This window comes from Pteropus vampyrus, unplaced genomic scaffold (assembly GCF_000151845.1).
Source record: "Pteropus vampyrus isolate Shadow unplaced genomic scaffold, Pvam_2.0 Scaffold347, whole genome shotgun sequence".
NCBI lineage: Eukaryota > Metazoa > Chordata > Mammalia > Chiroptera > Pteropodidae > Pteropus > Pteropus vampyrus.
In genome coordinates, this window is record NW_011889128.1 from 1,795,564 (window position 1) to 1,861,550 (window position 65,987).

The window sequence follows — 65,987 nt, forward strand, 5'->3', positions numbered from 1 at the left end:
TGTTTTAATTTAAGCTTTTTTTTTTTTTTTAAATTTCTGCAGAAGGAAGATAGAAAAGTGTGCTGGCTATCTCAAAAACTGAACAAATGAGAAAGGAACAAAAGAGAAATTTTGAATGAGAAATCTCATAAATTTCATTGTAAATCCAGTTAATCTGAAATGACTAACAAGTAAAATTAATGAAGTATCATGAAACTCCTTCACTAGCCATGACTAATAATTTCTCATAATTATTAAAATATATTTCACAATTCTTCTAAAAAGTTTATATTTTAAAAAGGTAATAAAATAAGTTGACAGCAATAGAGACTTTATCTTGTATTATTGAATAATAGAAAAATAAAGCATTTGATTTTCTAAAATTAGGAACAGAGCAAGGCCACATATAATCTTATAAAAAAAAAGCTTTATTGAAATATTGTACATGTAGCAAAAAGTTTATCTTATTTTAAAAGTATATAGTTTAGTGGTTTTGGTCCTCGGCATATTCACAAAGTTGTACATCAGTCACCATGATCTAATTTGAGAACATTTTCATCGCCCTAAGAAAAAAACACATACTCATTAGCAGTCATTCCCCATTCCTTCCTCATATCCCAAGTTCCTGGAAACCACTAATATTATTTTCGTGTCTATGGATTTGCCTGTCCCGGACAGACCACAAGTAAAGTTTTTGTTTAATCTGATTAATTTTGGGGTTCTATCTTACAGATAGCTTTTCTTTTTCTTTCTTTTTTTAACGCCTACAACACCTGGTATTCCTAGGTGATCTCCCATCCAAGTACTAACCAGGCCAGACCTTGCTTAGCTTCTGAGATCAGACAAGATTGGGCACATTCAGGGTGGTGGCACAGCTGTAGACTACAGATAGCTTTTCTTGTCAGCAAAATGAAAAAAAAAAAAAATTAAAACATAGTACCTAACACCAAAGTTATTTTAGGTCTTTTAGGTTCAAGTGATTTATTTCAGCTTTCATTTAATTAAAGCCAGTTTCTTACTAGATACCTTGAAGACATTACTACCAACCTTATCAAAATAAAAAGGACTATGAAGGAATACTATGAACCATTATGTGCCAGTAAATTAATAGATAGAATGGAAAAAAATCCTAGGAAGACAAAACCTACCGAATTTCAAGAAGAGAGGGAAAATTTGAATAGAGAGATAAAAAGTTAAGAAATTGAATTCATAATAATAATAATAAAAGCTTTCCACAAAATAAAAAGCCCAGGCACAGATGGCATCATTGGTGAATTTGACCAAACATTTAAAGAATTAATACCAATTCTTCGTAAACTCTTCCAGGAAAGAGAAGAGGAAGGGACACTTGTCTAGTTAAGGAACACTTGTCTAGTTTTGGTATTTCCCTGATACCAAAACTAGACAAAGACTTGACAAGAAAAAAATGATAGATCTATATCTCTTATGTATTTAAAGGCAGAAATCTCTACAAATACTAGCAAACAGAATCTAGCAACTATAAAAAGGATTATGGACCATGACCAAGTGATATTTATCCCAGGAATGCAGGGTTGGTTTAGCAAATAAATTAATTTAATACACCATATTATTAGAATAAAGGAAAGAACACAATCATCAGCATACACAGAAAAAGCCTTTGATACAATGTAACAGCCTTTCATGATAAAAATATGCAACAAAGTAGAAATAGAAGGGAACCTCCTCTACCTCATAAACAGCATCTATGAAAAACTTGCAGCTGACATCGTACTTTATGGCGAAATTTCCTGAAAGATCAGTTACAAGACAAGGATGTCCACTCTTGCCACTTCTGTTTGACATCGTACTGAGATTCTGGCCAGGAAAATTAGGCAATAAAATGAAATTAAAAGGCATCCAGATTGGAAGTAAGAAGTAAAACTATCTCTATTCACAGATGACATTTTCTTTTATATAGAAAATCCTAATGTAGTTACTAAAAAATAAGAACTATGTCACTAATCACCAGGAAACTGCAAATCAAAACCACAGTGAAGAATCACCTCACATCTGTTAGAATGGGCATTATTTTAAAAAGCAGGAAATAACAAGTGCTGGTAAGGATGTGGAGAAATTAGAACCCTTGCGTGCTATTGGTGGGCATGTAAAATGGTGCAGTTACTATGAACATGAGTATGGAAGTTCCTTGAAAAATTAAAACTAGAACTAGCATACGATCTTGTAATCTGACTTCTGGGAATTTATCCAAAAGAATTGAAATCAGGATCTAGAAGAAATATTTGCACACTAATGTCCACTGCATCATTATTCACAATAGCCAAGATACAGAAACAACCCGAATGTCCATTGACAGATGAATGGATGAAGAAAATGTGGTATAGACATACAATAGAACATTATTCAGCCATAAAAAGAAGAAAATCCTGTCACATTCTACAACATGGGTGAAACTTGAGGACATTATGCTAAGTAACAGAAGAGAAAAACTGCATTCTTCCACTATTTGAGCTATCTAAAGTAGTCGGATTCATAGAAACATTAATTAGAGTGATAGTTGCCAAGGGCTGGGGAGAGGAGAAAACAGGAGAGTTGCAATTCAATGGGTATAGAACTTCAGTCATGCGAGATGAAAAAGTTTTACAGATCTGCTGAGCAACACTGTGCAGTTAGCAATAATGTACAACACACTAATTATTGAAAGTAGATCTTGTGCATTTTTTTACTATAATAAAAAAATTGGAACACATTAATGAGTTTAGCAAAGTTGCAGGATACTAGGTGAATATACAAAATCATTTATGATATCATTTGCAATGAACAATCCAAAAAGGAAATTGAGAAAGCAATTCAACTTATAATAGCATCAAAAATAATGAAATCAGAATAAATTTAACAAAAGAAGTACAAAATATATACTCAAACTTCAAATAATTGTTGAACTAAATTTAAGAAGGTCTAAATAGGAGGAGGAACGAGGAACTATCGCAGCTGTGGTTGCTGTTTGCAGTGGTCTAGGGAGGAAAAAGCTGACACACTTCATAATGGCTGCTGTCTGCTTCCCAGATCCTGGAACTCACATGGTGCTGTGGAGAAGCTGTTCACAATCTAAACGTGTAACCAGCAATGAGGACCTGCTTGTCCCAATGGAAAATCTTTATAAGGAGCCTCTTAAAAAATGTATCTTGTGTAGAAAACGTGTAGGTTATAAGAATGTACAGCTTTTGTCCCAGTTTATCTTTCCATTTACTGGATACATTCATGGAAGGCACATAACAGGTTTTTGTGGGAAGAAACAAAAAGAAATCACAAATAATGGGGTTTATACCAGTTACAAACAAGTACCCTGCATATCTCAAAGATGCGAGAGTAAATTATATAATGTTATGATCAATAAACTTGTTTTATAATAAAATAAGGTCTAAATAAAGGGAAAGAGACTCTGTATCCATGGATCAGAAGACATAATGTTGTTAAATTGATCGACAGATTAAACACAATCTCTATCAGAATCCCAGTGGGTTTTTTTGGTAAAATTTGACAAGTATATTCTAAAATTCGTATGGAAACTCAGGAGGTCCAGAATAGACAAAACAATCTTGTAAAAGAACAGAGTTGGAGGACTCACACTCCCCAATTTCAAAACTTACTACCAAGTTATGTCAAGACAGTGTGGATAGGATCTGGAGTCCAAAAATAAACCCATATATCCATGATCAATTAATTTTCAACAAGGGCGCTGAGACCAGTCATTGGGGAAAAGAATAGTCATTGAACAAACGGTGCTAGGATAAATTGTACATACACATGCAAAAGAATGAATTTGGACTTCCTATCTCACATCATATATAAAAATTAATTCAAAATAGATCAAAAGACTATATGTGAAAGCTAAAACTATAAAACTTGGAAGTAAACAGGGATTTTTTTCATGGCCTTGAAAAAATACCCTAATATTTATGTACTTTAAAACACAAGCAACAAAAGAAAAATAGATAAACTGACTTCATCAAAATTTAAAACCTTTGAGCTTCAAAGGACACCATCAAGGAAGTAAAAAAAAAAAATCCACAGAACAAGAGAAAATATTTATAAATTATACATCTTATATAGGACTTACATCCAAAATACATAAAGAACTCTTACAATTCAGTATTTAATAGACAACCCAATTGAAAGTGCGCAAAGAATCTGAATAGACATTCCTCCAAGAAAAATATACAAATGGCCAATAAGCACATGAAAAGATGCTTAACATCATTAGTCATTAAGGAAATGCAAATAAAAAGCACAGTGAGATTCCTTTTCACACTCACTAGGGTGGCTATAATAAAAGAATTAGGTAATAAGTTTTGGCAAGGAAATTTTTATATGGAGGCCACCTACCCTACTTCCCACGACAACTACTGGTCTCATTGGCCAATTTGAGGCAAGTAACCATTCCTGACTCAGTCACTGGCACAAGAAATAGGAGTTCCATAATTGAGTTAGACAAATCATTTGGAGTGAATAGAGGTTGAGTAGGCAACAATCATATCATCACTACAGACTTCCAAAGGAATTTCTAGTTCTTATCATATAGATGATAACAAGGCAAAAACAATAGATGTATACTGCACCATCAGAAACAGCTGGAACATGGTGAGAAAAATCATAACTAACTTAGTGGGTGGTTCTAGAGATCACTTCACTCTTTGGTTCTCAGTTTCTCCGGATGAAATGGTTCCTTTCAGCTTTGAAATATGTGATTATATATATTGCATTGTGGCAATGGAAAGATGGGTCATGTACATTTCTGTGACTCGAATAAGAACATTAAAAAAAAACTTTATAGCTACCATTCAATTCTTATTACCCTAATATTTACATACTTTAAGACATGAGAATCTTATCATGAGAAACAGAGGTGATTCAGTGACAATAGCTATCTAAATCATGCAGTTTGGTTTGTGTTTTTGTCCACCCTGAATTTACTTTGGGGAACTATAGTGGTCATATTTGCCTCTCAATATCCATTCTATTTTAAATGATTGGTCTAAGCCTCCATTCTCAGTCCAAGAGGTTAGTAGATGGTTGACTCCACTCTCCCAACTTGAGGAGTGGGTACTTGACTGAGGCGTGGCCACTTAGTCTGTTCCCTCTCCCTGGCCACAGGGATTGGTTCAAGGATGGGTAAGCGACCCCAGCAGGCCCAATGAGAGTTAGCCTGTGACTTTTGCTGGAAAAGAGAAGCTCTCTCTTTCTTGGGGTTGTCCGTCTGGAAGGTTATAAATCTGGAGCTTCTGGTGGTCATCTTTGCCACCACTGGAGAGAACCTGCTCAAAAATTTAACACATAGAGAAGAAAGAGAATCTCGATGATCTTGACAGCATCATTTGAGCATCTGGATCCAGTCTCTGGACTTATCGGTTGTGTAAACCACTAAATTCCTTTATCTATCTATCTATCTATCTATCTATCTATCTATCTATCTATCTATCTATCTATTTTTGCTTCCATTGGTTTAAACTGTTTCTGTAACGGCAACCCAAAAAGACCTGACTAATAAATATGAATTCCTTGCTTATAGTTTGAATTAAATGCTCTTATGCTGTATAAATGAGAGTAAAATCTGGATATAGATGAAAGGAAATGGGTTCAGAAATAGCCACATACAAAGTGAAAAAAAAAGTTATAGTTATTTTATTTTACTCAAGAGCTATTACATCCCTTTTTCTTTCCCTATTTGGTTTTATTTACCATAAGGAAGGAAACAGGACACCTTATGGATATTTGAAAACACCTAAAGACTTAGTGTCCACTTGTTCTGTGTGTAAATGGCAGTCAGGTGTGAAAAAGAGAAAAAGATCTTGTCTCAAACGGAGTAACATGGTGCCGTGGGAGTTCAGACCCAGGATTTTGTTCAGACTCTGTCTATCTGTGGTCTTTGGGTTTCATCACCTGTAAAAAGAGAAAGCTGGACTAAGATCCCTTCTAGTATTGATGTCCTTAGATTCTATTGCAGACATCTCCAGGAGGGCTGTAGGAAGGATTTGTATCACTTACCAATAGCCCACCTGGGGCTGACAAGGCTTTGGGATAGAATTATCCCTGGGGTCATGTGAGGTAAGCTTGGTTTGTTAATTCCAAAATGGAAGCTGATCAGTAGTGAGTCTGGCTTTTGAAATGCAGTGTGGTGGAAATAAATCAAGCTGGGGCCTTCTTTGCTGAATGGCCTTTGCTTTATGTGCTCGTCAATTCTGCTTTTAAAATCATTCGAACCCAGCCTGTTGGCTGTTCATCTCACCTTGACTCTGAGAGCCTAGAAAGCCTGGGACGCCCTTGGCTTCATGCACAGCTAGATCGAGGGCTCAACAAAGTCATCAGCTCAATCTCTGTCTCTCTCTTTCCCATTCCTCATGCCCACTTGGTTTTTGTTTGTTGGCTTCATTTTCAGAAAGGTTTTCTCACATACTGACAGAAATGGCTCCAAAAAAGACATTGATTGGCCCTGCTTCCACCCCTGGATCAGCTGAGCTGGACAGGCACCAATTCTACATCTATTATTCTGAGGAATAAAGGAGGAATCTTGAAATGAGATTGACATGGTCAGATCTGTGCATTAGGGAGATGGAGTCTGGTTGAGGAATAGGGATTGGGAGCAATGAAGGAGACTGGAATCGGGGAAATTATTTTGGCTCTCAGAATCATTCTGGGTAAAAATGAGGAGGGTCGCACAGGGTAATGGCAGTGGGAACAGGATGGATTGGCCAGGAAAGAAAATATTGGAGATTGAATGTATAAGAGTTGGTTGCTTATCAGTGTTGGGAAAGAAGAATTTATGTTAATTGAATGCCAACCACAGGTTGGGCCCTGTGCTGGGGAAATAAAACTCAGTCTGGAAGAGGAGCCGGACCTGTAAACAATTACTGTCTAGTGTACTAATTACCACAATAGAGGGATGCACCAGGGCCCACTAGCACAGGGGAGAAAAGAAATCATTTAAGGAGAGGCTATGTGGGGTAGGGAGGTGTAAGGGAAGACTTCACAGAGAAGGAAATTTTGACCTGAGCCTTAAAGGATAAGTAAGGTATGTAAGAGTTTGATAGCAAAAAGGAGTAAGGGATTTTAGGCCTGTGTCGAGGGCAAAGAACAGAGTCCCAAAACTTGTTGGCCAGAAAAACCACATCCAAATCAAAGACATTTAGTGTTGCTCATGTAACATTTTTAGAAAAATTTTAATTAGTTGCCAGCATTGGACAGATCTGGAACTTTTGTATAAAAAAATCTGTATTTCTAACTTGTCTTGAAAACCCAGGTTTAGCTACACAAGGCCCACATTCCCGCGTGGCAGCAAAAGGCTAGTTCAGCCCCAGCCGTTCTATTCCGTTATAATTCCCCAGATCCGCATCGACAATTCATGTTACCTGCCTAGTCCTCTGAGATGGTCACAAAGTTTTGGAGCTGTTCACTCCTCAGCAGGGAACCGGAACTCTACTCTTCCCCTATAGACATCTGAGGGTTCAGCCTCTGAACCAGAAGAATGAGGGAGTGCGTAGAGCTTGGGTAATGAAGAGCAGCGAGGCCAGAAAGGGGAAGGTCACGAAGGGCCTCATGTGCCATGCTGAGGTGCCGCGTCCAGCAAGTGGTAAATCCTGCCATGTCCAGCACGGCCCTAGAAAATAAACCTGAGTGGGAACGGTGGGAGATGAAGATAAGAAAGAAGACAGAAAGCGGGGATCAGGAGGTCCACTGCCCACCGATGGTGAACAGTGGTGCAGCTTTATTTTCGCAAGCTGCTTTTATACAGGATCATAATAATTGGCATAAGCAGTTTCCCTTAGGCATAACAACACTGTTTCTTCTACTTCCCAAGTCATATCTTCTCAGGACCTTCAGCTCGTTTGCCTGCCTGCGTCTATGTTTATACTTTCTTGTTCTCAGAAGGAGTCTGCAGAGGCGAGGTAAACCTTGGCTGCCCTCACAGATCGTAAGGACCTTGTCAGCTTACAACCCGCTCTCCACACTGAGGGAGCTTCAACTTTTTTCTAGAGGTGCTGAGGAGCTGGTAGTTTTGTAAGGTGGCCGTGTTATGACCAGGAGAGTGGCTCTGGCAATGCGGTAAAAGATGAATCAGAGGAAGGTGATTAGTTAGGGAGCCAGTGCAATGATCCAAGCAACACAACTCAGGCAGTGGTGGTGGGCATGGAGAGAAAGGGAGAGATTCCATGTCAAGACTTCCTCCTCTGCGAGGCCCGCCCCACGGTGCTAAAGGGACATGCAATTCAGGCCATACAGTTGGCAGTCAGAAGTAGGGAGTGATGACTGCAGGTTTGGACCACAGAGGCTGATTGAGGTTTGTCAAAGTGTGTGGTTGAAGCTGCGGACGTGGATGAGATAGTGCAGGGAGTTTGGGTGTGATGAGACGAGGCGGGGTCCTGGGGAGCACGCCACACATATCACGTTAAGCAAAGGAAGAGATGCTCTGCAAAGGATTGAGAGAGAGAGAGAGCTGCAGAGCAGAGAACCAGGGGAGAGTGGAGCCCAGAGGCCAGAGAAAGGAAAGATCCCAGAGGGAATGGCCACCAAAATGTGCTTGTATGACTAATGATCAGGTAACCAGTGGCCTTGGTGAGGGCCAGTCTGTGTGGAATGGTAGAAGCATAACGCAGACTCATGTAGGTGGAAGAGTAAGTAGGAAATGAGGAAGTGGAGACAGTGAGTGTAAACAGCTCTTTCAAGAAACTACTGCGAACAGTAAGAATGTGATACGGAAGTGGTTTAAGATTGCCAAATTGAGAGAGGTTCTCCCAAAGACACAGGGGACTTAAGCTTTTTTTTATTACTGAAGAGAGAGGGTCTGTGGAGAGGAGAACTTGGCAGGACGGGAGAAAGGGGTTAAGTGATGGAGTGAGCTCACTGAGGAAATGGGCAGGAATGTGTCCCGAGAAGGTGGAATCAACCTTGGGCCCGAGGAGAATACCTCCTCTATGATAAAAGTCTATGGCTGTTTATAGAAGATGGAGATGCTGTTGCTGGTGGGAGCAGAGGGGTCAAAAGAGTTCTCACCACTCTTCTCCATAAAATCAGAGTAATGAAGGGGAGGAAGGCAGCCTGAACAGATAGCTAGTGAGAAGGTTGACTTAGGCCTGAGCCTGTGGGCATGGCATCCTTACATGGCTCCTGCTTAAGGCTGGAATTAGTTCTTGAGTGTGGGACAGGGCTGAGGCTGCAGGTGGATGGAAGACCATAGCCGTGAGAAGGCCCGTAACCTCTTGCAATGAAATCCTGTCACCTCTTTACTTAGAAACTTATGCGGGCTTCTACTTGCCTACAAGAGCGCGCTCCTTAAGAAGACAGAGGCTGAGGTCCCTCACGATCTGCCTCCTGCTGATCTTCCCAGTTTTGTCACTTTCTCCTTTATCTCAAGCACTTGAAGTTTCAGCCATGGAGAAGAGTGCACCATTCCCTAAAATGTCATTGTTTTTGCCTCATCTTGATCTAAATTGCTTTTCTCCCTCTCCCCTTCCTTCTATGCTTGGCAAATGCCTATTCAAGACCCAGTTTAAATGTGATGTCATCCATCCAGTCCACTAACATCTATTGAGTGTCTACCATGTTTCAGTCCTGGTTCGCCCTCCTGACTCTATTGCTCTCCACCTTTGTGCACACCTCTGCTTCGAGAGGTCATCCGGACAGTTTGAATGGACTCATGGGTTTCAGAGTCAGGAAGATTTGTATTTGAATTCCAGTTTATATGACCTTCAGTAGGTTGCTTATCTCCTCTGAGCCTCAGCTTTGCCATCTGTACAGAGGGACAATAAAATACCTCAGAGGGCTCTTAAGACTCTTTAGTGATGAAATGTTAGCGTAACACTAAGGACCTAGTGCTGGTTGGAGCAGTCAGGACTCTTGGTTGTAAGTGATAGAACATAATTTTCTCTCTTTTTTCCCTTTTATAATTCTTTAATGTCACCACACATTTGTCCCCTTTACTCCGTCTACCTCCCTCCTCCCACCTCCCCACCACCCTCTGATAACCACTAGTTTATTGTCCCTGTCCATGAATCTCTGTTTGTTTGTCCTGCTCATTTATTGCTTTTAGGTTTATATCCCACATATAAGTGATATCATATGGTTTTCAACTTTTTCTGTCTGGCTTATATCACTTAGCATGATTATCTCAAGGTCCATCTATGTTGTCACGAATGGCAGTATTTCATCTCTTCTATTCCTTCGTATATATGTACCACAGTTTCTTTAGCCAATCATATTGTGGGACACTTTGTTTGCTTCCCTGTCCTGGCCACAGTGAATAATGCTGCTAGGAACATCGGTGTGCAAATATCTTTAGATATGAGTTTTCAAGTCTTCAGGGTAAATACCCAGCAGAAGGATTGCTAGATCATTAAGATAGATCAATTCTTAGTTTCTTTTGTCTTTATTCATATTATCCATCTTGTCCAATTCTTTGTTTTTAGAGGAACCTCCATACTGTTTTCCATAGTGGCTGTACCAATTTGCAGTCTCACCAGCAATATATGAGTTCTTTTTTCTCTGCATCCTCTCCAACATCTGTAATTACTTGTCCTGTTGATAATAGCTATTCTAACAGGTGTGAGATGGTATCATTGTGGTTTAGATTTGCATTTCCCTAATAGCTAGCGATGTTGAGCATCTTTTCATATATTTGTTGGCCATTTGTATGTCTTCTAGGGAGAAGTGTTTGTTCAGGTCCTCTGCCCATTTTTGATTGGATCGTTTGTTGTTGTTTTTTTTTCCTTGTTATTGAATTGTATGAGTTCTTTGTACATTTTGGATATTAGGCTGTTATTGGAGGCATTGCTTGCAAATATATTTTCCCATTTGAGTGGTTGTTCCTTTACCTTCTTGATGGTTTCTTTTGCTGTGCAGAAGCTTTTTAGTTTGATGTAGTCTCATTCATTTATTTTAGCTTTTATTCCCCTTGCCTTTGAGGTCAAATTTATAAAATCCTCTTTAAGTCTAAGGTTCATGAGTTTAGTTCCTGTTTTCTTCAATGCACTTTATTGTTTCACTTCTTATATTCAGGTCCTTAATCCATTTTGAGTTAATTTTGGAGTGTGGTGATAGACAACAGTCTAGTTTCATTCTTTTGCAGGTGGCTTTCCAGTTTTCTCAGCACCATTTACTGAAGAGGCTTTCCTTTCTCCCTGTATGTTTTTGGCTTTTTTGTTGAAAATCATTTGCCCATATAAACATGGGTTTATTTCTGGACACTCGATTCTGTTCCACTTTTCTGTGTGTCTGTTTTTCTGCCAACACCATACCGTTTTGGTTATTGTCACTTTGTAGTATAATTTGACATCGGGCAGAGTGATGCCTTCAGCCTTGTTCTTTTTCTCAGGATGGCTTTGGCAATTCGGGGTCTTTTGTGCTTCCATAAAAATCTAATGATTTTTTTGAACCTAATTTTTAAAATCTTCTTTTACAGTTGATTTGTTTGGATCTGATTCTAAAGAAAGTCTGTGTATTACAGTTGGTCGATATATTTTTTAAGACCTTTTTAATATGATTCCTTCCTCTTTTTTTTTAGGCGAGGCAACTCTTGGTTGACCTCACAAATTGCAAGGATCTTGTCAGCTTACAATCCCTTATTTATTTGTTTGTTTGTCTGTTTATTTATTTATTTTTATACCTACAGTACCTGGTCTTCCTCGGTGGCCTGACCCTGCTTAGCTTCCAAGATCAGACGGGATCGGGCTTGTTCAGGATGGCATGGTCGTAGATCCCTCCTTTTTTAAAATGCTATGTATTTGTTGAAGCCAGATCATTTGTCCTATAAAATTTTCCAAGTTCTAGATTTAGGTAATTGTTTCCTTGTGGTGTTATTTAACCTGTTCTTCTGTCCCTTATTTATTATAAACTAGTAGTTAGATCTGGAGACTTGATTAGATTCAAAATGATAAGGATGGTGATTTTGGCAAGAAAACTACAAATATGCTGCTACATATTATTGCATCATTTTATCAGAGGCACATGATGTCTGCTTGTCTTACTTTTTATGATGTTAAGATTGACTGCTGGGTTCATTTTTTTAGGTGATCACGGAAATTTGAACATAACTTGGGTATTAGATAATGTTAAGAAATTATTGTTAAATTTTTTAGGTGTAATTATGTATCACATAATGGTATTGTGCTTGGTAAAATAAAAATTCTTATCTGACATGCAATAACATAGATGAATCGCAAAACATTATGCTGAATGAAAAAAGCCAGATGCATTATGTATGATTTCATTTGTATGGAACATTCTAGAATAGGAAAAACTAATCTATACTGACATAAAGCAGATCTGTGGTTGCCTGGGGCTGAGGGTAAAGATCGATTGTAGAATAGCATGAGGAAAATTTTTAGAGATGATAGCAGTATTCCATATCATGATTATGAGGTTAATTATAAGGGTTTATATCTTTGTCAAAACTAATTGAACCATGCACTTAAAATGAGATGTGTTTTATTGCATGGAAATAAAGATGAACTTTATTGTATGTAAATAAATTTGATTTTAAAAGGGAACAAGGTTACAACTGGAGTAGAAAGAATCCATTCAAAATAGTCACAAAACCATAATACCTATGCGGAAAATAATCTAAAGTTATACAACACCTTTATAGAGAAAATTATAAAATTATATTAAAGAACATAAAAGAACATATAAATATATAGAAAAATACATTACATTTGTGGATGGAAGTCTTAATATTCTTCCCAATTTAATCAATAAAGTTATGCAATTTTATTAAAAATTCTAAGAGGTTTTTAAAAAGTCTTTATCTGCCAGAAATAAACACTGAAGTATTTAAGTCGAAATGCTATGCCGTCTAGGATTCGTTCAATAGATTCCAAGAAAATAACGTGGAACAAGAAAAGAATCAATATCGGCTGTGTGTTGATAACTGTTGAAGCCTAGTGATGGGCACATACTCTAGAAAGGGGGCAATACTCCCTTTGTAAGGTGAGGAAACAGCACTAGGCTGGGGTGGCAGGAGATGGTGAAGCTGTGGGTCCCCAGGTCTGTCTGCCTTCAACATGCTCTACAGCCTCTTTAGGGTGGGACAGACCAGAGAAGGCCTTGCAGGCTTTGCCAAGGAGTTTGGACTTTATCCTGTGTTCAGCATTCACTCTCTCTTTACTGTATGAATTTGGCAGCCTGGAAGGGCCTCTGGTCCTGTCTCCCTTTATGATGGGTGTACCAGTCAGAACTCTTTCAGTAGCAAGAGTGAGAAATCCAACTCAAACTTAATGTCCTATGGAGAAAAAGGAAGTTATGCCTTATGCAACAGAAAGGTTAAGGGGTTCAATGCAGCTTGATCCATGTACTCAAACGATGTCATGAATGTGTCTTCAAATCTTGTGTCCTCTGTGGAAGCTCATTCTGGCCAGCTTTTCCTACATAGTGACAAGATGCTCACTACTAGTGCTGGGCTTACAGCCTGTCAGCTTACTAAACCCCAGTGGAAAGAGGAGCTTCTTTTTCCTAGCAGTATCAGTAAGTCTGCTTCTCATTATGTAGACCTGAGAATGCCCAACCCCGAACCAACCAAAAACAGTTGCTTTGACTGGGGAAGCATGCGCCATGTGCCTACCCTGGACCTCCCCATGAACCTCAGGGATTGCCAGTGAGGAAAGTTTTGTTTCCCAAAGGAAAATCTGGATGTGGCCGCCAGTAAAGAGGGGATGGTAAGATGCTGGGCCAGCAGCACCCTGCAGGAACACCCTCCAACACCCCTCATTGAAGACGTGAACCCCTTCTTAAACACACAGAGAACCTCAGGGCAGGGCCTTCACTGCTCACCGTGGAACTAACTCTCACTCTTGTGATCACTGGGTATCACTTTCCCATCACTTCCACCACGGGCCTTGCATCTGTCCCCTGCAGCAGCCCCATACCTGTCTGCCCCATCTCGCGCTGCAGCCTAACCAGACGGTGAAAGCGGCATCTGTGCTCCCCCAACCTTTGTCTCTCCAGGCCTGTCAGGCTCATTGCCTTTGTGGATGTGGTTTTCGGGTCCCTCACCAACATGTTTGTTCTCTGCTTGGAAATTAAGTGCTCCAGGGCTGAAGGCAGTGTGTGCCTGAGTTTCCTCTCTGTGAAATGGTGGTGGTATCTGCCACTAGGGGCGTTGTGAGGGTTAAATGACAGTAGCGTATTTTTAGTGTTTAGAACACTGCCTGGCACATAGTAGTCACTCAATAAACACCAGCTGTTATTCTTATCACTGCAACTGGAGACTGCACAGCAAAGTCCCTGCCCAGCCTTGCCCAATAGCGGGCTCTCGGGTACAATACAACCCACTGGTTTTTACAACAGAATAATCTGTAGAACACTTTCACATACATTGTCTTATTTGAGCCTCATAGCTTTGTGAGGTGGGCAGGACAAATTGTATTTATCCCCCATTGACAGATGAAGAAACTGAGGTTCAGAGGAGTTGGACCTCTTGCCCAAGATCATTCAACCAATCAGTGGTGGAGGTAGGATTTGAACCTGTATCTTGGAAAAGCCACATTATGGGGCCTTTGCTCAGGCTGTCCCTCAGCCTACAAGACCTTCTCTAGTCGCACCTGGTGGCTCTTTCTCATCCTTTCAGGTCCAGCCCAAATGTTCTGTAAATAGTAATAATGATAAAAGCTAATCTTTATTAAGCACTTACTATATTCCAGATGAGGCGCATAAGGCTTTTCTTTCCCCATTATCTTACGAGGTAGGTATGACTCTGTTACAGAGGGGTAAACTGAGGCTGAGAGAGATTAAGTAACATGACCAAGGTCACTCAGTGGGTGTGACAGCCAGGAGCGAAACTCATAAAGCCCTCTGATTCTAGAATAGACCTTTCGTGCCCTCTGCATTGCTACCTCCAGAAGCCGGTCTCTGTATCCAAGGATGGGCACAGATCCCTCCTTCCTCCCAAGTCTGAAGTCCGGGCTTCCACCCCTGCCTAGCTCCCTCCGAGCTGTCATTTGCTCCCCTCATTCCAGCAGACTGAGAGCTTTTCGGAGGCAGGAACCTGACTCATTCACCTTTGTAGCCCCTGCACAGACAGGTGCTCTATATGCAGGGCAAAGGTGCCCCTAAATGAAGTCATGAGACCTAAGAGGTTAAGTGACTCTTCTGAGGCAACTCATTTGTAAATACAGGAGCCTGTGCAAGACCCGGGGTCTCCTGGGTGCAGGTCCGTGCGGGGCTCTCCCTCATTCTTGCCTGGTCCTGTGCTCTGCTCCGGGTCTGTGAGGAGAGAGAAGGCAGCATAGCCTTAGCCGGCGGTGGTCATGGGGGCCTGTACGAAAGCCTGATGGGCCTGATGTGCCTGATGCCAGGCAAAGAATGGCAAGTAGGCTGGGAGAGGACTGAAGGAGGGAAGCAGGAACAAGATATTTTTGCGTTTTGACATTTAAAAAGTGCGGATTAGATTGTCAGCAACTGGCCAGCTGAGTCTGTCTTGGTTTGGAACTGGCAGCGCAGGGCGCCGAGCTTCTGGGCAGACAGAGGGAGGAGAAGGAGGCTGCGGGCTGGTGGGGCGAGGCGGCGCCTCCGCGGAGGGAAGGGCTCTCCCTTTAAGAGCTCCGCCCAAAGGGGCGCTGCCACCCCTCAGGAGGCGGGCAGCCGCCGCTTCTCATTCATTGTCTTGACAAGAGCATCCTCAGCAGGCAGTCTCTGGCTCCTCCGGCGCCTTCCTCCTCCTTTCCCTCCTCCATTTGGGGGTCTCAGCAGCAGGTAAGCATGGAGTCCCCAGGGAAGGGACTAGGCATCACTGCCCTGGGCCACCTGTGGGGCAGGCATGAGCTTGGCAGAAGCTGACTGTGGGGGTGGATGGACTGTCAGAGCAGGGCTGGTGTTGGGATGAGGACAGAGCTCGTGCTCACCCTGTGTGGAGAGGATGAGCCTGAGGGTGTGGGTGCACGTGGGAGGGTCCATCTGTGTGTCCAAGAGCGCCACGGAAGAGGCAAGGGTGAGAGGCCACGGCAACCAAGATGGAGGTAGGGGAGCCAGGGATCAGGACACATGCGGCCAGACTCTCCCCAGAATGGGAGTCTTTGGGGTGGGGGTGGGAGGCAGGGTGGGGTGAGCCTAGCCGCTGCCCTGAGCTTGGAGACAGGAAGGGGTTCAGAGCAAAACAAGAAAAGACCAAGTTCCCCTTTTGGTGGTTTCCGGGCCTGGTACCTGCGGTGGGGGAGGAGGCTGGGTGGGGCGATGGCTTCCTGTCCCCCAACCTCCAGTTTGGGCCTCCCTGCTCCCCAGACCCAGCTTCTCACCTGGGAATGACCCCCTGCCCCCAGACTGTTTCTCCTCACAGTGACACATGCTGCTCACTGGGAGCCTCCTGGAGACTCACAGGATGGACCAGGGGGTTTGGAGCCCCCAGTGAGAAGGGCCAGGCCCTAAGGCCTGGCAAATGGGTAAAACTGGGGAGGTGGAGTAGAGGCCCTGGCGAGGGTGCCCTCCCAGCAGGCGGCATAGCCCTTATGCTCCCCAGGCCCCCATCTTGGTGCTTAGGGAGCCAGAGGCAGTCCCCTCGTCTCTGCTTACCCTCCACCTAGCTGGACCTCAAAGAAGTCAGCATCAGCCTCTCCCTTCCTGTGTACAGTTCCAGTGGGGGTGGAGATGGCTCTTAGGGCACCTGCTTAAGTGGAGGCGAGACGCAGAGGAGTGGGGAGGAGGAGAAGCGGAACTGGAGCCATCCGCCTGAGCCATCTGCCCCTTTCTGGTGCCTAGAGACCTACTGGGGAAGCCATTCTGCCACTGAAGATGTGCCTCCTGGGCAGGCCCACGCACCGCTTCCCTCTGCGTGTCCAGCCCTGTGCCAGGAGGCAAGGGAGGCCAGCCCTGCCCCTGCCTATAGGAAGCTCCCCATGTGGGTATGAGGGATGTGAGGTCCAACACTGAGACTGAGAGAAACCCCCTCCACACTGTCTGCACTGAAGCCCTGGAGTGTGAACCTTCAAAGAGAAAGGCTGTGTCTGTCAGCCAGCCAGTCATTTGACAAATCACACTAGGTGCTGCCTCACACCAGGCCCTGCTGTGGAGGCCCAGGGCACTGAAGGGAGGCCTGAGGGGGTGTGGAGAAGGTGGGCCTTGCAGGTTAGCTGGGAGTGAGGAGGGGTGGGGACAGCAAGAGGCGGGTGAGGGGAGCAGGATGTCAGTTACAGAAGAGAGTGAGGGGCAGGGAGCCCTGGACTATGATGCTGGAGACAACAGCTGAGACGTTAAGCAGCAAGCTGAGGGGTGGTCTGGGGGAGACTGGGAACACCATAAGGTCAGAGTCGACCTGAAGGGAGAAAAGCTCTCAACCCCAGTGCCACCCCCTCCAGGATGAGCCGGCAGGTGGTTCGCTCCAGCAAGTTCCGCCACGTGTTTGGACAGCCGGCCAAGGCCGACCAGTGCTATGAGGATGTGCGTGTCTCACAGACAACCTGGGACAGTGGCTTCTGCGCTGTCAACCCCAAGTTCGTGGCCCTGATCTGCGAGGCCAGTGGGGGAGGGGCCTTCCTGGTGCTGCCCCTGGGCAAGGTGAGCCTCTGGAGCCCTGGGAGCAGCATTCCTCCACCTAAGGTGGCCTCTGGCCATCCAATGTCCCCCTCAGGGTCATGATTAGGTTACTGTCAGCAAGCCTTCCTAGGCCACAGTGTTGGCATCTGTAAAACTGAGCTGGGCCAGATGAGCCTTAAGCTTTCTCTAGCTCTTATATGGAAGCTGAAGCTCAGAGGGGAGATGACATGAGAATGATCACACAGCGAGTGAGTCCTGAGACCCAGGGTCTCCCCAAGCCTCAGCTAGGGCTTTCTCCTTTCAGGAGCACAGAGAAGGCAGGGCTGGGGTCTGGGCAGGCCCAGCAGTACTCTTAGGGTTGGGAGGAACTCCGGGTCTCGGCCTGTCCAAGCCTTTGGGAACCCAGCAAGCTCTGGCCCCCAGCCCATAGATAGGGATGATGTAAGAGGCCCTTGCCCCTGCCCCAGCCCTGCCTTCCTTCTGATCCTGTCCCCCTGCTGTCTGTTGACCCCCACTCCTAGCACAGTCCTGTGCTCTTGGGGGGTGAGACAGGAAGGGGAGATCAGCCCTAAGTTGTTACCTTAAAAGGGCCGATGGAAGCAAAAAGAAGAGGAAGTGGTTGTCAGGGTGAGAGCTAGGCCCTCTCTTCACTCAGGAAGCTCTCTGCAGCAGCTGTCCCCGGAAGTGGCCATTTCCAAACCTCTGCTCCTACCTAGGGGCCAGTTATGCCAGACTTCCCCGATCTCTCTCCATTTGGAAGGACCCGTGCCCACAGCTCCACCATTCACACAAAATTCCCTGGGGAATCCTAATCTCAACACAACTGACCTCCCACCCCAACCTGTCCCAGGCCTAGGGCTTTGGCCTATTTGCCATGGAAGCCTCACTCAGGGAAGCCGCGGTGGGGGTGCAGGCCCTGAGGGCACGAATGAGAAACTGAGATAGAGATGGCAGGAACTTGGACGGGGTCTGACAGTAAGGCAGCACCAGGACCCAGCACGGCCCTCGTGCCCAATCCTGCACCCCCAATCTGTGCTTCCTGTGGCCAGCCCTCCTGAGTTTCCCTGAAAGCTCTGGCATGAGGCATACAGAGGACCAAATCTTCCCACCCTGGACCTGCTCTGCCTCCCAGGGATCCTGCATCCTTCCTCTCTGTGTCTCTCTGAAGGGGCATGGAGTGGGGGATGGGTTGAGTTTGGAAGGCAAAAGCACCTCCCTCAGAGGCCCTTCTGTGCCCTCTAGACTGGACGTGTGGACAAGAATGTGCCAATGGTCTGTGGCCACACAGCTCCCGTGCTGGACATTGCCTGGTGTCCGCACAATGACAATGTCATTGCCAGTGGCTCCGAGGATTGCACAGTCATGGTAAGTGAGTGGTGGTGGGGACACAGGGGCAAGGAGGGGACTCCAGGACAGGATCAGACATTTGGAGCTCCCATGATTCACTCACCCCTTCTCTGCAGGTGTGGGAGATCCCAGACGGGGGCCTGACACTGCCCCTGAGGGAGCCCGTTGTCACCCTGGAGGGCCACACCAAGCGCGTGGGCATCGTGGCCTGGCACCCCACAGCCCAGAATGTGCTGCTCAGTGCAGGTGCCTGGGGGGAGAAGAGGGGCGGGCTGGTCACCTGACAGCGAGCAGGGAGGCTGAGGGCCTCTGACACTGGGGGCATCACCCAGGTTGTGACAACGTGATCCTGGTATGGGACGTGGGCACTGGGGCTGCCGTGCTGACGCTGGGCGCAGACGTGCACCCAGACACAATCTACAGCGTGGACTGGAGCCGAGATGGTGCCCTCATCTGCACCTCCTGCCGTGACAAGCACGTGCGCATCATTGAGCCTCGCAAAGGCACTGTTGTAGCTGTGAGTTGCTATGCACTGTGACCTTTGACCCCGGGACCTTCACCCCTCCTACCCACCACCAACTTGGCCCCTAGATGCTGCCCTCTCTTGCCTCTGGCTGGGGTCTGGCCCTTACGATGTGTGGGTGTATGCCTAACCGACCACCTCCCTTTCCGTCCAGGAGAAGGACCGTCCCCACGAGGGGACCCGGCCCGTGCGTGCCGTGTTTGTGTCAGATGGAAAGATCCTGACCACGGGCTTCAGCCGCATGAGTGAGCGGCAGGTGGCGCTGTGGGACATGGTGAGTGAGGGCATGGAGCAGAAAATCAAAAAACGAGGCTTAGTCTCTGCCCTGTCACCTGCTTGGCTGCGTGCCCATGGGCGTGTTTATCCACGGTAAGATGGGGGTTTCCACTGGTTGGTCTGTGAGGGTCCCCTCAACCCTGGGTCACTTCCCAGTGAAGAGCACCACCCCAGGGCCTGACATGGCCCCAGTTCATTGTCACCTCCCACCTCTCTACAGAAGCACCTGGAGGAGCCGCTGTCCCTACAGGAGCTGGACACGAGCAGTGGCGTCCTGCTGCCTTTCTTTGACCCTGACACCAACATTGTCTACCTCTGTGGCAAGGTGGCTCAGTTGCGCAGGGGCTCAGGGGAGGGAGGTGGACACAGGGACTCGGCTAGAGGCCTCTGTTGGTGTTGATCCTCCCTTACATTCGCCATCTGCAGGGTGACAGCTCTATCCGGTACTTTGAGATCACTTCCGAGGCCCCATTCCTGCACTATCTCTCTATGTTCAGTTCCAAGGATTCCCAGCGTGGCATGGGCTACATGCCCAAACGTGGCCTGGAGGTGAACAAGTGTGAGATTGCCAGGTGACTGACCTCTGACCCTGATCTGAACATGCTCCTTGGCCAGCACTGACCTATGCTGACCCTTCAGTCCCAGCCCAACTATGCTGTGGGCGCTGCTCACCTTCCTGTTTCCACAGATTCTACAAGCTGCATGAGCGGAGGTGTGAGCCCATTGCCATGACAGTGCCTAGAAAGGTGATGCTCCCATGTCCCTCCCTGGGGTACAGGCCAGTCACTGAGTTTGCAGAGTTGCAGGGTGGTGGTGTGGCCTAAATACTCTCTTAACCAGCCCTGACTTCGCCCACAGTCGGACCTGTTCCAGGAGGACCTGTACCCGCCCACGGCAGGGCCTGATGCTGCCCTCACAGCAGAAGAGTGGCTGGGGGGTCACGATGCTGGGCCCCTCCTTATATCCCTCAAGGATGGCTATGTGCCCCCAAAGAGCCGGGAGCTGAGGGTCAACCGGGGCCTGGACACGGGGCGTAGGAGGACAACACCAGAGGCCAGTGGTTCTCCCAGCTCGGTGAGAGGTGGATGGGAGCCTGGGCATCGGGATGGGAAGATGGGGTAGGGCAGGGGCTGCTGCTGACGTGGTCGTTGGCCCAGTGGAAGAAGGCTGGTGTTTGAGGCAGCCCAAACTCACAGTGGGGCTGGGAGTGGGTGATCCTGAGGCCTCAGGAAACAGGTTTCAGGTTTATAGGCCTGCAGCAATTTGGGCAGCAGCTGGCTGAGACATAAAGGCCCAAGCCCTAGGGCTCTTGGGAGGGGTCTTAATGGATGCCAGGGTAAGAGGAGCCCAGGATGGAGGTAGGCCTAACGCAGCGCTGGATTCCCCAGGATGCCATATCCCGGCTGGAGGAGGAGATGAAGAAGCTCCAAGCCATGGTGCAAGAGCTACAGAAGCGCTTGGATAGGCTGGAGGAGACAGTCCAGGCCAAGTAAAGCACTCCAGGGCCTTTGGCTGGGGCCTGCCACATTGCCTCCCTCTGTTCCATTCACATTCCCACTCGTCAGGCCACAGTGGCAGATAAATAACAATAAAATGGCTTTATTTTCTGGTATCTCTCATACTCTGATGACTGGTCGCCTGAATGCTGGGTCTGCTGAACTGACCTGCCACGAGCTTCCTCCTCTGTAGCCTTGATGAGACTGACCCATAGCAGGAGCTGAGGATGCCTCTGAATGCCATAGACCATAGAACAGGTCTTGGTGGGTGAGAGCCACCCCATACTGAAATGGGTTGAGGGGCTGCCGTTTTCCAGCTGGCAGGTCTGAGCTACTCAAGGCCCTCGCCTGGGGCCTCAATAATTTCCACGTTTACTTCAAATCTGCCTTTTCTAGTGAACCACATCAGGTTGCATGCAATTGTACTGACACTGTTGTTTGTGGGAAAACAATGGGCATTTATGTGACATCTTTCAAACTGTAGGCCCCAGAGATCAAAATAAGGGGTCCCTAGGTAAGGAGAAAACTTAGAACCATAGTAATGGCCCAATCCTAGCTTACAGGTGAGGAAACTGAGGCACAGAATAGGCAAGGTGCTCGCTGAAGGGCAGATTCTAAGTCATGTTCTCAGTCTCCCCTTCTAGTTTAGAGCCTTCTCTGCACAGTGCTGCTGCTCTTGAGCCCTTACTGTGGGTTCCACCCCAAGCTGGCCTCTGAGAGAGAGGAACCTGAATAGGTCTGTTAGGCCCTATCAAGTGGGGACTTGGACGTGAGTTTCTGATGTCCAACTTAGCGAGTTACCCCCTGAGCTGGGACACAGGACTATTAGAGATGGGTGTCATGGCCACATGACTTGGTTCATACCGCACAGGGACCACAGAAAGGACTAAATGTCCCATTTGCTGCCCCTCCTCCTTCTTCAGCATACCAGAGAAAACCACCTGGGCAGAGAGCTGTGAGGCAGCTGTAAGAATATCCCTGTCTGCCCAATTGGGTCTCACCCTCTATGTAAGCCATGTGACCCTGGACAAGTCACTTCTTTCCAGGCCTCAGTTGCCCATCTATAACATGGGTAGGGATACCATCACAGCTCTGTGAATGCAGTGGGTGCATCTAATCAAGGGTGTGGTAAAGAGAATCAGAAAATCTAGAGCCTGGGCCTGTCAGAGGCGAGGTTCCTCCTCTGAACCTTTCCTGTACAATGGGGATGGCCCTCTGGGGTCCTTTTGAGTAGACTCAGTCACTAGCTCTCTTCCTGGCCCAGGAGAATTGAATATTCAGGAAAGGATCCCTGGAACCCAGAAAGGTTAACTTGTCATCACACCATGACTTCCAGCTTGACCAGTCCATTCTCCCTCTGACAGAAGCAAGAGAGGGAGACGGGGTGGATGGGTGGACGTAATTTAGGGGCTGAGACTGGCCCTGAAAACACGGGGGAACAGGATGGGTGGGACAGTTGAAAATTGCAATTTCGTACTCCCCAAAGACCCTGGTTCCAGCTGGGCCTCAGGAACCTCATCTGTGCAAGGCCTTACCAATCGGGGCACCTGTGTTTAAGCCGATACTAGAGGCATCGCCAGTCCCAATTTTGCAGCTCAGGTCAGCCTTGTTTTCCTGCTCTATCCCCATCCTCTGGCCACACCTCCACTCCTGAAAACTAGTCTCCCCAGTTGCATCTGTGGCGGCATCAAACCCAGGGCTAAAAGGGCACTGGACCTTCTCCAGTGGGCCAAAAAATATCAGCATTGCAGCTGTTGGGGAACCTCTGCTGGGGTACCATGTATCTGAAGCTATGAAGGGCTGGGGAACCTGCGGGGGAAGTATGGAATCCTCTATTACGCTTCTGACATCAGGGTGATGTTGGAGAGAGGGAAAGGCTTGTTGAATTGGCCTGAAACCCTGAGCACTTTCTCATCTGTGCATCTTGAAGGCCGGCAGAAGGCAGGAACCCCCAGCAATAGTCAATAAATACGTGGTTTGGTTGGGTAGTGGCAGTACCTCTAGGGAGTCCACCAAGAATGAGAGAAAAGGCCCATGAGGCCCACCCTGAAAGAGGCTTTAAGGATTGAACTTTCACTTTATAAGTGGGGACACAGGCTTATGTGTGGAAATGAACTTGCCCAAGGTAAAACAATGGAGAGTGGTGCAGCAGGGAGAAGCCAGGCCCTAGACAGGCTCGGCGCCCCTTCCGCCCTCCCACAAGCAACACACCAACCAAGAAGCTGGCCCTCATTCATAATTTAATGACTGTACAGGTCCCGGTTCCTTATTTCTGCCGCTCATGGGCCCACTGTTCTGGGGTCAGGGTTTTCTGCTCAAAGGCATGGATGTGCGGGAGCTCTTCTGCTAAGCATGTGTTCACCAGCCTAGGAGAGAGATGGGGTTTGGAAAGGGCAGGCCAAGGCCTGAGTCACAGTCCCCGAAGCTAGGGTAACCCAAGAGACCGGAGGTGTCTCGCAGGTTGTAGTCCCCAGGATCTGGGAACAAGAGAGGCAGGGGGCCCAAGTCTCAATACTGAAGCAGGGGCGGAAAAGTGGGGATCCTTGTGGTCGTGGTCGACGGTGCTGGGGCACATTGGCGGGGGTGAGAAAGTTAGGTTGAGGGGGGTGGCCGGGGTTGTAGTCCCGGGGCTGGGACCGCGCTGAGCAAGGTGCTCCCGGGCCTCACCGGTGTCTCTGAAGCAGCGGCTTCCCCTCGAACTTGGTCGACACCACTAGGACTCGGAAACTGGACGCACAACGGTTAGGAGTTGTATCCTCCACTTCCTATGGGGCAGAATGGTGTGGATGGTGCCAAACCTCCCCGCAAGAGCCCTCATCTCGCTGGGTGTATCCAGGCCCCTCAACTCACCACGTGCTCTGCCTCCAGGTCCCGCTGCAGCTTCTCCCGGAGGTACTCGGCGCTGAGTTCCATGGCTGCAGCCCAGCGGGGGCGGCAGTCCAGCGGGGACTGAACCCCAGGCTCGGACCCTGGTCACACAGCCTCCACTCTTACTGGAGCCACTTCCGCTGAGGTCCCTACTTCCGCCCTTACTAATGCGTCCGTAAACTCAGCACTTCCGCCCCCACGCAAATCCAGCTTTCCAACCGTCCTGGGTTTCCGCGCTTATCCAGTCAGCCAATCAGAGTCTGCATAAGGGACGGAATTGGCCCGAGCCGACGCTAATTGGTCCCCGCCGTCTGCACAGCAGCCTGGGTTTTGTGGGCCGGGTTGGACACCCTAGTTCCAGCAAGGAGAGGGTGTATGAACCCGCGTTGCTGTAGCCTCTAGATTATCGGAATTGCCCCCAAGCGCTTTTTCCTGGACAAGCATCTTGTGGTTCTGGCAACCCAGCCCTCCCCGAGGTCAGAGGCTACAGCAATTAAACCGCAAATCCCGATGGGCCCCGCGGTGGGTTGGGCGAGGCCCGGGCGCTTCTTCGGCGTCTACCTGCTCTATTGCCTGAACCCTCGGAACCGGGGCCGCGTCTACGTGGGGTTCACCGTCAACCCTACTCGTCGGGTGCAGCAGCACAATGGGGGCCGCAAAAAAGGTGGCGCTTGGCGGACCAGCGGGCGGGGTCCCTGGTAAGAGGGGGCAGGTCACAGTAGAGAGGAGGGCTTCAAGGAGGAGGCGGGGCCCGGCGGGGGATCAGCCAGTGTCTGGTTGGGTAACAGTGGGCGGGGCCAGTATGGGGGCCGAAGAACAGGCCTCGAGTAGCTAGTGACGTGGGCGGGCCTATCCCAAGGGAGGAGCCTGACGGGGAGGCGGAGCCCTGACGTTTTAGTCTTGGTCCAGCGACCGGGGGTTGGTGAACAAGGCTGAGATGGAAGATAGCTTGGAAGCGAGAGGAACTGAGGAGTGCAGTTAGGTCCCTGTGACTGGAGGCGGAGCGCGAGATTGGCAGGTGCAAGGGAGTGGATCTCTATGAAGGGGGCAGGGTCTCGTGGACCAGGCTAGAGGCCGGCTGTGAGGACTCCACTCTTGGGCAAGACTGGAGGCGAACAGTGATGAGGGGATTCGTCTTGACACGGGGTGGGAAGAGATGGGAATCACAGGCCACACCCTCGCTCTCTTCCCTAGGGAGATGGTGCTCATCGTGCACGGCTTCCCTTCCGCGGTGGCCGCCCTTCGGGTGAGGAAGGAGACCGGGTGGGGGGATGGCGGGAAGATGGGCTGGGGCTTGGGGCTCTCCTCGGGCGGCCCCCTTCGCTGGGCGACCCTGAAGCCCTCACTCTTGCCCTTAGTTCGAGTGGGCCTGGCAGCATCCGCACGCCTCGCGCCGCTTGGCGCACGTGGCTCCGCGTTTGCGCCGCGAGGCAGCCTTCGCTTTCCACCTGCGAGTGCTGGCGCACATGCTGCGCGTGCCGCCTTGGGCGCGCCTCCCGCTCACTCTGCGCTGGCTGCACGCGGACTTTCGCTGTGAACTATGCCCGCCACCGCCGCCGCACGTCCCACTGGCCTTCGGGCCTCCGGCTCCCGGATCGTCAGCCTCCAGGTGCCACGCCAGTACCTTTGCCGACACCGAGCCCGACGCCGAGGCCTGCTGCTCCCTGTGCGCGAGCGCGCTCCAGGTGCGATGCTCCACCTGGTCTCCTGGTCTGGGCGGGTCTAGGGTTCACACGACTTAGGATCAAGCTGTTTGTTGAGGGACCAGGCAGCCCACTGACACCCTCTGGCCGCTCAGCTTCCATCTGTAAAATGGGGATAATAGTGCTTGTGGCCATTCCTCCACACTAGTACGCTTCTGTTCAGGGCCTTTCGCTGGAATGTTCTTCCCTAGACCTTCGGTCTTGATAAAATATCACCTTTTTTCTGCGAGGTCTTCCTTGACTCTCTATCCAAAAATGCAACTGTCTTGCATATTTCCCCTGCCTTATTTTTTTTTTTTTTAAAGCCTTAACACTTATTATTTTTTGACATACTGTATAGTTGACACTTGAACATCATGGGAGTTAGGGGCGCCCACCCCCTGCAGTTGAAAATCCACCTATATAACTTGTTACTCCACTGAACTGCAGCCCTCCCCCCAAACTGCCTCAGGTGCTCTAGTCCTTTATGAAAAATGGTATAGAATAATGCGTACAGTAGGCCCTCTGCATCTGGGGATTCCAAGCCCTGGATCAAAAATACTATTTTCAATCTAGGGTTGGTTGAATCCATGGATACAAAACCTGAGGATATGGAGGGCTGACTATATTGGGAAAAAATTCACATGTAAGTGGACCCACGCATTACAAAACTCTTCAAGGGTCAACTATATTTTATTTATCTTATTATTAGTCTCTCCCACCCCCCACATGAAACTCCACAAGGGCAGTTCTTGTTCACTCCTGTAGAATAGGGTCTGGTACAGAGCAGGTGGCCAGTTTAATACATTAACTGAAATGAAGAGTCTGACTTCTGAACTCTCAGAAATGTAAGTAAATTACGCTTGCTTAATGACGGCATACGTCCTGAGAAATGCGTCCTTAGGCTATTATATGGTGCGAACATTGCAGAGTGTACTTACACAAACCTAGATGGTGTAGCCATCTATACACCTAGACTATATGATATACCTTCATCAAAAATGTGGTTTGTTGTTGACTAAACGTTGTTATGTGGCGCATGAGTGTGCTTGCCATTCAGAGATTAAGCAACCTGCCTGAGGTCACTTAGCTTATGAGGAACTCTAGGTCTAGCTGCAGTGGCCATGCTGTTATATAATCACTGCTAATACTCAGAGAAAATACTTGCCTGTGGGCAAGTATTTTATACCCTCTGTGCCTCAGTTTCCTCATCTATAATATGCAAATAAGAGTAGACATGTTTCATAGGATTGTTTTACGTAAAGCCCTTGGAACGATGTCTAGCCCATAGGCATTCTTTATGAGTGTTAGCTATGTCGTTACCCCCCACTTTCCCTGTTACATACCTGCCACCTCTGACAGGATGAAGAGGGCCCCTTATGTTGCCCCCACCCTGGCTGCCCTCTAAGGGCCCACGTGATCTGCCTGGCAGAGGAGTTCTTGCAAGAGGAGCCAGGGCAGCTTCTGCCCCTAGAGGGCCAGTGCCCTGGGTGAGTGCTGTGCTCCCACCCCATCTTGGTTTACCTCTGGGAAGACGGTGCCCAGTTGTCCAAGTCCAGGCCCAGGGCAGCTGAGTCCTCATCTCAGCACCTAGCCTGGAGGAGGCTTGTGATCCTGACTCTGTATCTCCCACCAACTGCATCCCTTGGTAGCTGTAAGAACTCACTGCTCTGGGGAGACCTGATCTGGCTGTGCCAGATGGGCACCAAGGAAGAAGAGGAGGACTTGGAATCAGAAGAGGTGAGAGGTGGCTTTAGCCCCTACCCTACACTGTCCCCTGGGCTGCCTTTGACCACCCTTCTTGTCTCCACAGGAACACTGGACAGACATGCTGGAGACCTGATTTTCAGTATACCCAACCCTTCACCCACTTCTTTTCTTTGCCATCCCTGCAGGTCTGGGCAATTTTTACTTGAGTACAATAAAAAGTCTGAATTAAGGGTACCTTCTGGCGTTTGCGCGCGTGCGTGTGTGTGTGTCTAGGAGGCAGAGGCCCTGCCAGTCACTTGGACCTGAGAAGAACAGAGGAGGGGAGAGGGTCTACTGCCCCGACCATGGACCAGCCTCTCTTCTGCCTGAAGGCCTCTCTGCCTCAGCTTTCCCCAGCCCTGCCTCTGAGGTCACAGTTCTGAGAGTTCACCTACCTCCAGTGCAACTTGACTTTGGTCTTTAATCCAAATAGAAAAGATAAAGGCCAAGGCCAGGGAAAGCAAAACGTCTTCTGGGGGTTGTTCTTACACTGTCCCTGAGTGAGGCCCCACAGGAACTGTGGAGCTGGGCTCATTTCTCGGGTTATTAGACTCCAGTGTCTTTGCTCTTTCCCATCCTGTGCAGCTTCCAAAAGAGTCTGCCCTGCCCCAAATCCCATCACGCTACCCACCCACATTGCTCTGGACTGGCCTTGTGGTCTGAGCCAGAAGTTCCTGGAATGCCTGGGCTGCGGGAACCTGTGGGCCACTGCTGTCCGGAATCCTTGGTGTCTTCAGACTGGCCTGGAGCCCGCAGGAAGGCGAATGTCGCACCTTTCCCCTCCACTCCTCTGTGTCCTCTCTAGACTGGGTTCATTAGAAAAAGCTGTCTGTTGGCCTGCCCTGCAAGCCTGGAGTTTAGAGTATGGGTCATGAACCTGAATTATAGCTCAAAAACAAACTATGGGCCTTTTTGTCTAGTTTCAGTCACATATTTTCTACATACTAAACACATCTTGGATTTTCAGGTCAGTCTAAGTTTGATTCCGGGTGAGGTGTTAAGTAAGGATTGGGTAGCACAGAAGGGCCCTCCCACTTGAAACTCCACCCTTTCCTTCTTGGAGGATAGCTGTTAAAAGTCCAGTTCTATATTTCCCATACTGCATTCAGAGTTAGCCACAGCACGGAGCAGTCTCGAGGCCAACCCAGAGAGTTCAGGTGAGCGCTAGGATGGAGGCAGGCTAGGCCAGACCTTCCTCACCCTGCACTGTTAGCCCCTATTCTATCGATTTGATCTCTCTGTTCCTGCCTCTAACAGACCTTTCCCTTTCCCCCATAGAAATCTCAGCTCAAACCTGTCCTGAATCCCTCTGTCTTCTGCTGAGTCAATAGTTTTGCTCATTCACGTACCTGACTCTGTCCCTGAAAACAAGCTCAGTTGGCTGTGTGGCTGGCAAGTGGAGTCACAGGCCCAGCTGGCTTTTGGGAGGATTCCAAATGCGAGGGGCCTAGGAAGCTTGCAGGGAGGACTGCAGGGAGCCCACCCAGAGCAGACCCAGAGCTGCTGCAGGCAGTAGTGAAAGAAAGAACACTAGCAGGCTCCAGAGAGGGAGTTTTCTCAAGTACACATTGGAATCTGGAGAGCTTCCAAAAAGCTCTCCTGGGATTCTGGGTCCCACCACTAGATAGTGATTTAATTGGTGTGGGGTATGGCCTGGGAACATATTTTAAAGCTCTGTAGGTAAGGTGCAGCCAGAGTCTCATGACCCAGCTGCACAAGCATTAGGTCTGGCATGAATCCAGCCCCAAGACTCACTAGCTCTGTGTGGACAAGCTCCCCAACTTCCTTCAGCCTGTTTCTTTATTTTAAAGCAAGAATTCAACAGATGGCATTGTTGTGATGTTAAGTAGGCACTACTCTGGCCCCTGACACCACAGCATGGAGCCGATCCAGGACACCACCCGCCCGCCACTGGAGTATGTGAAGGGGGTCCCTCTGATCAAGTACTTTGCAGAGGCATTGGGATCACTGCAGAGCTTGCAACTCAGGCCCGATGACCTGATCATTAGCACCTACCCCAAATCTGGTAGGTGATGAGGGCCACCCAAACCTCTCCTGGCCTGCAGTTCCCACCTTGGACCAGCAGGAGCATGCCCTCAGCCTTGCTCACCTCCCATTTCCCTCTCCAGGCACCACCTGGGTGAGCGAGATCCTGGATATGATCTACCAGGGCGGTGACCTGGAGAAGTGTTGCAGGGCCCCTATCCTAACGCGGGTACCTTACCTTGAGTTCAGAGTCCCAGGGCATCCCACAGGTATGTGCCAGAGTGCTGGGGGCAAGTGGAGCAGAGGGAGGTAGGACCTGGGCTCCAGCTCATCAGACCTTTCCCTACCCATGACTTAGGTGTTGAGGTTCTGAAAAATACACCAGTCCCACGGCTCATCAAGACACACTTGCCCCTGGCCCTGCTCCCCCAGACTCTGCTGGATCAGAAGATCAAGGTAAGTGGCAGAGGGAGCCAAGGAAGGAGATTGCTGGGGCCATCCCAGCTTTGGCTCTATCTTCTGGGAAGGTCTCCTTACTTCTTTGAGCCTGGTCTTATTTTAAAGAGGGAGAGGTCATTAACCTCATGCTCTGGTGGGGTCAGAGGGCCAGTGAAAGTGAGACTCCTCTGTGCAGAGTCTGGGTGCTCGCAGGCCCGTGGCGGAGGAGGCTGGTGAGAACTCTGCATGCCTTGTTTCAAATCTGGGTGTAGTGGCATTGAGGGGATTGGATTAGTATAAAATACAGTTCCTGGGACCTTGGCATCAGAGCAGGTTCACATCCCAGCTCAGTCACACACATACCATGGGAACTTGAGCAAGTCAGTCTCTAAGCCTGTTTCCTTCTTGGCCAAATCAAGAGAACCTCCTTTGCAGGGATGCTGTGAAGGGTGGATGCCTAGCACTTGGAAGAATGTCTGGTGCCTGGCGTGCTGTGTGATGATGGTGCCAAGGATGTGTGTGTGTGTGTGGGGGGGTGTCTTCTGCTTCTCTAGGTGGTCTATGTTGCCCGCAACGCAAAGGATGTGGCTGTCTCCTGTTACCATTTCTACCGCATGGCCAAGTTGAACCCTGACCCTGGCACCTGGGACAGCTTCCTGGAGAAGTTCATGGCTGGGGAAGGTAGACCTGGCTCTGGAGAAAGGGAAGTGCGTAGAGCTGAGGGGTAGCTAACTAAAACTAATACCAACCTCCGTGTCTGTGCCCTTTTTTCCTTTCCCTAGTGTCCTATGGATCCTGGTACCAGCACGTGAAGGAGTGGTGGGAGCTGAGTCGCACCCACCCTGTTCTCTACCTTTTCTATGAGAACATTAAGGAGGTGAGACCTCCTGGCACCACTTCGCTCTGTCTTGCACATGGGGAGGCAGGAACTTTGCAGGGACTTGTCAAGGCTCTCTGAGCCTCCCTCCCCTATGACAGCCCCATACTAGTCCTCCTAGACCCTCCACCCCGCCTTCCCTGCCGCAAACACAGAGCTGTGGTGCCACCTCAGCAACAGCACTCTGTACAGTCTCATCTCTTAACATCCAAGTCAGCATCACGGGCAGTCATCGATCATCTATTTATTGCTAGTGGGGCCACAGTTATGATGGAGGACTCTCTCTGCTCTCACCCATAAAGGAAACAGACATAGCTTTTTAATAGATCACAGGGCAGAAGGCAATTAATTTTGCCCAGGGATAGAGTACCAGAGTCAAGGAGCAGGGTTGGATTGGACAAGAGGTTAGAGAGAGGCCTCCCTTTTTGTCTGCTCAATGAGCAATCCAAAGCTCCACTGAAGAGCCCCTCTGCTGCTCCAGAACCCCAAAAGGGAGATTCAGAAGATTCTGAAGTTTGTGGGACGCTCCCTGCTGGAGGAGACAGTGGATCTCATTGTGCAGCACACATCGTTCGAAGAAATGAAGAAGAATACCATGACTAACTACAGCAACTTACCCTTGAATCTCATGGACCAGAACATTTCCGCCTTTATGAGGAAAGGTGAGTGTCTAGCAGGATGGGCATATGGGGAGGTGACTATGGGAGCTGTAGCTAGAGCTGACCCTGAGCCACTTGGGGCCTCCTCTGCAACCAGGACCTCAGCCCCCTTCCTTCCCTCCCTACCTCCCTAGGAATCACGGGAGACTGGAAAACCCTCTTTACTGTGGCCCAGAATGAGCGCTTTGATGCTGACTATGCTGAGAAGATGGCAGGCAGCAACCTCAACTTCCGCTCAGAACTATGAGTGTTCACTGAAATCACTCCAAAGAGAGTGGTGTGAAACCAGCCTGATCACGGCCTCAGGAATAAAATATGATTTGTGTTGCATGGAGAACCTCTGTTGGAAGCAAAGAGCAAACCTGAGCTAAAAAGAGTAAATGCCTACTGGGACTAAATGAGGCCACCCCCCACTGCGGCCTCCCGTTCCCCCAACTTGCCCTATATGGGGAGTGGGAAGAAGAGTCTGGAAAAGTAAAACCCAGGAGACATGGGCAAAGGGGAAGAATATTTATTTGATGACACAATTGTTTGTTGTGCTCCCCCTTGAAGGTGCTGGGAGATTGAGTCTGCCAGCTTGCTTCATTTTTTCTTGGGTTCCTTACAAGCCACCACATACCTCTGGGCCACATTGAGGGGAGGAGAGTAACCATCTGCATAGGATGTGTCTTCGAACAGGACCGAATAGTCATCCTGGGGCTGCGGCAGATGGCAGACAAGAGGGGCTGGTCAGAAACCCCCAAGCAAGGACCCCCAAGCCTAGACTGATAGGAACCTCTGGTGTGTGGGCTCTAAGCCTTACCTGTCCTCATCTTCACTCAAGAAGTGTAAATGTTTGAACCCAGTCCCTTATACTAGAGAACTCTTCTCAGCAACAAAGGGCCAAGGGCGGGGGATGAAGGACAGGGAAAAGGGGACTTGCTGCCTACACAGGCGGGCTATAACTGAAGGGTCTGGTGCCTTTCAGGGACCCTATGTTAAGTGGATCAAGGACAACCTGGGGGGGCAGCACACAGGGGTCCTGGAGGAAGCGGGGAGAATAGGCTTTAAACTGCCATCGGTGATGGGTGATCAGGGTGCCAGCAATGTCACAAGCATGGAGGAAAAACAGCCTCGGGCAAGGAAAGGGCAGTGGTGCAAGGGCTGGGGGCTGGAAGATGGCCCCTGGGCACGGTGCTTTCCGTACTGGGGCTCATGCTTCCCATCTCAATGCAAAAATGAGGTCAGGCTAGAGGACAGACACAGCAGGTCCAAGCCACTCAGGTCTCACTAAGGCTCTGCAGGTCGGAAAGAAGAAGGTCGGCTGGCACTGCCTCGAGGACAGGGCTGGAGGGGAGTTACAGGGAAGACCAAGCAGAAGAGAGACGGCAGCTCACAGGACTCTCCCAGCTCACAGAGGCTGTGAGATGTGGACAAGAGGAGAAGGAAGTAGGAAGATGATCCCATGACCTTTCTGGTCAACCTGGTGCTGGAATCATGGACGGTCACTCCCGTGGAGGCTGCCTTACCCTTTGTGGGGGCGTGTGGATCAGGGCACGGTAGAAGCAGGTGGTCTGGGGATACAGGGCTAGCACGAGCTGCTCCTTCTGGAATAAGGCTTCGGGGTCCGTCTCAGGGTTGGCTTTCCACTGGGGCAGGGGGATGATTCGCCGCCGGCTCAGGGTGTGTCTCCTGGAGGGGCACTTAGGTCAACCCATGGCCAGGTAGGGGGCTCCTTGCCAGCAGCGTGACTGTCCCCCAGGCTTCCCTTGTCCCTCCCTGGCCAGCACACTCACTCTTTGCCTTCTTCATCAATGTCATCTACCTCATACCTGCGGGCGAACAAAAGAACAGTGGATGCAGGGAGGTGCGCAGCACACGTCGGGGACTGAGGAGGAGGGTTGGGAAGCAGCCCAAATAGCCTGCTCTTTATATGCTGTCCCCGTCCCCAGAGGGCTGGGTGTCCACTCACTTGTTGGTGGCATGGCTGTAACTGACCACCTCAGCCAGGATCCACTGCTCATCCCCATCCACGGCCTTCACCCGGGCAGCCACTTTATCTCCAGGTTTGGCCACATAGTCCCCAGACGCTGGAATGGCCCCACAGAGTGGGGGGGGCCTGAGGGTAGAGTAGAGTGTTAGTCCCAGCCCCACACTTGCCAGCTCTCCCTCCCTGGGCCTGCCCTCACTTGTCACCAGGCTTCCCGATCCACAGGGGCAGGGTCATGGCTGACTGCTGCAGCAGAGTCATCAGCACCCCCCTCCGCATGGTCTTCCGAGGGGGCTCCGAGTCATTGTACAGGCCTGCAATCTTTGCCGCTGTGGGAAGAAAGTGAGCCCCTGAGGCACCAGGGACAGGGTGTCTGCCCCCGGCCCCCCCCCCCAGCATGCCTGCACTGAGCTGTCAGAGGAGCTCAGCTCCACCTCCCAAGTTAGCACCAAGGGCCCATATGTGATCCCTGTCCCTTCCACTAGATGCCTGTGGAAAAAGAAACGACCAGGCTACACTAACGGTCTGGTGAGAGAGCAGTTTACTGCATACCCTTGGCGGCGGGTGGGGAGGGCGGAACGAGAAAGGGCAAGATGGGGAATTCTGAGGTGCTGGTCGTGTTGTTTCTTGATCTGGATGCTGGTGCTGGTTACATCCATTTGTTCAGTTAGCAAAAATTTTAATGAGCTGTATGTATACTTATGTGTACTTTTCCATTAATATGTTATAATTCAACGAAAAGTTAAAGAACTATCAAATGTGGAAAGAGCCCTCACTTCCTCTGGCATGGATCAATGCCCCCAGTCCACTTCAAACCCAGATGGCAGTGTGACATTTTTTTATGGGCAAGGAGTCTGTCCACCTTGGGTTCACTGAAAGGGCGAAAGGTGAGAAAGCCAAGGCGGTCTGGAGAGTTCTGAAAGCAGCGCCCTATGTAAGCGCCATCTGAAAGGCTGGCTTCAAGATAGCCACAGTGTGGCTCTCGAAAAACAGCCAGGTTCATACCACAGCAAGAAATGGAGAGAGAGGGGTAGAAAGGAGGATGGTGACAGCCCCAGGGAGCAGAGGAGGGGGAGAAACCTGGTCTGCAGAGGGAGAACACAGAGATCCTGCCTCTGGAATGGAATGACTTCCACTCCCTTCCCAGTCCCAGGCTGCCCAGTGTGCTTTTCTGTCAGAAGTCCCTGGACCGATCACACCAGGCTGAGGTTCCAGGCTCCCCTGACAGAAGATGTGACTACTGCTCTCAGAAACCCTCGCTCCGCCTGGTCAAGGAACACAGAACTAACTTGTCTCTAACTCACCAATTCGCCTCTCTTCCAACAGCGATTTGATTTCTGCAATCTTATCTAGGGCTTTCCGGAGGATGCTGAGGGCGGGGAGAAGGGAAAGAGGAGATCTGGATTAAACACAAAGCACAGACTTCCTCTTCTGGTTATGGCAGGCTGGGTAGTAATTCAGACCAACCCTCCTGCCGAAAACTATAAACCCTATGTAGGTGGTTTTTAATCTTACAGGCAAAAAAAATCCTGACAAGACAACAGGAAACAGCAGGCTAAAAAGCCTCAGAGGATCCTAGAGAAGAAAGCAAAGCGGAGAGAACTGCCTTTGCCTGAGTGCATCTGACAAATCCCAAAGAAATGTCACTGACTGCGGGCAGCCTCTGGCCACCTCTTGAGATTCAGTAGATAGAAGAAACACTTGGGGTCTGCTCAAGGTGGGACATGTAAAAGGACGCTGGGGAGTTGATGACTCAGCAGGACTGGGGATGAAGGGAACTCATCCCTGAAAGGCTGTAGCCCCAGGAACCTTTGAAATTAGTTTATGGGGGTTCCAGATCGGCTGGGGCAACCTGGCAGAAGCGAACACAAATCTTTGTCAGAAGAAGGCTTCTTCATCCCAGACCTTGAAGAATCATCCCCAAAGAATACTTCAACCGCAATAAGCAGGAGACGCCTTGTGCTTTTTTGGGCCATTCTCCAGGCTATTCCTCTAGTGCATCTTCAGTAAACACCCAAGTGGTTCTGAAGGCCTTCATTCAGTAGGAGACCATAGCACAATGCAGTGTCGTAGAAGGTGTACCAGAGAATGTGACCTGTGGGGTTCATCAGGCAGAGGCCAGAAGACAGGGTAGGGAGCAGCCTTGGCAGAGGGAACTGGGCAAACCAAAGCAGGGAGGGGTGAACACCTTGCCCAATACACTCGGAGAACCACAGTTTAGCATGGCTGGTATAGGACAGGGAGGACTCACCCAGAGCCACCACAGGCTTGTGAGCACTGGGACAAGGGGCAATCAGGCATTGAGGAAAGCAGAGGAGTAAATACCAGGAGGCCAAAGGGAACTCTGAAAGTCTGATCATCGCTGCTGGGCCTGTCTGGAGGACATAGTTTTATGCAGCATTTCCTAAGGAGTATTCCGTGAGATAGTAATGCAGTGGTTCTCGCCGGGGTTGGACATCAGAATCCCTTGGGGAGTTTTACAGGATATTTACATAGTCTCAAAGTATCTCCCGTAAGATACTTAATAATTACATAATGGAAACTGGCAGTACCTTGTCACGGGAGAAACCTGGAAGAGATCACCTTAACCCGTCTTGTGCCTTCTAATATGATACACCGAGGACAGCATCACTTCTGTGCTATTACTGCCAAAAGTATAAAATCTGAATCTAATTGCGAGGAAACATCTGACAAACCCACATTGAGGGACATTCTGCAAAATCACTGTCCTCTGATCTTCAGAGTGTCAAGGTCATGAAAGTAAAGACAGACTGAGAACTGTTCCAGACTGAAAGAGACTAAAGAAACACGAACTAAATGCAATGGTGATGATCTATGCTAGGAAAGTTTTCTTTTGCTACAATTAACATTAGTGGACAGAAATAAAATTTGGATGAGATCTGTAGATTGGCTGACAGTTTTATTTCAGTGTTAGCTTTCAGGTTTTTAGAAATGTACCATGGTTATATAAGAACATTCTTGTTTTTAGGAAATATTGACTGATGTATTTAGAGGTCAAAGGGTATCATGTTTGCAACAAACAGTTCAGAAAAAATATATATAAAGACTGCTGAAGCAGATGTATTAAATATTCCATTTCTCTAAGTCTGAAATTATATATAAAAATAGAAAGTTAAATCAATATCAGTGTCTGAGCTCCACCCCAATCAAATCAAAACCTCTGGGTACAGCCAGACTGAGAACCAGTGTGGAAACATATTCCACCACCAGGCAGGTTTCTGAAATACTGAATTAAATTAATGTTGCAGACCTTAGCAGAGCCTTTAATACTTTAAATTGCATTATGAGTCTCTAGGAGAAGAATGTAATATTCTCTTTCCTAAAGTTACTGCAGTTCCACTGCAGAGATTTGAGGAAACAATGTTGTGAGATCATTTTGTTTAAAAAGCAGTTTTCGGGACTGAAATTTCTCCATCTCAGAACCATAAAAGCTTCAGGTCATCTCCATCCCAGGCAAAGCATAGTTCCCTACATTCTGATAGTCGGCCAGCCAACCTGGCAGCAAACCAAAGGAATGGTGTCACCTCAAGAGGTCCGCTTCACCTATGACTGCTGAGGAAGGGCTTCTTTCTGGCTGACAGTCTGTTGGATGCAGCCGAGAGCCCTGAGCCCTAACCTCCTTCCCGGCAACCTCAGTACCTCCTGCTGACCATTAGTGAGGGACTGAAATAGTGTGGGCTACATACAAATTCCCAGTGTAATTATTTGATTAGGGTGACCTTTTAAAAAGACAAAAGATAAAAAATAATGTGCTTGAAGAGCTAGACAGAAAGCAGCTAAGCCAAGGATGCTGTACAGGTGGGGCTGGCGGGAGCTGCCCTCTCCTCCGCCCACCTAGAGAAGGCTTCTCAGCACGCCTCAGCGCCGGCTGCGGTGGGGGAGGTACTGCAACAGGACAAACGTAAGAGATGTTAGCTTCTCAGGTACATGGCTCCTTTGTCCAGCTCTTAAGTGGTCTGTGCCAGGGGTGAGGAAGGAGCTGACACATCCTGTGATGTGCCAAGACTAGAGTGCTGCTTCTGGTCAGCAACATGGAAAAACATCCATGTCGCAGGTGCCCACCAGTAAGTGGTCTGCTGTCCAGGCCCCAGTGCCTGGCTCAGAAAGATGGTTCAGGCACTAAGACAGGCATTCATTCTCTCCTCCAGGCTCTTAGCCGGTGATTCATTCAGCCCTTGGAAAGCTAAACTGTACCTCTGCCTGAAATGGCTTAACCACTCCTTAAACTAACGTCCCTAGCTGGAACTCTGAGTGACCGAGGCTATTAAGTTATACACCATCTGCGGCCAAAGTGTCACTGAGGACACCATTCTTTATTCTGTTCACTGTGCCCTTATACAGCTGAATCTTGAAAAATGCCTTTTGAACTAATGTTAGAAAATAACTTGTTCCCACCTGGGAATGGCTACCCATCCTCTACTGGAATATGGAAAGTGAGGCCTTTGATCTTGTTTCCCTGTGACTCCTGCTGCCAATGTGCCACTTCAAAGCCTTTTTAAGAAAGAGATGATTGTTAGATGAAGATGAAGATGAGGAGTTCCTTTCCATTTTCCGCAAAGCAGGAGGAAGAAGACCAGTGAGGAGGCAGCTGCAACGCACAGAGCAGTAAGAACAGCAACACTTCTCAGAACTGGGGCTAGTTCCTGAAGCGGGCTCTTGGCATCTCTTCTGTTTCCAGAGGGTCTTAGTTCATCTACTTAGGAGGTGAGCTGACGCATGTCATAGCACCTGGATCAGTGCTATAGGAAAGCATGGTAACGTTTGTTCTCCTCCAGCCTCGGAGCTCCCTGCAGGCAAGGTTGGTGTCTTCATTACTTCACTTGCTCTCCTACGCCCAGCACGAGTGAGGAGGCCTCACTCAGGGTTTAGCAAACGAATGGAAGCACGTTTGACAGTCTGCGAAAGTGAAATGGCAGCAGAATTGCAAGAAGCTGGGACTTGCAGTTATGGAACAAGCTTAACTCTAAGTAAATCGATGCCAGAGAAGAGCCCACACAATACTGGTTTCAGAAGCTGTCACCTCACTTTGTCAGCTGGGAAGGGACAGTTTGCCTTTTATTCTCAAATGAGCATGAGTTACTCTGACTTATGCAAGCCAAACTTAGGGAAAGGGTCCAACTATGGCCAGATGAGAGAAATCTGCAAATCAGGGAGAAGATACGGGTGGGGAGGGGTGGGCTGGAGAACTAAGAAGGCAACACGTCCGATCAAAATTCACTGTCTCCTTCCAAGTCAGCCCCACACTTTTGTTCTGCTCCCCAACCTGGCACAGGGAACCCCATCAAATCCCTTTGTCCAAGCTAAAAACCTTGGAATCTTCAACTTCTCCACTCCCGACTGCTCCCCAATTTGATCAGAAACTGCCCTTAAGCTCACTCTTGCTTCTCCATCCCCACAGCCAATGTCTCGGCTCAGCTCCATCAGCATCTGCTGTCTCATCTCCTAACGAGCCTTCAGTCTCACTCAGGCTACTCTACACTCGGCAGCCAAGAGTTTCTCTCCTGCTTTTGGATCTTCATGGGCTCCCTCTGGCCTCCAGGATAAAGTCCAGGAACCAGAGGTCCTCCACATTCCTGCCCTTCCCTTCCCCAGTTCGCTGAAGTTCTTCAACAAACGCACATGCCCTGCAGGTCCCCCCTCATGACTTCTGCACACTCTTTCTTCTCTGCCTGACTGCCTACCAATCCCTATCAAGCCTCTCCTCCTCCCTGAGGCCATCCCAGATCCCCAGGCACAGTGAACCCCACCTCTGTGGGCCCACCAACTATACTGTCCTGTAAATATTTTTTTAGGGTATCTCTCCTTTTCGGACTGTCTTTGAAGGCAGGATCCTCACTATCCTTGTGTCTCTATATGGAGGCTGCCCAGCATCAGACGCAGGGTAAGCACCAGCATAGGTCTGCCACAGGCAAAGAAAATACGGGAACATGAACATAGGAAAGAGCCTGTGAAGAGCCAGATGGGAGGACAGGGAGAGCCCTGGAGCCGTCAGTGATGCATACGGTGCCGACTCCAGCACACCGCTGTCACCCCCACGTCACCCACACGTGCAAGGCCGTGTTACATAAACTGTAGGCTGTGACTTGTTAGTGAGTCATGAAATTAATTTCTTGGGTAACAACCAGCATTTAAAAAAATAAATAAAACAGACTATACATAGCGACAGTAAAAACTGTACTTCTTGTTCCGATTCTGCGATCATGTACATAGAAAATAAATGTGTGTGCCGTAGAAAGGCATCATTGCACCATTCTGGCAGCTACTAAAGAGTACAGACTTTGGGTTTACTATTGGGGGCTCCCATTAACTAGTTGTGTGACTTTTGGCAGATGATGTAACCCCCTGGAATATCAGTTTCCTCATCTGTTAGAAGGGGATAACCCCCATTTTAGGGCTGCTCTGACTATTAAATATGTATATAAAGTCCTTGGAATAGTACCTGTCGTACAGTAAGCTTACAAAGAGTTTTTGTTGTTATTGATATTATTATTATTAGTCCAGAATAGAGAATGTATTTCCTAAAGGGTGTTATGGGCAAAGAGTTTGAAAAACACTGGTCTTAGGAACTTTATATGCATTATCTCATTTTATGTTGACAATTCTCTAGGTAGTTATTATCCCTCTTTTAATGATGGAGCAATTGAGTCTTAGCTGAAGTGACTATCCGAGGTCATGTACCTAGTAAATGGTGGCACTGGGATCTGACTCCTGCCCTTGCTACCATCTACAAAATAGGGACTAGGGAAGGACACAGAAATGAGTTCTAGGGAAGGTGGGCCCCGAGGGAGAGGCTGGGGAGTGGGAACTTCTCATCTGTGGCAGGAAAGGCAGGTGGGAGCTGTGGTCTGTAGGCCCTGGCAGCCCAGTGCCTGGGGGAGGAAGGGGAGGCGATGCAGGCCCGTGGCACGGTACTTACTTGCACTCGGCCTCTGCGTCTGCTTTGGCTGTTGTATAGAGTCCACGCAGCTTAGTCCGGTAATAGGGAGAGACTGCAGAGTAAGCACAGGGAGAAAGAGGTATGCATGAGGGGCAACTGGCAGTAATGTGGCGCTGCTTCCAGTACACCGGAATCAGACCCTGGGAGGCAGAGAGGCCATGGACTCTCACTCAGGCGACTCTACACTTGGCAGCCAAGGGTTTCTCTCCTGCTTTTATATCTTCATTGGCTCCCTATGGCCTCCAGGATAAAGTCCCCTACGTTCCTGCCCTCCCCTTCCCCAGCCATGTAAGACTAGTTCTTTTTCAACAAACACACATGCACTGCAGGGCCTCCTCCGTGGCCTCTGCACACTCTGTCCCTCTATGCCTGACTGCCTACCAATCCCTATCTGCTTTAGTACCTCAGAAGTACTTCCTGAGGCACTTGAACCCCACATACAACAAGTTCTCATTTTCATATGGTACAAATGCTATCACTACATCTAAGAGAAGACTTTCTTACCTTTACCATAGCATGAAACATGCAGAAAATATTTCTCAGCACATGAGAAAACAGAAAACACTCTCAAAGCTACTCAGAGTTGGGACGCACAAGCCCAGTAGCCTATCTGTGGGCCTCGGGCACATGCAGGAACAACAGGAGGGAAGCTCTAGAACACACAAGCTAACTGGGCAGCTTGTGTGCTCTAAGGCATGTCCCTAGATGCAGCCTCAGTTTTACTGGGTTTCCAGTCCCCAGAGTTGGGTGGATTTTAAGCTTCCTCAGTGCTAGGCAGTCTGTTATGTCTCCTAGGTCACCTTAGGTCACCCAGCCGAAGGGAAAACTGTTTCTCTGGCCTAAGAAGCAGCTCATGTTGGACTATGCAGATATATGCAAAAGTCTCTTTTGAAAACAGCAGCAGCCATGTTCCCAGTCTTGGCCCACACCCCCTTCTCACCCGCTTTCTCTCCTGAGCCCAGCTACTCACTCTTGTTCTCTGTCTGCATCCGCTCGTGGGTCTTCTGGATGTTCACTAAGTTGTGTTCACTCCGCGAACGCTCTTCCTGCAAGGCCAAGGTCACCAGGACATGAGGGGCGCCCTTCACCCTGCTGTGGCGCCTGCATCCCAGGCCAGAGGCCCCATAAACATGGCTCTCATCTTCTAGATCTAAACTCAGGCTCAGTTCAAAAGGATATTTTTCCCTGACTAATGCAAAAGCATTACAAAAGGCATTAAAGTTAATCATAAATTATACATTTAATGATTCTCCTTCATCAAAGAAGACAAACTAATCTACAGATTCAATGCAATCTCCATCAAAATTTCAGCTGTAGAAACTGACAAGCTTAATCTAAAATTCATATGGAAATTTGAGTGACCCAGAACAGCCAAAACAATCTTGAAAAAGAAAAAAAACATTGGAGGACAAACATTTCCCGATTTCGAAATTTACCACAAAGGTACAATAATCGAATGATGTGATGCTGGCATATCGAACAATGGAATAGAATTGAGAGTCCAGAAATTAATACATACATCTATGAACAATTCACCTGGGGAATGGGGATGGGGAAGGATCCTGGTACAATTTTTCCCTACATCAGTGGTCCTGGGACCAGGGCTGCAACTGAAGATGCCGGAAGCATGATGATCCCTAAGTAAGAAATTCTAACTACACTTTTTAACCTTTCAGTCAGAAATTCTAAGTGCCTGAGGGGGTGGGTTGTACCTTCACTCCATCTGGCAAAATGGGTTAATGGTGAACACAGCTATACTGCCTAGTGGTCAAAATAGCCCATTAGTCCTGTATCTATGTAACTCTACCCTACATGAATGGGAATGGCTGCGGAGAGGGCAGGGATGGGGACATGCGGGATGGGACACTTGCTAGACTTGTGTTGCTGCTAGCAATCTTGACCAGCACAGTGGCTGAACCTAATGCCCTTCCAAAGGTAGAAAAGTCTGAGTAAGAATCAACGACAAATGGAAGGAAAGAGAAATAGTAGTTGAGGGTAAAAGGAAGAATGGGTTATGCCATGTGGCAAGTTCAGTATTAATACCTCGAGAGGCTCAGAACAAAAGAGCAATATTAGCTCTTAACTCAGTTACACCAGATGCCCAAAAGGGTGAAGCCATTTATTTGCCAAGACCACCCTGCTTTTAGACCTAGTGGAGTCAGATGGAAGCATGCGAACCTCAGGGGCATCCCTCTGAGAGGCATTTTAGCTTTATGGAATGATGATAAACTGAACTAACTGCTGATGACAGAATGGAATTCTAGCAATGTGTCCATTATCTTCTATTTCTTTAGCTTTAAATTTTTATTAATAAACAATTTTTAGAGCAGTTTTAGGTTTACAGAAAAATCGAGCATATAGTAGAGAGAGTTCCCATATACTTGCTTTCCCTAGCAGTTTCTCCTTATTCAACATCTGACATTAGTGTGGTACATTTGTTACAAGTAATGAACCAGTACTGATAATTATTAACTAAACTCCATAGATCAGATTAACGTTCCCTCTTTGTGTTGTACATTCTATGGGTTTTGACAAATGCATACAGTATCATACAGAATAGTTTCACCTCCCTAAATATCCCCTATGCTCCCATTAGTCATCCCTCCCTCCCTTTGAATCTCTGAAATCACTTATCTTTTTACTCTTTCATTTTGCCCTTTCCAGAATATAATATAGTTGGAATCATAGCGGTATATAACCGTTCAGACTGGGTTCTTTCACTTAGCAATATGTGTGCCAGCATGCTTTGACCTTTAGCTTTCAGGTTACATCCCATTATAAAGGATATCACTTGGGAAGGATTTTCTAGGAACCGTTCTATCCTGGGCAACTGGACAGTGTGGTACATGGCTCTCTGCAGAATGATAACTGTGCAACTATAAACCTGGATGCTGGAATGCTTACAAAGGTCCCTAGGAATAGCAGCACATGCCTGATGTGCCTCACTGTGCTACGCACAAATACATATCAACTTTGTTTTTATGAATGAAAAGCTTCTAAAAATAATAGGGAAAAAAAATGAGTTTCTGATAGGACTGAAGCAACAGGGACCACATGGTGGGTCCATATTCCCTGGAGAATAGCCCCACCTTGAGACCAGGAAGGTTCTGAAAAGCTGCATGATACACTCAGGCTAAATTACATCCAGGTGTGACTACCACTCGACTAACTCTAGTATAGGGCACCCAACATTTCTGGGTACAAAATACATACCCTAACTGCACCCAGGCCATTAGTACAGAGGAAAACAAAATGCATGGCACAGTAGGCAACACCAGCCCCAGACCGAAAAGGGTGTGCGCGTTGTAGGACAAGTTGAATTCATTTTTAATGAGAAGCAGCATTCAAGGGGAGAAGATTTGTCAACTAGAATAAACAAATGTAAGTGAGTTCTCTTAAAGGAGGCAGGCAGGGGATGGGTGTCAGCCTGGAAAGATGGTGAAGCTTTAGTGAAGTAGCTCAGGCCAACTCAACAAAAATGCTGGATGACTCTAGGACCCATCTGTGCTGGGAAGTGGCTCGCACCCTGATGCACCAGGGCCTCTTGACACATGCAGGCTAAAGTAGCCTTGGGGCAATGGCTCTCCAAATCTGCTGAGCCCCAAGGGTTCACCTATGAGAATCTTATGGACCTCCAAACCTATGGAAGCTCTCTAGGGGCACTTGTAATTTACATCAATGCACCATGACTACTCTTGACCCAAGAAGTGGTCAAAATAAGACATACCCTGAAGTATAGTTAGCAGAGATAGGACTTATACTCTGAATATCACCTGTCCTCCCCACAGCAGGGGGGTGATCCCTGCTGTCTGAAAGCTCACAATGGAAACCAGTCTCAGTACAAGCCGGTGAGCTGGGAAAGGGTGACTGGCTTTATCCCCAGCAGCCTTGGAACCCAGAAATAATTGAATTAAGGCTAACTATAATAAAGCCTGTTCAAAATACCTGGTAAATGGGCAGGGCCAATTCTGTTGGAAAGACATAACAAATAGCTCTACAATTCTTACTGATCTGTTCTATAACGAAACTAAATTTTACCATGCCCATACTTAAATATCATGTAACACATGCCACTGTCGGTAAGCTTCAACTACCTTATATTATAAGTCCTGTGACAACACTGATATTGATGACCAAATGCACGGGAGACTGAGTCAAAGCCTTCTCAGAATGTAACACTCATGAAAAATGAGTGGTCTGAGGAAGAGCTGGATTTGGCTAACCATCAGCTAATAAGTTTATCATAAGGTACAAATAGTGGCAGATGAAGGGGGGAAATGAGTAATCAAATTAGTACAACAATAAGAAAATGTACGTAACAGCTCTATATTACAGATTAGTTGTTTCTTTAAGTCTATCCCTACCCGTGGCTCCTTCAAATGTTAGGTATATTCATACTGACACTATTGCTGTATCTGTAATATAAATGCCTTAGTAAAAGTAGATGTTCCAATATGATCGTTTTGCTGTAAGAGATCATAGGCCAATGTCCAGAAGAGTACCTTGTACTTTGTCCACAAGAGCACAATGTACCTTGTGCAGTAAAAGATTAACTCATCAGGCCTGGGTTTTCTCTTTTCTTTTTTTTTTTTAACAGTGGTTAGATACCACGAAGTAGGTGGCAATGCTTTAACCGTACACATGTTGTCAGACCCGAGGGCCTCTTCCGTCCTTGTCAAGGGGAGTGCTAACCTTTTCTCCTTTATACAACACAGGCCTGGGTTTTCAAACCCTGAACATTCCAAAAAAAAGGTTTGGCCCTTGACCAGCTTCTGAGATAATGTGTAAACCCTTAGACTATCTTGTCCGTTAAGAGTATCTTTGTTTACCTGGAGTGAGGAGGTGGAAGGAAAAAGGAATGACTCCAGTTGGGTACAGGGCACTTTTGTCAAGCAATGAGATGCTCCGAAACTGATGATGATTTTTGCACAGCTCTTTGACTACAGTGAAAACCCCTGAATTGTGCCCTTTAAATGGGTGAATTATGTGGTGTGTGAATTACATCTCAACATGGCTGTTATTAAACAAAAAGAATCATGAGATCCTGCACATGACAGATAATCCAACGGGAATGGTAGTCATGCTCAACATTCCCCTCCTCCTCTTACCTTCATTACATCACCTTGGTCCCTGCATGTCCAATCTCTCTAAAGACAACTCCCACCCACACCTCCACAGCTCAGTATCTCAGCCCATGTTCCTCTCTAGGAGTGGAGGGCTGTGGTCTTTTACCTGCGTTTGTTTGATCAGCTGATGGAGCTCTGTGAGAAGTTCTGCAATGCGGGAATCAGCAGACACCAGGGCCATGGTACATGGGGCACCTGAGGTGGAGGGAGTAACAAAAGAGAACATCATTAATTGCTGTTGTGAGTTAAACTGTGTCCTCCAAAAAGACGTGTTGAAGTCCTAACCCCTGGAACTTGTGAATGTGGCCATACTTGACAATAGGGTCTTTGCAGACATAATTAAGATGTACATTAAGATCAGGTCATACCAGAGTCGGGTAGGCCCTTAATCCAACGTGACTGGTGTCCTTATGAAAGGAGAAGAGACACAGACACAGGCACACAGAGAGGAGAATGCCAGGTGGGGAGACACACATGCACAGGGAAGACGGCCATGTGACAGGGGCAGAGATTGGAGTTAGGCAGCTACAAGCCAAGGAATGCCAAGGATTGCAAGCCATCTCTAGAAGCTGGGAGAGAGGCATGGAACACATTCTCCTGAGCACTCAAGAAGGAACCCATCCTCCATTTGGGGACTAAGCCAACCTCTTGATTTTGGATTTCTAGCCTTCAGAACTGTGAGATAATACATTTGTTGTTTTAAGCCACCCAGTTTGTGGTAACATGCTGCAGCAGCCCTAGGAAACTAATACTGTGGCAAGTTGTCTTAGAATTCTACCATAATCCAATGACATGTGTGTATTCAACATATTTAGCCAAGTGAAGGAGTACTTATTTAATAACTTCCAAAAGCAGCATGCCCGAGCCCCAGCTACTATCCTGACAAATGATTTAAACATTCTGGTCTCCATCTTTTTAAATCTGTAAAAGAAGAATTCAGATAAGATTGTATATGAAGGCACTTTCCAAGTCATAAAGCACTGTTACTACTTTACTGTAGAAGAGAAATTATTTTTTAAAAAATCTGACTTAAGGAGAGTTGAGTGTATTCTGATGAAAATAAAATGCAATAAAATGTAATTAAGAAAAGAAGAAAAGACAATTAACAGGCAATAAAAAATGTTATTATAACTAGGCAAAAAAATGACATGACTAAAGACAAAGGTAGATTGGAAAACAATGAGAAAAATTTTTAGGGTACTGAAATTTTGCACGGTACACTATCTTCTTAGAAAGGTTGTTCAATTAACACATATCTATATCCATAGAGATCAGATTCACACTGAATAAACTCCCTCCACTAATAAACTGTGAACCCCATGTATTTAAATATTCATACTCTCTTAAAATCTGTTTCTATTTATTAAAAAAAAGTAATATACAAACTAGGCTCAGAGGGGAACTTCCCCAACTTGATAATGGGCATCTATGAAAACCCACAGCTAACATCATACTTAATGGTAAAACACTGAAAGCTTCCTCTTCCCTCCAGATCCGGAATAGGTCAGCACTGACTGCATTTCTATTAAATATCTAGAATGGGCAAATCCATAGAAAGCTGGAGGTCGGGGGTGGCTGAGGGAGAAAGGGGAGCGACCGTTAATGAGTATGTGGTTTTTTGGCTAGGTGATGAAAATGTTTAAAAACGAATTGTGGTGATGGCTGCCTAACTCTGAATATACTAAAAACCAATGAATTGTACATTTTAACCAGATGTACATCCCCATCCCCTCCAGCCCTAGGCAAAACTAATCGACTTTCTGTCTCTATAGATTTGCCTGGCTTATACTTGATTTATTTTGGTTACTGAATACTATCCCACTGTGTGTATACACCACATTTTGTATATCAATTCATCAACTAATGGACATTTGGGTTGTGTTTATTTTTTGGCGATTACAAATAAGGCTGCTATGAACACTCTTATACAAGTTTTTGTGTGGACATGTTTTTCATTTTCTGGGTAGATACCTAGGAGTGGAATTGCTGGATCACATGGTAACTCTGACCTTTTGAGAAACTGCCAGACTGTTTCTATTTTACATTTCCATCACCAACTTATGAGGGTTCCTATATCTCTGCATTTGTTTATCTTCTTCAGAGAACTGTCCTTTGTCAATTTTTATTGGGTTGGCTGTTTTCTTCGTTATTGAACTGTGTCCTTTATAGCACCTGTTTTTAATTTTTATGAGGTCTAATTTATCTACTTTTCTTTTTTTGCTTGTGTCATTGGTCTGTTTTTTTTTTTACAAGTGCTATACTATGTTTACCATCACAGCTTAACATAATGCATTTTAATATACAGAAGGAAAACTAGATTTTTAAAAAGTCTAGTTGCATTAGCTAGAACCACACAAAATAATGGATCTAGAGTTTAAATCAGAGCCTGGATGTGGACAAATCTGAGAACAATCAGCATAAGGTCATGGCTGAAGTCTTGGGGAATAATCTGCTGAGTGAGAAAAGATGAGCAGGAAAGAGCCCCACGAATGACAGTAAACGCTGGAGTTATGGACTGAAGATGGCAGTTCAGTGGGAAGTCCTGGGAAAGGATGGATTAGCCTGGAAGAGGGCTGTTCTCTCCTGCTAAATAAAGCAGGAGTCTCAGTTGGAATCACCTGCTTTCTACATGTCCACACCTGTGCACATTCAAATTGGGGAAGCCCCGTAACTTGACAAGTGGGTTTTACTTTTTATTTTGCCATCACAAACACTGACAGCAGGCACCTGTCTATGTAGCTAGGATAATCCAGTTATTGTGCCCTGATGATCCTACCTAAAACTTCAAACTTTGTCTTTGCTACTGCCCTCAGACCTGGGCCCCGCTAGCTGATGTCTGAAATTCCTACTTTGCTCAGAAAAGAAGCCAGAGACTTTATTCCCACCAACAAAAGAGGAACTATGCACAGCATCACCTGTCACCCCAACCTTCCCCTACAGAGGGAAGAACTGTCCCTCTACTTACTGAAAACCAATCCCTCCTCTGTGCTCTGAACCCATCTCCTCTTGGGCTGTCTGACACTCCTTTCCAATGTTTTATGAGCAAACAAGCATATTTTAGGAGAGCCCACCTTTAAAAAAAAAAAAAAAAAAAAAAAAGAGCTTCCAAACCCCATACTCGCCTTCAGCTCCCCATCCATCTCTGTTCTTCTTCACTGCAAAAATTCTGAAGTTGTCCAACCATGTGCCTCTATGTTCTCAACCCCATTTTACTTTTCAACCTACTTCAGTCCAGCTTCTGTCCTTACCAGTCTAGCAAAAACACTCTCAAGAGAACAAATAAACCTCCCAACAGGTCAAAGCATCAGATCCTTTCCTGCTTCATCCGACTTGACTTGTCAACATCTCGACACAGGTGCCCTCCTCCTCTGACTTCAGGACCTCCCTCCTGTGTGGTGCGTGATTGTGGTTCACCTCCACCTCCCTCCGGTTCCTCCTCAGTCTCTTGGGCTGGCCCCTCTCCCACCTGTCCTCTAAATGCTGGTGGTATTCCTCAGGGATTTGAAAGGCACTGTATACTCTCTACTACTTTCCTACTTCATACTCCGTCTCTCTCGTGCCCTCCCCCCATCACCAAAGCTAGGTCCATTTTGAATTTCCCACATCCACTATGCCAAACTTCTTTTTTAAGTGTAGTCGTTTCCCCTGGCTCCTGCAGGATACCACATCGTTGGCTATGAAGCACATGGTACCAACTTCCAAATCTATCTCCAGCCCAGATGGCTTCCCCAAGATTAAGAATCATATTCTCATGTTGGCTGGGCATCTCTACCAGAGACAACCCAAATCACTATTCCCGTCATAGACATTCCTTATATGACTCTACTTTTGTATATTAGAAATTTTCCATAATGAAAACAATTTTTTAAAATCAAAGTGTCCAGAAAATATTCAAAATTAGATTATAATGGTTGCAAACACTGTGAATATACTAAGAAGTCCCACAATGAATTGTACACTTTAAGTGGGTGAATTGTATGGTATGTGAATTATATCTTAATTAAACTGTTAGGAAAAAAAATCAATAACTCCAAAACCAAACTCATCACCTCCCTAACCAACAGACCCCCAAAACACCTACGTGGGAACATGCTCCTCCTCTGTTACATTACCTAACCCATTCAGCCACCTATGCTGGAAACTGAGTTATTTTCAACTCCGCCTTCTCCCTCAATCTCCATGTCCAATTAATCACCACTGTGGTTGGTTTGTCACTCCAATACTTCAGGACTCCGTCCACTCCCCTTTTTATCCTTCACTGTTTCAGGCTATATCAGGTCAATCTCCCTGTAAATTATGCAGCAGCCTCCGAAGTGGTCTTACTCCTTGCATTCTCATCTCCATCAAATCTACCCTGTACACAGCCCAGAACCATCCATCTACAAGACAAGGGTGGTCATACTGTTCCCTGACCAAAAGCTTTCAACCCCCGGCCTCCAGGTCAGGCCCTTAACACAGGACATAGGACACAGGTCTCCAAGCCTGACTCTCATCACTCTCTGCCTCACATTCTACCTTCCAGCAACACTGAACTGTTCTGCTTTGAACCACACGCCGTGTAATTTCTTTTCTCCATACCCTATATTCATGCTGTTCCCTCTATCTGGGATGTCCCTCTCACAACCAGATTACCCATAACCCTGTGTCTGATTTAACTTCTTATTCTCTCAGACCTAGCTTACTACCAAGTCACCTCCTCCACTAATCACCAACAGAAATCCCCAGTCTCCTAGTCTAGGTTGTTACCTTTCTCAGTGCTCCCATAACAGCCAGTGCCATCTCTCCATTACTGTGCCTACCAAATAATATTAAAATTCTCTTGGTGTATATTTGTCTCCTTCTCTAGCTTATCCAATCTCTGAGGGTGGGAATCACTTTATCCTCCGTACCGAGCAGGGACCTGGCACACAGTACCCATTATCCTTCCTTCTATTCCCATTTACTCCTCAACTCATGGAAGCCTGTCTCTCCCTAGTCCCCAGTGATCTGTGCTCCTAGAACTTTCCACTAAACTGAATGCCTGACAACACGCTGCTCCCCAAAACTCTGCTCTCTGGGTTTCTAGGCCTCCAACCTCCCCTATTTCTCTAGCCACCCTGCGTGGTCTTTCCGCTGCCCTCCTCCTCCACCCCCATGGAAGATCACCCCGGGGTCTTCTCATTCTCCTGAGCATTCTCATCGGCTTCAAGGCCCCAAATTCTGAAACTTCCAAATCAATACCAGCACTGTCCTCTCTTCAGGGACCCCAACTCAGATTTCCAGCTGCCACCTGAATGTTCTACTAAGAAGCCCCTCACACACTGCACGCTTCCTTTCCTGCACTGCTCTGCCCTCTGGATGTGGATTATTGGTGTCCACCACCGTTCAGCCAGCTTCCTAAGCTAGAAATTCTGGAGTCACTGATTTCTCCTTGCTCATCTCCAACCCCCTCACCTCCGTAATCAATGTCCATTCAAATTATATTGATTTTGCCTCAGAAATACAGTCCCCTCTCTCCTACCACACCTGCCACTATCTTAGTCTGGGCTCTCATATTAGCATACTATCAGCCTGTCTGTCTCATTGTGGTTGGACACAAGGCCTGTTTCCCTTAAGGAAAAAAAAAACCCAAAAAACAAAAACAGAACTCGAGAGTAGATAATATATGCACATAGTAAAAACAAAAAACAAAAAACAAAAAACAATTCAAGAAGTAAAATACCTCCTACTTCTTATTTCTTGGGTATTTCTCCAGTGATATCCCACGGATATACAAGAAAAAAGTATGTCTCTCTTAAAACCTTTCGCAAATGGTAGCTGCAGAGACAGACAGGAGATTAAGGTTGAAACATTCAGCAAACTAAAGTGAAAAAGCTGACTCATGTGGTCTGGAGGGGGAGTAGATCTAACACAAACCAGGCAGGGCCTAACTCTGCAACCAGCAGGCAAGAGTGCAGAAGGAGGGCCCTGTTTTTGAAAAGACCTGAGCCCTCTGACATTCAGCCCCTACACCAATTATTGGGTTCCCCACACATATAAACAGTGACATGTGACTTTTGAAACGCTTTTACCTTACCTCATTCCTATCCAATATGAAATAATTTTAAGGTGCTGAGATGAGTGCCAGGATTCTGGAGGATCACTTGGCCTACTGGGTAGTGAGTGCCCTGCCTAGGAGAACCACCTTATTTTATGATTGTATAACAAGCTACTGCCATCTCTAGATCCACTCAGTTATGAACTTAAATGTCCCCAGAAAACACGCTCTAAAAGAGGCAAGGTTTTCTCGGGCTCTCTACCCTGAGAACGCCATGCCTGTTGATGCAAAGCAAGTGGGAAGGAGTCACGCATGACCTAGAACCATACCTGACTGAAAGGCCAAGCAGTTTCCAGCTTGAGCAGGAAAGCTTCCAGCCCATGCTGCCTGTTACTAGAGTCCAAGTTCCCCAGGTGATCTTATCACTATTCTCAAACAGTAAGAGGCTAGGCAATTCATGCAAGGTTTTAGGTATTCATATTCATTTTGAGGTAAGGCTCAGTGCTCTAAACGTTTCAGCTTCTAGCACTCTCTTCTTTCCGCTGACTTAGAAGGCCACACCACTTATTTCTACCCACAGAGGGAACCACTATTCTGATATTTTTCACTATAGATTAGTTATGCCTGTTCCAGGACTTCATACAAATGTAATCATGCCGGCATTCCAATTCTTTAGTGTCTAGATTCTTTCACTAAATGTGTGTTTAAGATTCAACTATGTTCTTGAGTGTATCAGGAGTTTGTTCCTTCCTATTGCCAAGTAGCATTCTATTGTATAAACAAACTAGTTTTTTCACCAGTTCTCTTTTGATGGTGCTTGGGACTGTTATGAATAAAACTGCTCTAAGCAGTCATATATGATTCTTTTTTTATGGCAGATGTTGACCTTTTTTGGGTAGTTAGGTCTGAGATGTATATTTAATTTTATAACAAACTGCCAGACCAGACCCTTTTCCTGAGTAGTTGTACCATTTCCCACCCACACCAACAATGTATGAATTTCCAGTTGCTCTATATCCTTACCAACTGTTGTCATTTTATTTATTAAAATTTAGCCATCCTAGCCAGTGTGAAGTGGTATATCATTGTGGTCTTAATTGATACTTCTCTGGTGAGTAATAATGTTGAGCACTTTCTCACGAGCTCATTTGTTCAGGTCTTTTGCCTATCTTTTAATTAGGTTGTCTTTTCATGATTTTTTTTTAATTCATTTATTTTAATTAGTTGCAAGTATACAGTACATTGGTTAGACATCTATATAGTTCGTAAAATGATCCTCCTAATTGCTCCCTCCCTCCCCTGACCCTCCACCTAGCCAACGTATTAATGCTAACTGCATTCCCTAAGTCGTGCTCCCCATCCCTGTGTCCATCCATCAGCTACGAATTTGTACTTCTTTAATCCCTCACCCCATTCTCCCAGCCCCCAAACTCCCCTCTCTTCTGTTCGTCACCAAATTGTGAGTGTTTTTGATTAGTTTGTTCTTTTTATTCCTTAGATTCCACATATAAGTGAAATCATATAGTGCTTTTCTTTCTCTGTCTGACTTAAATACCTTCTAGGTCCATCAAAGCAATCTTTTTCCATCCTCTTCCTTTTTGTATGTAGGGGTCTTGTTTTCTTATACATTTCTTTTCCATTTGAGGTCTTTATTGACAGGAATGTAGTTGTTACCATTCTTTATTCCTGTTTTTGATACATGTTGTTTCTTCTTAAAGAAGTCCCTCCAACATTTCCTGTAATACTGGCTTGGTGGCAATAAATTCCTTTAGCTTATTTCTATCTGGGAAGCTCTTTTTCTGTCCTTCGACTCTAAATTATAGCTTGCTGGATAAAGTATACTTGGTTGTAGATCCTGGGTCTTCATCACTTTGAATATTTTTTTGCCAAGCCTTTTTGTCCTGCATAGTTTCTTTTGAGAAATCAGTTGCCAGTCTTATGGGTATTCCCTTATAAGTAATTATCTGTTTTTCTCTTGCTTTTAATATTCTTTGTATTTAACATTTGGCATTTTAACTATGATGTGTCTTGGTGTGGGCCTCTTTGGATCCCTGGTTTTTAGGATTCTCTGAGCTTCCTGGGGTTTTATGTCCATTTCCTTCACCGGGTTAGGGAAGTTTTCCATCATTATTTCTTCAAACAGCTGTTCAACATCTTGATTTTTTTCAGGTACATCAATCAGATGGATATTTGGACCCTTAATAGTGTCCCATATGCTCCTTAAATTATTTTTATAGTCTTGGCATCTTATCTCTTGCCATTCTGATCGCATGTCCTTGGCTTTCCCATCCTCTAGACAGGGCATTTGATCCTTTTCTTTATTCACTTTAATTCCTTTGTTTACCCCATTTAATATACTTCTCATCTCAAATAATGTGTTGTTCATTTCAGATTGGTTCCTTTTTATAATTTCCATTTCCATTTTTATATTTTTTTAATCTCTTTGTTGAAGTTCTCACTAAATTTATCTATACTTCTCAAAAGGTCATTGAGTATCTTTATAGCCAGTGTTTTGAACTCTGCATCTGTTAGATTACTTGACCCCATTATACCTGGATCTCTGTTCTGTTCTCTCATATGGTTTCTGCTTCTTTGTCTTCCCATTTTAGCTGCCTTTCCATGTCTGTTTCTATGTACTAAGCAAAGCTCCTAAGTCTCCCGGTCTTATTAGTGTGGATTTGTGAAGTAGGTGTCCAGAGGCACAGTCCTGAGAAGGGCTCAGCTTCAAGCCAAATTTAGCCCAAGTCTCTGCCCCTCCAGGGCCACCTGTTAAGATTCAGCAAGCAATCCACAGATGCTGTGCTTATAGTTGCCTCAAAAGACCACACCAGAAACCAAGGCCAGCTGCCTCCAGTGTGAGTCTAGGCACTGCTTAGCAAGGAGCACCTGACTCTCTGAGGATACACCTGGATGTATCTTGGGTGGGGCCACGAGTTGGGGGAGGCGGGGTTTTAGGGAATCCTCTGGACGGAGTGACCTCTGTTATCCAGCCTGATGACGTCAGGGCTATGGCGGCGCTGTGTCAGTGCACTGGAAGTAAGGAGGGCTCAAGAGGGAACAATGGATACCATTGGCACTTCTGTACAGAGAGAATCTAGCCTTGGCCCTAACTCTGACAATGTCTCCCTGTAAGTCCCTGGTGCCCCTTGCGCTGCCAAATCGGCACTGGTGCTGAGAGCGAGCAGGTCCGTCATCGCGAAAGTCTGCTCGCAGAGGCGGCCCCTTTAAGAGGTGTCTGCCGCTGCCGCTGCCTCCTTTTCACTCAGTCGCTTGAGACCGGGCAGCTCCATGTCCTCGCCCCGTCCTACCTTCTGCTGTTGCAGGGTGCTTTCTTGGATTTCTGCCTAGTTATATGGCTTGTTCATCAAGATCCCAGGCGATTCTTCCTTGCTGTTGCTCCTTGTGTCCATCGCAATTTGATTTGGTCGCCAGAGGGATGTACAGAGCCTCTATCATCTTTTTTTTTCCTAGCTCCTGTCTTTTCATTATTGATTTTTAGTAATTAGTTACGTATTCAAGATACAAGTCCTTTGTCAGATGTGAATTTTGAAAATACTTTCTCCTAGTTTATGGCTTACTTATTTACCTTAATGGTGTCTTTTGATTAGCAGAGTTTTAAACTTTAACTTATCAAATTTTTAATGGTTATTACTGTGTTCCCAGATCCTAAGCTACTCTTCTGTTTTCTCCTAGAAATTTTATAGTTTTAGCTTTTACGTTTATAGTCTACCTCAGATTAATTCTGTTTGCCGTAAGGTAAAGGTCTTTCTTATCCATATAAATATCTAGTTACCCCAATTTGCTCTTCAATCCTTCTAGTGAAGTCTTTATTTCAGGTATTGGATTTTTTGGTTCTAGAATTTGCATGTTTCTATTTTATAGCTTCTATTTCTCCACTGAGATTTCTTGTTATAAGAAATATAAGCATATTTCTATTTCAATTATAAGCACATTTTTCCTTTACATATCTGAGTATAGTTTTAATAACCACTTAAAAAGTCTTGTCAGTTAATAACAACATTGAGTCATCTTGGGGTTGATCTCATTTGATTGCCTTTTCTCACAAATATAACTCATATTTTACTGTTTCTTGTGTCTAGTAATTTTGGACTATATCCTGGACATTGTAAATGATATACTGTAGAATCTGGATTGTTACATTCTTGCGAGTTTGACATAGCTGAACTCAAACTCCCAAGAGATCCCCATGGTAGGCATCAGCTGAAATCTGTACAACTCTTTTAGCTTTAGCTGAGCTGCTTGCAAGCGTGCTCCATGCTTGTCTAGTTCAGAAGTTTGGCTGATTTTTAAAAATAACAGCTTAATTGAGATATAATTCATATACCACATAATTCACTCTTTAAAAGTGTTCAGTTCAGTGTTTTTTTTTTTAGTAAATTCACAAGTCTGTGCAACCATTACCACTATCTTAGAATATTTTCGTCACCCCAATAAGAAACTTGTACCCATCAGCAGTCACTCCCCATTCTCTCTTCCTCTCAGCCACTGATAACCATTATTCTACTTTCCATCTCTATGGATTTGCCTATTTTAGACTAGACAGTTCATATCAACAGAATTATATAATATGTGGCCTTTTGCATCTGGCTTCTTTCACTCAGCCTAATGTTTTCAAGGTTCATCCATCTGAAACATGTATCAGCACTTTATTCCTCTTATGGCTGAATAATATTCCATTGCATGGATATATCTCATTTGTTTATCCAATCATCAGTTGATGGACAAGTAGATAAAATTACTTTTATATGGAGAATCTGAACACCTTCTTTGTGGCAGTCTTCTTTCCAAGATGGGCCTTTGTCATGATGTCCACAGGCATTAAAAGCAAATAGGAAACTCACAAATAGGAAGCTGACATTGTTCTGGGTATCAGCTCCAGCTCCTGTCCAGTTACTGCCTGCTTCTGGTTGCTCTTCAGTACCTTCAGATAATGCTTTTAAAAAATATTTTATGCAGCATTTATATTCATTATTTGTGAGAGGGCTGGCCTGATATGAACTACTCCACCATTGCTGAAGCAACCTCCGAGTGTCTCGCCCGGCACTTTTCCTCCCTTTTGGTAACAGTGCTTCAATTTCCTTTTGGGAAACTGTTCCTCACCTTTGTTCTAAGGATGGGTACACGGCCTGGACTACTGAAAGTATTACATTCTTCCTGACCATCATTTCTGGTTCAGGAAGAAATATGAGACTCAAGTCTGGCCAAAACCAGTTTTAGATCTTTTGCTGGAGCTATCTGCAAAGAGATATCTTTTTCAGTTTTTGGTTAAGAGAGTAGCTTGGAAGCCTGTAACTCACAGAGGCTTCTGCCTGCCTGAAAGAGAAACCAACATGGAGGAAAGCAGAACTGAAAGATGTAGAAAATACCAGTGACATAATTTAGTCTTCTGGATACAGCCATGCCTGAAGCTGGTATATACCTAGAACTCTTCAGTTAGAGTTAATACCTTTTTCTACTTAGGCTAGTGTTTGGGTTAGTTTTTTTCTTTTCTGCAACTAAGAAGTTTGACTACGAAGAAGTATTTCTCAGGGACAAAAGTTGCAGGGTGAAAGCATATATATTAATTGCTAAAGTCCCCGCCTAAAACAGCACTCTGGCCTCTATACTAGAAGCCAAGGCCCCATACAAATTCAAGCATCCTATACTTAAACCACTCTAAAATTAATCCCATAGGGCTTAAGATAATCCAAGTTTTGTTCTGACTCAAAGAGACACAAGGCATCTAAAACCTTACACTCAGATTTCATACCCTCGATCCATCAAGAATGTACATTCATTAACTGATTTTTTATACGTTAAAAAGAAAATAACAATTTTTTCCCCTAGTACCTACCCTGCTTCTGTACTGGAGCTTACACAGGGGATTGTCATTTAAACCTTATAGCAATCCTATAAGCACAGCCTCTTTATAGCTGGTGAAACTGAAGTTCAGAGAGGTTAAGTTATGCAAGCTACGTAACTCAGGAAATCCAGGTAGTTGAGCTAGAACTGCAAGACTGAAAACTCTAAAATCCACGTTCTTCCTTTCAATTCCATGTTCTGTCACGACTTCACAAATTCAATAGCAAAAGAGATCGTGGAAGTTGAGGCATTTGTCTATTGTAAACTGCCAATCAACTTTTGGGTTATTATGAGTACACTGAAAGCATCACCAATGAGATGATAATTTATTGTGGCATCTGAAAAAAAAACAGGTAGAAAAATAAAGGTAGTAGCTATTTCTTACTGAGTACCTACCACATGCTAGGCACTTTTACATAGATTATCCTATTTAACCCTCTTAACAATCCTGCAAAGTAAGTCCTATTCGTTTAGTACTGTGGAAACTGGAATCTTGGAGAAATAAATGACTCCATCAAGGTCATGCAAGATATAAGTAGCAGAGGTGGGATTCAAATCCAGATTTGCCTGACTCTACAACCTAAGCCTTAAGGGCTCACACAGCCCTTTAGCATCATCAACATCCCACTGCCACTGGTTCATGTACACCAAGCTACCTTCCATTCCACGGATGTAGTGACCACAAATCCTTGAGTGACATAAATTAATATTTTTTCCAATGTAGATGATGCATCAAAAACTTAAATGAGATTCATTTTTTAAACCTTTGTAAGAATCTTTGTATACAAACTTAGAAATCAGAAAAAAAGGCCTGTGACTTACCTACCACACGTCTCCACCTCCAGTGCCTGAAAGTTGGTCACTAAACCTAGAGACTGTAATGGACCCACCTACTGAGAACAGGGTGCCTTGTGGTTGGGCCAGGTATTTATAAAACAGATACTCTGGTTTACAAAACACTTTCAAGGCATTGTTTCAGATCCTGGACAGCATCTCTCAAACAGCCCTCATCTACTGACTCTACCCTACGATAACCACATTGAACAATTCCAGGGCCCCCATCCCAAACAAGCAGACTTCCATGCTTCTGTTGTACCTGCCCAAACTGTTACACTTGCCTGATGCCCTTTAATCCTTCCCCTTCTTCCCCTCGGGATCTCTCAAATTTATTCACCTTTCAGGGTCCAAATCAAATGGCAGCAACGTTAACACTTTACAGCAGTACTTGCCAATCTTTCTACACCGCGGCACACAGAGAACATGGCCATATTTGTATGGCAGTATGGCATACTGGGGTAAAAGAACAAAGCTGCTTACAGTCAGAAATGACTGGAGAGAGATCTGGCTGCCCCAATGCCAAGGGCAATCAAAACTTCCAAAGCATCTTACACAAACTTTCATTCTTGCACTTGCCACATATACAGCGACTAATTGTTTCACTTGTCTCTTCTGCCTAATGGTGAGCTCTTAGAAGAGTGGGATGCAGTTTTATTCATTTTACATTCTTAGCAACTAGCAGAGGGCCTGGCAACTACTAAGTCCTCAAAACAGAATGCTGAACTGAATCCTGTAAAATAGTCTTTCAAGTTAAAAACAAAGCAACAATTCTGAAGCTGTGCTATTCAATATCTTTTCCTCCCCTACCCCAGGAAAAAAAAAAAAAAACAACTAGATGCTATCAACATACTCTAAGAGGGATTGTCTACTTCCCACTTATGGAGAAGAGGTACTTCCCTTTTATAAATTCATTTATTTAATAATATTTATCAAGCACCTACTCTGTGACAGGCATGAGGGATATTTGGCAGTGAGAGAGACAAACAGTTCCAACCTTGTTCTTAGGAAACTTAACTCTAGAAAGGAATACAGACATTAAACAAATAGTTCCATATACTTATCCGTTGATGAAATAAACACTCTAAAAAGGACATATAGGACACAATATAGATAAATGGATAAATCTCAATAATGACAGATAATGTCAAAGAACTGAAAACACAAATCATCAGGCAGAAAGGTGCAAGTGCCAAAGGGAATATCTACAATGAAACACCCAGTAGTGAAACTTTGAAGCCTCAAGGATAACTATGTGCTGATAGATTGATGGAGGCAGAGAGAGGAGAAGCAAAAGACACCAAGAATAATCCAAGGTGTTTGGCCTGAGCAACTGGAAGAATGAGAAGGTTGGAGAAGGTGAAAGGTAAAACTCAAAATTTCAGTTATTTAAGAGATGTCACGTGAGAGCTACATATAAGAACCTGGAGTTCAAGGCAGAGAACTGGGTTGAGGATAAAAACTTGAGTTAGCACAACAGATGGTATTTATATTTAAAGCCTTGAAATGAGTAATTTCTAGGAACTGAATGAAGAAAAAAGATGAAGATAAGGCCTTGGGGCAGTACAACCACTGAAGAAAGCGGGGCAAGAATGAGCAGAAAGGCCAGAGAGAGCTGAGGCGAGGGACGAGAACGCTGCCCAAGCCAAATGAAGGTGTTTCAAGAAGGGGCGGTGATCAGCTGTATAAAATACTGATACGGGGCTGAGAACTAAGTTAACCCTGATCCTTGGTGGCTCTGACAAAGAAGCATTTCAGTGTAGTGGGGGCAACGCCTGACTGAAGTGGGTTCAAGAAAGCCTGAAGGAGAAAAGGTGCTAGTGAATAAACACTGAAGCTCTCCTTGGCTGCAGAGACGAGAGGAGGTAAATGGAGGTACACGGAGTGAGAATGAAGTTTTGTTAAGAGCCACATCTTGAGCATATAATAAAAACCGCCGGAGTTCGGGGCCCTATCTCAGCCATCGTCTGCTCGCACCTGGGCTGAGTATCCCATCCGGGCCAGCCTCGGGGTCACGATCCGCGCGCTGCAGCTTTGCACTGTCGCGGGCCGGGCGGGAACACGCGCTGACCCCCAAGGCCAGCGCCGGCCGGCCGTCTAAGCTCCGCCCCGCCCCGGGGGGACCGAGGCGCGCGCGCACCGCCCCTCGCGAGCCGCCTCTACGAGGCCCGGAAATGGGCGCACAGAAGGAGGACCTTGGCCCTCCGCTCCCGCCATGCCGCCGGGGTTCCAGTTCGCGACCCATCCCCGCCTACCGAGCCACGGGCGGAACTAGCACGTCGCGCTGGAAATTGCGACGGCGGGAGCAAGCGTGTCCCTCGAATGCTTTTCAAAGTCTGCAGATAGTAACACGCTCGCGCCCAAGATTTGCGGCACGTCGAGAACAACGATTTTTCCCTTCTATGAGCTGAGTCGCCGCGCGGAGGACCCCGCTCTGCGCGTGCGCCGTCCTTCCTCTGTGACGTGCGCGCTGCTCCGTGGGAAGTGTAGTTTTTGCTTTGTACCTTCCTGACTCTTCAGTTGAACCTTATTTTAACAGACCAAGGCACTTGTGTGTTTCAGTATCCTCTCCCATTCCCCAAAGCCTCTGTAAAATAATAGTTTTTTTTTTTTTAAAGGGCTGTTTGTTAGTTGAAGGGGGCAGTGGACACAAGAGAACTCCGTTGTCTGCCTCAATTTTGCTGTGAACCTAAACCTGCTTTTAAAAAGTCTATTTAAAAAATGTTTAAATTAAAAAATAAGCAAATCTATAAACCTAGAAAGCGCACTTTAGATAACCTTCCCAGGAAAGTATTAAGGATGCGAGCAAACATTTAGCTATAATGGTTTACATGCTAGTATCATAATTTCTTACATAATTCCTATCAAAATTAATGATTATATATTTACCTGATTATTCAATACAATGGCCAACTCCGTGAGCGTAGGATCGTCTGTTTTGTTCACCTATGTATTCCCAGTACCTAGCACAGTGTCTGGCTCTCAGTATTTTTGTATTCATTAGTAGAATCTCAGACTTCAACACAAACCTCTTCAGCCCAAAACTTCACGCGTCATTTTCGTCCACCAAGCTTGCTTCTCTTTCGGTTGTGATTATCTCAGTGAATGGCACAACTGTTTTCCCCGTCTAAGCTCTCCACCTTGCATTTTTTGAGGCTTATTCTAGCAGGGAAATCACAAAGTTTGCCTTTGTAAACGTCTTAGGAGTGATTTCTCCTGAATGTCAACTATCGACCTTAATTTTTCCGCAGGAGAGCTGTGGGGCTCACAATTATTTGAATTTATCTGTAGTTTCTGAAGTTTCCACAATAAACATGAATTACTCGATTAATTTTTAAAAAGTGTTTTAGAGTTGTCCATGTGTAAGGAATAGCTGTCTTACCCTTCACATCCAAATTCCTCGATAAGAATTGTCCTCGCTTTTCATTTTCTCACCTCATTTTCTCAACAATAGTGGGAGCCAGCGCCTGAGAATTTCCTTGACATCACCGCTCCCCCTCAACTCCCCATTTTCAATCCATCACTAAGTGTCTGCAATGTAAAAATAAAAACAGCTCACAGTTGTTGGGCACTTACTATGCATCAGGCACTGTTGAATGTGTTACAGGTATTCATTCATATAGCGTAGTCTGTCCACTTTTCATCTCCACTACACTCAACCTAGTCCAAGGTGCTTCTGTTCTTTCCTAAACAAATGCAAGGGCTTTTTATTTTTTTAAATCCCAGGTGCAGAGATTACATTACTCATTTCTAACTTTGTGGCACACTATCATCATTGGGGTCTGCATGGCCTCTCTGTTTTATGTATTTGTGGCCTTTAATCTCTTTTCTCCACTCCTGCTGCCTTCCTCAATGATGTGCGAGAGTGTCTTTGGAAAACGTGTTTTTAAATGTATGAATATTTTTAATTTACCTAACTGGCATTGTGCTATAAACCTCACTCTATTTGTTACTCTTTCCACTCAGCACTGTTACTGAAGCAAAAGGGTCCATCTAGCTGCACGTGTCGAAGTCCAGTGAGATACACACAGGGTTTTCAGCAAGGAAAGTAAAGGTTTATTTTAGAGAGCTGCAAGTCCATGAGTGTCTCAAGGGGATTGATTATATAGGGAAAAATCATCAGCCAACAAAGGGAGTCGGGATAATTGATCATCATGTCTGGTTCCAGAATCAGCCATGGTGTTGTCTTCCCATCTGGTCCTGTGGTAGGTGGGGCTGTTCCACCTCTATGGGCCTGGGGCTGAAACACATCTAAAGCCCAGATGTTATTCTTAGTTTAACTGAAACTTATTGTTCTCATGATCATAGACTTGAGACTTTTTTCTTAGAATAATTGACACTGGCGGAATCCTCATGTCCTAAGGCTTAATGATTAAGGGAGTAGGCAGATAAAGGTGGAAGAATGAGGGTGGAAAAAGTGAGTCACAAGGCCATTATACTAAGCAAAGCCTACTTAAATCAGAGTGATGCAAGACAGGGCAAATTTCCCCAAGTGAAGGGGAGACTAAGCCCTGTACCGAGAAAAAAGGGTCCTTTGGTGGAGAGTGTAGAAAGAATTCAACACACATGCCAAAGTTAGAGTCAAAAGTCAAGTTTATTAGAAAGGGGCTAACACTTCACAGACAGAGGGTGGTCTCCTCTCAGAGGCAAAGAGTGAGAGGGACAGTGAGAGAGACAGTGAGAAACAGAGTAAGGAAGGGTATGTAGAGTGAAAGGCCTGATGGCAGTTCCTAGCCTTTAATCCATGGGTTCCCCGTGGTTTTAGCCATATGGAATAACTCTTGGTTCCTGTTTCCCCTTCATAGGTGTGGGGAATGGGTTGTTAGTAATCCAGCAGAAATCTTCCTTTGTTCTGAAGGTGTTCTCCTGGCCCGGCTGCAGAGCTGATTGGCATATTGCAGTCTCTCAATGTGACTTAAGTAACATTTTAATTCTCTTGCCTCCTCCCTATATTAAAAGAAAAAGCTATCTAAGGAAATGAAGTCTGCGCATGGTTAAGAGCACCATGCTTTTAAGATTGTCCTTGTTGTTTAGAATAACTGCAATATTTCACAGTGGACACCCACATTTCAGTTATTCAGACCCGCAGTGATGCACCTCAAAATTGCCTTCAACTGCTGGCTACCACACAGATCACCTCGTGCATGCCCCCTTGTGGCCGATGTGGGGATTTTTCTGGGATGTATAGTAAATTGTCTCCCCTCATCCATTCTGGCCAGAGGCATCTTTATTTTTAATTTTATTTTTTATGGTAACATTGGTTAACAAAATCCGACAAGTTTCAGGTGAACATTTTCACAGTAAGGCATATGTATATTTACATTGTGTGTTCGCAGAGCCATCTTCTTAAAATGCAAATATGTTCATGTTCTGGCACTCCTGTCTCCTGCCCCACCTCCTCATCTTCTAACCCTTTTAAGCCTCCCCAGTCTTCTTCAGGTCTGTTATACCTGCCCTGTCCCTCCCACAGGGCCTCTACAAAGGCTGCATGGAGCACATTTCCCTTCCCTCTATCCCACCGTATCTTCTTCTCATCTTCAGATCTCCCTGGCTGGGCCAAATTCCTTTGCAATAGTCTCTCAAAACAAATGTCAACCTCCTGTAACTGTAACAACTTTACATTTGTTTGTGACATAATTCACGTCCGTTCTACCCCACATCCCCTATGTTATAAACCCAATGAATGCTGGGCTCATATCTGCTTATGCTCATCACTGTATCTTTAGCACTTAGCCTAGTGCTTGGCAAATAACATAATAGATGAAAGAGTAAATGAAGATGCACTCTCTGTTCGGGGAGAGCCATTGAGGGGGCAGCATCTTAGTGTGGTGACTACTGCAGAATTTGGTCCACTGCTCTGGAGGACCAGAAACTCCATTTTGTCAGCAACCTCTAGACTGGCACTGATGCAATTCACAAGAGACTGGGGTATAAACAGGAGCCTGCTGAATCCGACTGGGAGAATTAAAAATGTGGGAGCTGACCAGAACACTCCCTTTGCCTGGTCAGCACAGTCCCTTTCTGTGAGAGAAGACACAGCACAGCAAAGAAATCTGGGACTTTCTGGTCTATTCTTAAGACTCATTGCTTCAGATCACCACATCTGAAAAGCTTTTCCAAAGAGCCTTGAAAAGTCACACAGATCTTTATTGAAGGGCTCTTGAGGACTCGAGGAGGGAGTTAGTTCCATTGCATAACTTCCTGACAATCCCTTTACAAACCCCTGAGTTCCACTGCTGAGGGCAGTGCTCCCATTGCTCCTTCTTCTTTGCTCTCTCCTCCTTCAGAATTGGCTTTTGGCATGGGGGCTTCAGGCACCTCCTACATAAAGCCAGCTACCCATCTCTCAGCTTGTTCCTGTTCATGCCCACCGCTTGAGCAAAACAGAAAAGGCTCATCCTTAGGATCTGAACACCCGTGGCAGGCAGGTGGAAGAAATTGTAAATCATCCCCAACACACAAAAGAAGCCATGTCAGAAGGTGGCATGGTATGCATGGAACCCAAGAGAGGATGGGGATGAAATAAACTTGCTTTTAAAAATTGCTTTTTGGCTTCCAGTGGCAGTGTCTGGAAAAGAGGTGGCAGACACCATGTCTGTACACGAAAGTGGCGAGAAGCCCCTGAAGCAGCCCAAGAAGCAGGCCGAAGAGATGGATGAGGAAGAAAGGCATTCAAGCAGAAGCAATAAGAGAAGCAGAAAAAACTGGAGGAGCTAAAAGCAAAGGCCACAGGGAAGGGCCCCTGGCCAGAGGTGGAATTAGGAAACCTGTTGAGAGTGATGTCAGAAACATGGTGGAGTGAGAGATGTTCCCCAGATCTCTCCCCTTGAAACAACAATAAGCTGAACATCTAAAACTTAACAACAACAAAAATACCCAGAGTGCACGCCAGCACATCTGAGTGTGGGATCTGAGCATAAGAGCTACCATAGGTCAGAACCCCTGGTGTTGGGTGGTGGACTGGGAGAAACAAAGAAGCTCTCTGCAGCCGGAGCTCCTTGCAGGAGGAGGGGGAGGGGAGAAGGTGTGGTGACTTCCCTGAACAACCCTGCCTGGGAGAGTAGTGAGCTCCACACAGCAGCAGGGCCCAGAGATCAGGGCAGAAAGCAGAAAAGCGGGGACGGCAGAGAAACAACAGTTGATTTTTACCAGCCATGGCTGCAAAATGGGAGGCTGAGCCGCAGTCCCTATCCCCCAACTCAGAAGGCCCCTCTCCCCATTCCCTCCCAGATCGAAAACTGGGGAGCCCCAGGGGAATCTGAGCAAATGCCACCAAACTGTCGCTGAAACTGTTGCTAACACTGACAGGAACTGAGACTGAGGGTAGTGAGCATGACTGAATATAAGAAAAAAAAGGTATTAAGACTTTATATAAAGCAGTGATCCAAGAGGCTTAGATGCCACCTACTGGAAACTAAAAGAAAAATTCTTTCTTTGCAACAGGCTAAAGAGAGACCTTTATATAATAAATCTTTCTGGGGAAAAAAAGCAGAATACACTTCCATTAATGCCCAGGTAGAGGAATAGTCCATTAAACACCATGAACAACCAAGGTGACAAGGCAGCTCAGAAAGAAAAAAAATATCTCCAGAAAACAAGCTTACAGACATAGAAATATGCGACCTAAATGACAGAGAATTCAGGATGGTACTTCTGAAAAAACTCGATGAGGTCCAAAATGACTCATGTCAACAATTTCAGGAATTGAAAAAACTACTAGATGAGCAGTATGAGTTCTTTAGCAAGGAAATTGACCCTCAAAAAGAATCAAATAGAACTTCTGGAGATGAAGAACATACTGCAAGAGATGAAAATGAAAAGGTAAGCTTAGGAAATAGAGTCGACCAAGTGG

At 46.1% G+C, this 65,987-nt stretch overlaps 5 protein-coding genes, 1 non-coding gene and 1 pseudogene across 11 annotated transcripts; 4 read left to right on the forward strand and 3 right to left on the reverse strand.

Moving 5' to 3' along the window:
- Positions 1-634: 634 nt before the first annotated feature.
- On the forward strand, positions 635-3,348 carry LOC105304604 (annotated as a pseudogene).
- A 12,201-nt stretch (positions 3,349-15,549) lies between these two features.
- On the forward strand, positions 15,550-21,227 carry CORO1A (coronin 1A). 3 transcript variants are annotated; one of them, XM_011378736.2, is made up of 12 exons: positions 15,579-15,696; positions 16,696-16,834; positions 17,292-17,490; positions 18,712-18,834; positions 18,933-19,062; positions 19,149-19,333; positions 19,494-19,613; positions 19,836-19,940; positions 20,042-20,187; positions 20,304-20,361; positions 20,474-20,689; positions 21,004-21,227. In XM_011378736.2, coding segments are annotated over exons 2-12 (1,389 nt in total). In that variant the 5' UTR covers positions 15,579-15,696; positions 16,696-16,832; the 3' UTR covers positions 21,109-21,227. The 3 variants fall into 3 exon arrangements, with proteins under 3 accessions (XP_011377039.1, XP_011377038.1, XP_011377041.1); XM_011378737.2 differs by lacking the exon at positions 16,696-16,834 and having other exon boundaries at positions 15,550-15,696; XM_011378739.1 differs by lacking the exons at positions 15,579-15,696; positions 16,696-16,834 and adding an exon at positions 16,841-16,976.
- Positions 21,228-23,334: 2,107 nt separating this feature from the next.
- On the reverse strand, positions 23,335-24,677 carry BOLA2B (bolA family member 2B). 2 transcript variants are annotated; one of them, XM_023522422.1, is made up of 4 exons: positions 24,541-24,677; positions 23,962-24,239; positions 23,779-23,876; positions 23,335-23,477 (listed from the first exon to the last, which is right to left on the reverse strand). In XM_023522422.1, the coding sequence occupies exons 2-4, from the start codon at positions 24,022-24,024 to the stop codon at positions 23,378-23,380; spliced, it is 261 nt and encodes an 86-aa protein (XP_023378190.1). In that variant the 5' UTR covers positions 24,025-24,239; positions 24,541-24,677; the 3' UTR covers positions 23,335-23,377. The 2 variants fall into 2 exon arrangements, with proteins under 2 accessions (XP_023378190.1, XP_011377042.1); XM_011378740.2 differs by lacking the exon at positions 24,541-24,677 and having other exon boundaries at positions 23,962-24,312.
- Positions 24,312-27,605, forward strand: SLX1A (SLX1 homolog A, structure-specific endonuclease subunit). Of its 2 annotated transcripts, XM_011378742.2 has the most exons (6): positions 24,312-24,677; positions 25,174-25,225; positions 25,338-25,664; positions 27,024-27,151; positions 27,314-27,401; positions 27,475-27,605. In XM_011378742.2, the coding sequence occupies exons 1-6, from the start codon at positions 24,490-24,492 to the stop codon at positions 27,502-27,504; spliced, it is 813 nt and encodes a 270-aa protein (XP_011377044.1). In that variant the 5' UTR covers positions 24,312-24,489; the 3' UTR covers positions 27,505-27,605. The 2 variants fall into 2 exon arrangements, with proteins under 2 accessions (XP_011377044.1, XP_023378189.1); XM_023522421.1 differs by lacking the exons at positions 27,024-27,151; positions 27,314-27,401; positions 27,475-27,605 and adding an exon at positions 26,238-27,015.
- A 143-nt stretch (positions 27,606-27,748) lies between these two features.
- Positions 27,749-31,707, forward strand: LOC105304571 (sulfotransferase 1A1-like). Its single transcript, XM_011378745.2, has 8 exons — positions 27,749-28,567; positions 29,261-29,436; positions 29,540-29,665; positions 29,755-29,852; positions 30,389-30,515; positions 30,617-30,711; positions 31,193-31,373; positions 31,505-31,707. Exons 2-8 carry the CDS (start codon positions 29,289-29,291, stop codon positions 31,615-31,617), a joined length of 888 nt encoding a protein of 295 aa, XP_011377047.1. The 5' UTR covers positions 27,749-28,567; positions 29,261-29,288; the 3' UTR covers positions 31,618-31,707.
- A 158-nt stretch (positions 31,708-31,865) lies between these two features.
- Positions 31,866-60,579, reverse strand: SGF29 (SAGA complex associated factor 29). 2 transcript variants are annotated; one of them, XM_011378743.2, is made up of 10 exons: positions 60,391-60,579; positions 45,530-45,618; positions 41,268-41,343; positions 40,277-40,349; positions 34,644-34,708; positions 33,539-33,668; positions 33,322-33,468; positions 33,146-33,181; positions 32,879-33,041; positions 31,866-32,069 (listed from the first exon to the last, which is right to left on the reverse strand). In XM_011378743.2, the coding sequence occupies exons 2-10, from the start codon at positions 45,602-45,604 to the stop codon at positions 31,953-31,955; spliced, it is 882 nt and encodes a 293-aa protein (XP_011377045.1). In that variant the 5' UTR covers positions 45,605-45,618; positions 60,391-60,579; the 3' UTR covers positions 31,866-31,952. The 2 variants fall into 2 exon arrangements, with proteins under 2 accessions (XP_011377045.1, XP_011377046.1); XM_011378744.2 differs by lacking the exon at positions 60,391-60,579 and adding an exon at positions 60,113-60,258.
- Positions 44,886-45,010, reverse strand: LOC111731040. Its single transcript, XR_002776925.1, has one exon. It is a non-coding gene; the product is annotated as a U6atac minor spliceosomal RNA (small nuclear RNA).
- Positions 60,580-65,987: the final 5,408 nt, after the last annotated feature.

Coding starts and splice junctions, on each gene's coding strand:
- SGF29 (XM_011378743.2), bottom strand. CDS start 45,604: ATGGCCCTGGTGTCTGCTGATTCCCGCATTGCAGAACTTCTCACAGAG. Junction 33,042..33,145: donor ATTGATGAAGAAGGCAAAGA/GTGAGTGTGCTG, acceptor GTGCCCCTCCAG/GAGACACACCCTGAGCCGGC. Junction 32,070..32,878: donor TCCACACGCCCCCACAAAGG/GTAAGGCAGCCT, acceptor CATCTGCCGCAG/CCCCAGGATGACTATTCGGT.
- LOC105304571 (XM_011378745.2), top strand. CDS start 29,289: ATGGAGCCGATCCAGGACACCACCCGCCCGCCACTGGAGTATGTGAAG. Junction 30,516..30,616: donor GAAGTTCATGGCTGGGGAAG/GTAGACCTGGCT, acceptor TCCTTTCCCTAG/TGTCCTATGGATCCTGGTAC. Junction 30,712..31,192: donor TCTATGAGAACATTAAGGAG/GTGAGACCTCCT, acceptor CTGCTGCTCCAG/AACCCCAAAAGGGAGATTCA.
- CORO1A (XM_011378736.2), top strand. Junction 19,334..19,493: donor GCAAAGGCACTGTTGTAGCT/GTGAGTTGCTAT, acceptor CTTTCCGTCCAG/GAGAAGGACCGTCCCCACGA. Junction 20,690..21,003: donor CCAGTGGTTCTCCCAGCTCG/GTGAGAGGTGGA, acceptor TGGATTCCCCAG/GATGCCATATCCCGGCTGGA.
- BOLA2B (XM_023522422.1), bottom strand. CDS start 24,024: ATGGAACTCAGCGCCGAGTACCTCCGGGAGAAGCTGCAGCGGGACCTG. Junction 23,877..23,961: donor ACCTGGAGGCAGAGCACGTG/GTGAGTTGAGGG, acceptor TCTGCCCCATAG/GAAGTGGAGGATACAACTCC. Junction 23,478..23,778: donor CCGCTGCTTCAGAGACACCG/GTGAGGCCCGGG, acceptor TCTCTCTCCTAG/GCTGGTGAACACATGCTTAG.
- SLX1A (XM_011378742.2), top strand. CDS start 24,490: ATGGGCCCCGCGGTGGGTTGGGCGAGGCCCGGGCGCTTCTTCGGCGTC. Junction 25,226..25,337: donor CCGCGGTGGCCGCCCTTCGG/GTGAGGAAGGAG, acceptor TCTTGCCCTTAG/TTCGAGTGGGCCTGGCAGCA. Junction 27,402..27,474: donor AGGACTTGGAATCAGAAGAG/GTGAGAGGTGGC, acceptor TTGTCTCCACAG/GAACACTGGACAGACATGCT.